The sequence below is a fragment of the Garra rufa genome, chromosome 1 (assembly GCF_049309525.1).
Source record: "Garra rufa chromosome 1, GarRuf1.0, whole genome shotgun sequence".
Taxonomy (NCBI): domain Eukaryota; kingdom Metazoa; phylum Chordata; class Actinopteri; order Cypriniformes; family Cyprinidae; genus Garra; species Garra rufa.
This window is the reverse complement of record NC_133361.1, coordinates 51,208,153-51,280,044: the sequence shown is the minus strand read 5'-3', so window position 1 is coordinate 51,280,044 and position 71,892 is coordinate 51,208,153. Positions and strand designations below refer to the sequence as shown.

At 34.8% G+C, this 71,892-nt stretch overlaps 2 protein-coding genes across 4 annotated transcripts; both read right to left on the bottom strand.

Annotated features, from left to right (window-relative positions):
• Positions 1 to 21,122: 21,122 nt before the first annotated feature.
• On the bottom strand, positions 21,123 to 26,829 carry LOC141323970 (BEN domain-containing protein 6). The gene is made up of 7 exons (XM_073833511.1): positions 26,693 to 26,829; positions 26,524 to 26,613; positions 25,838 to 25,897; positions 23,868 to 23,973; positions 23,309 to 23,562; positions 21,524 to 21,710; positions 21,123 to 21,366 (listed from the first exon to the last, which is right to left on the bottom strand). Exons 1-7 carry the CDS (start codon positions 26,792 to 26,794, stop codon positions 21,203 to 21,205), a joined length of 963 nt encoding a protein of 320 aa, XP_073689612.1. The 5' UTR covers positions 26,795 to 26,829; the 3' UTR covers positions 21,123 to 21,202.
• Positions 26,830 to 51,584: 24,755 nt separating this feature from the next.
• On the bottom strand, positions 51,585 to 69,571 carry copz2 (COPI coat complex subunit zeta 2). 3 transcript variants are annotated; one of them, XR_012353713.1, is made up of 10 exons: positions 69,482 to 69,571; positions 66,453 to 66,521; positions 65,813 to 65,897; positions 63,113 to 63,204; positions 62,803 to 62,858; positions 61,493 to 61,570; positions 58,135 to 58,186; positions 57,559 to 57,731; positions 55,163 to 55,201; positions 51,585 to 52,435 (listed from the first exon to the last, which is right to left on the bottom strand). XR_012353713.1 is itself a non-coding variant. In XM_073833509.1 (10 exons), the coding sequence occupies exons 1-10, from the start codon at positions 69,539 to 69,541 to the stop codon at positions 52,388 to 52,390; spliced, it is 612 nt and encodes a 203-aa protein (XP_073689610.1). In that variant the 5' UTR covers positions 69,542 to 69,570; the 3' UTR covers positions 51,585 to 52,387. The 3 variants fall into 3 exon arrangements, 2 of the variants coding, with proteins under 2 accessions (XP_073689610.1, XP_073689611.1); XM_073833509.1 differs by lacking the exon at positions 57,559 to 57,731 and adding an exon at positions 54,938 to 54,970 and having other exon boundaries at positions 69,482 to 69,570; XM_073833510.1 differs by lacking the exon at positions 57,559 to 57,731 and having other exon boundaries at positions 69,482 to 69,570.
• Between the last annotated feature and the right edge of the window lie 2,321 nt (positions 69,572 to 71,892).

The window sequence follows — 71,892 nt, the reverse complement described above, 5'->3', positions numbered from 1 at the left end:
CTGTTCAAAAGTTTACACCCCTGGCTCTTAATGCATGGTTTTTCTATCTGGAGCATCAGTGAGCATTTGAACCTTCTGTAATAGTTGCATATGAGTCCCTCAGTTGTCCTCAGTCTGAAAAGATGGATCTCAAAATCATACAGTCATTGTCGGAAAGGGTTCAAATACACAAAAATGCTGAAAAACCAAAGAATTTGTGGGACCTGAAGGATTTTTCTGAAGAACAGCAGGCAGTTTAACTGTTCAGGACAAACAAGGGACTCATGAACAGCTATCAGTAAACAAAAAAACACAGCTGTGAATCATTTAGGTAAGAACACAGTATTAATCAAGTGTATGTAAACTTTTGAACAGGGCCATTTTTATGAATTCAACTATTATTTTCTATTGTGGACTATATGTAAACGTCTTTTATGTGAAATATCTTATTCAGGTCAATACTAAATAAAAAAAAACATGCATTTTGTATTTAAAATGAATAATATATATATATATATATTATATAAAGACCAAACATTAAAATAATGAATCATTTTTAGAAATGTAATAATAAATCAGTTACAGTTACATAAAAATGTATTTTAAAGTTGTAGATCTAGACTTATGGTCAAATTTATTTAGGTTTTTTTTTTTATTACATATGTGTGTGAATGAGCAAAAAACAGGATCACCATGCAGGCACGGACAGATATTCTTCTGAGCCTGATGGCATCCACGGCAGTAATTTAATTTTATCTAAAGACAAACTGCGCAAAACTGTCTGAAATCTAAAAAGGAGAAAAAAACGGATCGCAAGGAAGACAGAGAGCACTTGGGAGTCGTGGACAGATAAAAAGCCTCTTTATGGCTTATTACAAGCACCTCTTTCATTTGCTCACTGACACACAGTGAAAAATTAGGATGAGGCTCTACTGCTCCGTCTCCAGCAGTGTGGAATCACTGGGAAAAGCTTGAAACTGTCCGCAGCAAGTCACAACATTAATCCAGCGGCAATTAACTGTCTCTGATTGGCTAATCAGGATTTGTTTGGAAATGCAAAACGAAGTTTGGGAGGGAAAAGTCATGTGTGGTTCTTTACACAATGGCGTCACAGGGCCATTTGCTTTCAAACTGCCCTGAAAAAGTTTATGGCACAGATTCTGTCTGCATTTAAAGCTTTTTGTTGAAGTTATAAAGGTTAAAATAATAAGGTGCCACTCTGACAGTTTTTCTTACATCTGGGGAATATATATAATATATATATATATATATATATATATATATATATATATATATATATATTTGAGGCATTTTTTACATTTGTGGGGCCAATGTTTGTTATAATCACCATACTTTGTTGCATTTAATGTCAAATACTTTAATTTACCCAAATACTTCAATCAATAGTGGATTTTAAACTTGTCAATAACAAATGAGTGTTTAAAATTGTAACCTAACGTACATGTAAAAAAACAAAACAGGAGCTCATAGGGCTGCAATATGACAAAAATCATTATTGTAACGTCACACTATTGCTCTTTATATTCTAATAATGAATATTAATATCGATAGGCCTGTAGAAAACAATATAAAAACTTTTTGTTTTGTATCTACGTTTTGGGCAAGCCACGTTCTGGCTTCACGGACAACATGTTGGTCCAAGATCTTAGCCAAATCTAACACAAGTTATGCAAAAACTCTAATTATAATCATTGAAGATACGAAATTAATCTTTTAGCTATTTACTTAACGTTACCTGCATCGTGTTGTTTATGTTGAGGGAAATTCGCGAAACTGCGCAAACAGCAGCAGTGACTAATCGAAGCGCCTCTGATTGGTTCGTTTTCACCGCAAACTAATCGAAGAGCCTCTGATTGGTTCAATTTACCGCAGACTAATCTAAGTGACTCTAATAGGCCAATGCATTCCTAAGTTCAACAGAAACGAGTTTGATTGGTTATAAGGCTCAACGCTGCACAAAACAAGCACGTAAAATCAATCTTGATGCAATGTGAGCAGATCTAAATGTAGTTCCGCGAATTTACACCTTTAATTCATTTTCACGTGGTCGTAAATATATTGTTTATTAGTTTTAAACTAATTTTAGCCCCTTTGTCTTGCATTTATGGGTCATTATTGTTCATTTTGCTGGCATTTTTTGTCATAAGCCCTCATTAATTTCCGACCCAGATATATATATATATATATATATATATATATATATATATATATATATATATATATATATATATATATATATATATATATATATATATATATATATTGTTTTTGTCATAAAATATTATAATATAACTTTTTAATTATTATTTAAATGACAAAAAGTTAAATAATTAAAAATTTCAAAAAACTAGAAATTATAAAATAACTCAGGCAACTTTTACAAATGCAAACGAGTCAATCATTCCGATATCTTTAAGTCATGGCAAGTTCTGGAAGGAGTAAATAAACTGTAAATCCGACACTCGGAGGCCTTGAACTGACATTTTATCTCAACACCCAGACGTCATCTGTTAAAACTCAGTTGCTGACTTTTATTGCCTTCGTGCAATAAAACCACAAACAGCGCACGATAACTGTCACAACAACTCATAACATTTTACAGAGATGGTCACGGCAGACTTGAGCCTGCCCTTCAAACTAGCGCTGAGAGTTTGGATTGGTCACTTGATAAAAGTCATTCATCACGACCGGACGTGTGCCGACGACAACTGACATGTTCGCACTGTAACAGAATCGCAGGGTGACAGAGATGCTTGATGAAAGTGTAAATGACAAACGTTTAATCAAGCGAAATGTAACATCAACAGCCACGGGGGCCGCAGTTAATGAGAAGTAATGGAAGAAGCCTTCTGGGGGCTTTTTTTCCGTAGCGGAGGAATGTAACTCACACCATTTAGTGTGAATGGTGCGCCGTGGAATGCTTTAAATAATCACAACCTGAGATTTATGAATTGGCAAAGGAGCTCTGAAAATAGTCTGTGTGTGGAAAGTTCGCTTCGTTTCCAACCAGACACCTCACTCTGCTCTACTATATACATTTGATATCTATTCACTATATGATTCAGCATTCATAGCATTTATCTATCTATCTACAGAGAGAGAGAGAAAGAGATGACAGTATTTCTTTTTCCTTACACTTTGTTCATCCAAACAAAATAAAAAATAAAATGTAGATATTAATATAAAAATAGGAAATATAGTAGATTTAAATATATATGTGACCCTGGACCACAACCAGTCATAAGGTTAAATTTTACAAAACTGAGATGTATACATCATATGAAAGCTCAGTAAACAAGCTTTCTATTGATATATGGTTTGTTAGGATAGGACAATATTTGGCCGAGATACATCTATTTGAAAATCTGGAATCTGAGGGTGCAAATAAATCAAAATATTGAGAAAATCACCTTTAAAGTTGTCCAAATTACGTACTTAACAATGCATATTACTAATCAAAAATTACATTTTGATATGTTTACAGCAGGAATTTTACAAAAAATCTTCATGGAACATGATCTTTACTTAATTTCCTAATGATTTTTGGCATAAAAGAAAAATCAAGCATTTTGACCCATGCTATGTATTTTTGGCTATTGCTACAAATATACCCCAGCGACTTAAGACTGGTTTTATATAAAACAGATATAAATACTAAAAAAATTATAAAACAGTATTTATACTATATTTCATTTTATAAAATCTTATTAATTTAAATATTATTTATTAAATTTTATTTGATTTCATTTTAATTATTAATATTATTTTATTATGTATTATTATTATTATTATTATTATTATATTTATTATTAATTTTATTTTAAAAATATTTTTAAAAATGAAAAATATCTAACTATATTTAGCATGAATGGTGCGGCATGTAACGCTTTAATTGATAAAATCCTGAGATTTATGAATAGGCAAAAAAATATACACCCCAATAATCAATTCTCATTAAAATTTTCTTAAAACCAAATTATTTTAGCTACACTATACACACTGTCATCTGTGTCTATTTCTCCAAAGAAATGTAAGGAGAAACATCTGAAAGTTAAGGCAAGACACCTCAGGTGAAAAAAATAAATAAATAAAATAAAATAAAATAATCCTAAATAATAAACATCTAAAATTAAATAAAATAAAATACTTCCCTTGTGGATTAATATGAGTATATAAGACATTTTTTGTTATCTAAAATGTTATGTTTGAATATGCAAATTATGCTTGATCTAATTTAATATGCACACATTTGCATATATTTCCAGAGCAGAAATCTGAACATTATTTAAGGCCAGGTTTATTTTATTTTAGTTAGTTGATGTTTTTTATATTCTTTATATTTCCTTTTATTACTAAACACCATTAGAAAATACTTTCAACTGCCAGACAAAAATAACAAATTTAATTAAATATTTATTTTATTTAGTTTATTTTATTTTATTTTATGATATCATTTTATTTTTGAGTTAATGTTTTTTTCAGAGAGGATTCTGTACATATCTCTTTTTATTACTGCACACATCAGAAAATACTTTCAACTGCCAGAAAAAAAAAAAAAATAATTAAAGATGCACATATTTGCATATATTTCCAGAGCAGAAATCTGAACATTATATAAGGCCAAGTCTTTTATTTTATTTTATTTCATTTTATTTTCGAGTTGATGGTTTTTTCAAATATATTTCCAGAGCAAAAATCTGAACATTTTTATTTTATTTTAATTATTTATTTGTTATTTATTTATTTTATTTTATTTTATTTTATTTTATTTTCAAGTTGATTGTCTTTTCAGAATGGATTTTTCTTCCTTTTTCTATTACTGCACACATCAGAAAATTATTTCAACTGCCAGAAAAAAAATTATACATTTAATTAAATATGCACAAATCTGCATATATTTCAGAGCAGAAATCCGAACATTATATAACGCCAGGCTTATTTTATTATTTTATTTTATTTTCAAGTTGATTGTCTTTTCAGAAAGGGTTTTTTATCCCTTTTTTATTACTGCACACATCAGAAAATACTTTCAACTGCCAGAAAAAAATAATAAATGTAATTAAATATGCACATATTTGCATATATTTCCAGAGCAGAAAACTGAACATTTTTGTTTTATTTTATTTCATTGTATTTTTAAGTTGATTGTCTTTTCAGAAGATATTTTTTTTAATCCCTTTTTTATTACTGCACACATCAGAAAATACTTTCAGCTGCCAGAAAAAAAATAATAAATTTAATTAAACATGCACAAATCTGCATATATTTCCAAGCAGAAATCCGAACATTATAAGGCCAGGTTTATTTTATTTAATTTTTTATTTTTTTATTTTTTTTTCGAGTTGATGTTTTTTTCAAAAGGGATTTTGTACATATCTCTTTTTATACTGAACATCAGAAAATACTTTCAACTGCCAAAAAAAAAAATTTAATAATAATAATTAAATATGCACAAATTTGCATATATTTCCAGAGCAGAAATCTGAACATTATATAAAGTTTATTTTATTTTATTTTCTTGTTGATGGTCTTTTCAGAATCTCTTTTATTACTTATTTTCAACCACCAATAATAATAATAATAATTTAATATGTAATTTAAAAGAATTTTCAGCATATCTTTTTTTTATTACTGCACACATTAGAAAATACTTTCAACCACTAGGAAAAAAAAAAAAAATCAAATTAAATATGCACAAATTTACATATATTTCCAGAGCAGAAATCTGATCATTATATGTGACCCTGGACCACAAAACCAGTCATAAGGTTAAATTTTACAAAACTGAGATGTATGCATCATATGAAAGCTCAATAAATAAGCTTTTTTATTGATGTATGGTTTGTTAGGATAGACAATATTTGGCCGAGATACATCTATTTGTAAATCTGGAATCCGAGGGTGCAAAAAAATCTAAATACTGAGAAAATCACCTTTAAAGTTGTCCAAATTAAGTTCTTAACAATGCATATTACTAATCAAAAATTACATTTTGATATATTTATAGTAGGAATTTTACAAAACATCTTCATTGAACATGATGTTTACTTAATTTCCTAATGATTTTTGGCATAAAAGTAAAATCAATAATTTTGACCCATACTATGTATTTTTGGCTATTGCTACAAATATACCCCAGCGACTTAAGACTGGTTTTGTGGCCCAGGGTCACATACAAGGCCCGGTTTGTTTCATTTTATTTTATTTTATTATTTTTACGGTTGATAGTCAGAAGGGATTTTGTAAATATCTCTTTTTATTACTGCACACATCATAAAATACTGTCAACAGCCAAAAAAAAATAAAATAAAAAAAATTTCCCCCCGTTTTCCACTACAGAAATGATTCAGCATTTCTACCAATGCGGTACCTGCAGAAACATCTCATTGCATCTTTCAGCTGTTGGGTTGCATCAGATCTCCCGAAATAAATATAAAAGGACCTGAATTTATGTGAGTGTGTTTGTTTCTCTCCCTCTTTTACTTCTTTCTCTTTTTCTCTGTTGCTTTCAAACAATAAAACAAAGAGTAATGAAGAAACACACAAGCCACACATCATTTCTAGGCCTTTGAACTGCCAGGACACTCAGCCCCGAGTGAGAAAAGCGCAAAGCAAGAAACCAGATGGATAGAACAAGCAATAAAAGAATTAAAAAGCATAAATGGGGAGATTTAAAAAAAGAGAAAGATTGTGCACGGAGGGGCGCAGCTGGGTTTGCCCCGTGCACACGGAGAGCTCTGGCAAGCGAGAGTGTTCGGGGGTGTACAGCCACTATCTGCCCTCGGGGGGGACATGGTGGGGCAGGAGGGGGGAGCTGGGGGTCTCGACCCTCATCAATCTCACTCAGAACCCGCTTCAAGACACCAGAGGGGCCCAACCCCGCAGGCCAGAAACCCCCATCCTGTTCAGCATACGCACGGGGGCGAGGAAAAGACCCCACTATTGTACACAGCGGGAGGATGGCACACACACACCGAACTGCTCCAACCGACAACTTGGTCCTCTTTTGAGGAGAAAAACTACATCTAAGGGCGCGTTTGAGAACGAGAAATGACTTCAGACAGGTAAAAATGGCGAAAGTGTCATGGGATGTCAAAATAAGATGGTTTAATAGTGTCACGTCCCACTCTTACACTTGATCACACCCACGTCTGACACTTACTGTCAGCAAACAAGCATAATCTGTCTTCTGTGTGACACGCCACACGCCACAAACGTTTACTACTTTTAATTATTTGAGCAAATAGTTTCAAAAGATTAAAAATGATGGGGAATTAAATCGTGAAGCAGGACATATTTACAACTGATGGTCTCTATATGGTTCCATGAAGAACATTTAACATCCATGGAACCTTTCAAATGCAGAAAAGGTTCTTTAGATTTTTTAAATGTTCTTCAAAATGGTTCTTTTAGGAACTGTTCACTGAAAAAGTTCTTTGGGGAACCAAAAATGGTTCTTCTTTGGCATCACTGCAAAAACCTAAAATCATTTGAAACCTTGTTTATTTAAAATGAGAGGGGAAAAAGATTTCATAAAGAGACCTGAACAAAAAGAAATTTCCACACTGTCTCACAACAGGGTTATTATTGTTAATAAAAATTAGAATCTTGAAAAAATATATTATGTGAAAAAAACTAAACATTAACTTAAATAAAATAAAATATTGAAAACAAATCATTTTATTTCAGCTTGCCAGCTAGTTTCATTTAGTTTAAGCTGAAGTAATAAAATAAGTAAAACTCGACAAACTACAAATAATTATTAAAACTTAATAAAAACTATAGATATAAAATAAAAAAACTGAACAATTAAATCAAATATAATACATTTGATTTCAGTTGCCAGTACAACATTTTATGTTTTATTTTATTTTATTTTATTTAGATTAAATAAAGGTGCTGAAGTAATAAAATAACTTAAACTCAATAAACTAAAACTAATAATTAATACTTAATAAAAACTATAGATACAAAACAAACCTGAACAATAAAATACATTTTATTTCTGCTCGTTGCCAGTACAACATTTCTTATTTTTTTTATTTTATTTAGATTAAATTAAGGTACTAAAATAAATAAAACTAAATAAACTAAAACTAGAAACTAAAAAAACACCATATAGACACATAAAAAAATCTAACAAATGGCAAAACTTTAACTCAAATTAAAATTAAAACTAAGTCTAATTCAAAATTTTATCAAAATATTATCAAATAATAAATGATAATAAAACATCACTCAAAAAAAAATATATATATATATTAAAATAAATTTTATTTCTGCTAGTTGCCAGTACATTTCTTTTTTTTTTATTTACAATAAATTAAAGTACTAAAATAACTAAAACTAAATCTAGAAACTAAAAAGCCAAAAAGCACCATATAGACACATTAAAAATTCCAAAAAACTTAAACTTAAGTAAATTTAATTCAAAATATTACCAAATAATCAATGATAATAAAACAACCATTCAAAATAAAATTAAATAGAAATGTATATTATTTCAGCTAGTTGCCAACATTTCTTCTTTTTTATTTTATTTTATTTTATTTAGATTAAATTAAAGTACTTAAATTAACTAAAACTAAATAAACTAAAACTAGAAACTAAAAAGAAATTTTAAAAATCGTTATACAGACAGATAAAAAAAATAACTCAAATTAAAATAAAAAATAATTTTTTTCCAAAATATTACCAAATAATCAATGATAATAAAACAACAATAAAAAACTGTGCTCAGACAGCAAAGAATGGATTTAAAAGTTGGATACACGCAACAACAATAATAGTAAGAACAACAAAAAACAGAACAATAAAATAAAATAGTTTCTGGTTTCTAGATCAGACAACATTTATTTTGTTTTATTTAGATTAAGTTAAAATACTAAAATAACTAAATCTAAATAAAAACTATATAGACATAATTATAAAATTACTAAAACATCAACTAAAAAGTAAGATGAAAACTAAAATGTATTCAAAATATTACCAAATAATAAATGATAATTTAAAAAAACTCACAAAAACAGAACAATAAAATAATATAAAACAAAATAAAATAAAAGTAAAATAAAAAATTTTTTTTCTTTTTTTACTAAATTACTAAAATGACTAAAACCTTAACTTAAATTACAATTAAAACTAAAACTAATCCAAAATATTAATAAATAATCAATGGAAATAAAGCAACACTGGTTTCAAACTGTGCTCAGACACCAAAAACTCCATTCAAAAGTCAAAATTAACTGAGAAATATTGGTAACACTCATCTCAACACTCAAGGGAGAAAAAACTGAAACTAAGCTGATTCTTGAATGAAACACAAACGAGATATCCTGAACTTTAAAAGAGCAATGCCATTTTCCGTTAAACATATTACTGCCAAGTATTAGGGATAGAGAAAGAGAGAAAAACAGCAGGCGTATGAGTGTATCTGTATAAAAGTGTGTGTGTGTGTGTGTGTGTGTGTGTGTGTGTGTGTGTGTGTGTGTGTGTGTGTGTGCGTTAGAGAAAGATGGAGAGAGTGCTTTGCGTGAATGTGTACTCGGATGATAAGGAGGGTAATTAATTTTGTTTAATTAATTGCTACAATGCTGCTATCATCACAGGGAGTGAAGAGCACAACTTCTACTGTTCTAAAGTGGCCACACACACACACACACACACACACACACACACACTGTAACCTCATAAAGGTTGAGGACACGTTCACAGATGAGAAGACAAGCCCTCATAAACACGGATCCCTACATCTGTGAATCATTTGCAAACTAATTCATGAACAAAACACAGACAACTGATGGATCCAAGATACATAAACCAACGTTTCCAGTAAGAAAATCACATGAACGGAGCAAACACGAGCTACACGACTGATGTAAACCATGTTCATGCACACCATTCCCATCATACATGACTGTAAACATCAGCGAGTGGGAAAGAGAAGAGAGAGAAAGAGAACGGGATGGCAGAGGACAAGGGCCAAAATGTAAAAATCAATTTGCCAACTAAAACAGATGACCCTAAACTCAGTGTGGGGTTGGTAATGGTGGGGGGGGCTCCCTCTGTAAATTCAATTTACGCAGCCCTACCAACTCAATTTGTGCTTCCATTTGGGGGCAGAAGAGAGAAGCGGCGCCACGGGATCAAGCGTCCCTCCAGGCCCCTGCGGCTCCTCTACATATGTTCCTCTTCCCAAACCTAATAATACCCACTCCAGCCAGAGCCAGGTATCTCCAGTCTGCGTTACACACACAAACACATTGTTTCTTTTCTTTGTGCCGTTGTACAATTGCCTTTCACACACTTCTGTTCTTATTGTTTCTTACTGACTGGGATATTGGCCTACTGCTTGCATTTACACTGTAATACAAAGATTTGAGTGAAATAAGCTTCTACACATTTTTATGTTCAATAAATTTGGCAGACGCTTTTATCTAAAGCAACTTGCATTGCATTCAAAGTCTGCAGTTTATTAATTCATGCATTCCCTTGGAATCAAACTCTTGACCTTGCTGTTGCAAACACCATGCACTACTTGAGCAGTTATGTTCTATATATAATATTTAATGCAAAGTCTGACTTTGCATTGAAATGTCTTTACATTTTTACCAGTGCGGTCAAATAATGAGTTTAGAAAATATGAAAAAATTGCAGCTGATATTGCTTCCGCTTCAGTGCTCACAGTGGAAAAGTCAAGTGGAAATGTGCACAGTGTGCTTTCTTTTATAATACACATTATGTTGTATGCATGCATGAAATCTATAGTATATAAATGTATGTGGCATAAATAATATGTGTAGTATGGTGGCAAAACTGTAATCTAATTTGTAATTTAAAAATGCAAAAATATTTTTAAATGTTATTAAAAACAGCAGAATTAAATCTTAAAAATATTATTTTAATTATATTAAAATATTAATTATATTATTTTAATTATATTTAAAATAGTTAAATAAGCAATCCAAAAAAAAAAAAACATGTATTAACTGAAATATTTTTTTTTTAAATCACATTTTATTTCAGGTATTTGCCAGCTAGTTTCATTTAGTTTAAGCTGAAGTAGAAAAACCAACTAAAACTCTACAAACTAAAACTAACTCAAACTTAATAAAACCTAGATCCAAAAAAAAAGTAACAAGTTTTCTTTCTCCCAAACAAGAGGGATGGATATGTGCAGGCTCAATGTAATTAAAAAAAAAAAACATTTTAGAAATATATTATTAAAAATAACATAATATTATATATTAAAAATATCATTCATAGTTAAGCAATTCAAAAAATGTATTACTTGAAATAAAATACACAGTAACTGAAAATAAAATTTTTCAAAATTACATTTTATTTTCAGATGTTTGCCAGCTAGTTTCATTTAGTTTAAGCTGAAGTAGTAAAATAACTAAAACTCAACAAAATTAAAACTAAAACTTATAAACTTATAAACTAAAAAAAATAAAACCTAGATCCCAAAAAAATGATGATAATAAATGATAGTGAGGGGGATGGATATGTGCAAAAGGCTTAATGTATTTAAAAATGTTAAAATATTTAAGAAATGTATTATTAAAAATAAATGTACTTTAAAAATATCATTTAAAAATAAAATAAAAATAAAATAACAATAAATAAATAAATAAATAAAGTGCAGTATGGTAGCAACTCAAAACTGTTTTTCTCTCTTCCATACCAAAGGGATGGACAAAATGCTTAATGTAATGTAAAATGTTACAATATTTTATAAATTTGTCATTAAAAATAACAAAATTAAATCTTGAAAATATTATTTAAAAATTATATTTAAAATAGTTAAATAAGGAACTCGAAAAATTATTACTTGAAATGAAATAAACATTAACTGAAATCAAATAAAATATTTAAAAAAAATACATTTTATTTCAGCTATTTGCAAGCTAGTTTCATTTAGTTTAAGATCAAGCAGTAAAATAACTAAAAACTTATAAAACAAAATAATAATTTAAAAAATAAAATATAAAAAAAATAAAATAAAATAAAATGTGGAATAAATAATAAGTGCAGTATAGTAGCAACTTAAACCTGTTTTTCTCTCTCCCAAACAAGAGGGATGTGCAAAATGTAATTTAAAATTATACAAATATTTTAGAAATATATTATTTGAAATAACAAAATTAAATATTGAAAATATCACTTTAAAATGATATTTAAAATAGTAAAATGTGCAACCTAAAAAATGTATTACTTTAAATAATTTAAACATTATCTGAAATAAAATAAAATATATATTTTTTTTAAATTGCATTTTATTTCAGCTATTTGCCAGCTAGTTTCATTTATTTTAAGCTGGAGTAGTAAAATAACTACAACTGAAAAAACTCGAACTAATGAAAACTATAATAAAAAAAAAAACTAAAATGGAACAATAAATAAAATTAAATCAATAAATAAAGAAAATACAGTTAAATTAGCAACCCAAATTAAACTTGGCCTGATATGAGTGAATGACTCGAAAAAAAAAAAAAAAACTCTTATCGTGTTGGAAATTCTCAAAGGGAGTTTTTGCAGACAGAGCCACGCTTCAGTAGTTCTTTCGGCCTTGGGAAATTATGACAGACAGCTCCCGAATCTGAGGCTGTCCCGAAAGAAAAGCTGCTTCCCGTTTCTGTCTGTTTCGGTGTGCCTCAAAGCGACACTTCCAACCCTGAGCGAGTTCAAACTGTGATTATTTTGGGGTTTTAGGCTACCGTTTTTATTTTTAGGTGACACAAAACCCTGAGGTACACGTGTACAGATTTGACCCCACGCACTTGTGTTTACAGACGGCTGGTCTCTGATTTGCTGACAGTATGTCAGACAGACATAGACACCGTTCACGGGTTCTACCAGCCACAAGAAACGGAAATGCGGTTTGAGATGTGGACGAAAAACCATAGAGAGAGAGAGAGAGAGAGAGAGAGAGAGAAAGAGACAGATAAAGAGCGAACAGGTTTGGATGGAGTGGTTACACATACAGACTGTTATATCCACATATATAATCGAGTGAGATCAGACAGGCTTCATCTAAATCTCCACCTCTTTTATTCATTCTGTCTGTCTCTATTTTCTCTCCTTTTCTGTTTCTTTCTCTCTCTCCCTCTCTCAGCTGCTTGGATTCTTGCTCTATTTTTTCCCTCGCTCTGATTGGCCGCAGAGGTGCTTTTCTGCCCTCTGATTGGATGAGAACTCTCTCTCTCCTTCTTGTTCTACCACTTTCTCTCCTTTTTCCCATAATGCCCATGGTTGGTGAGCAGGAGCTAAGGGTCTGTCCAATCATTGTCTGAGCCATCAATCAAAGCTGACGGGCCCAAGCGACATGAAAAGAAACCTCAGTGGCAGCCATTAACCGAGCACCCCCCTCCACCCCTCTCTCTCCCTCTTTCGCTCTCCCTCTCTCAACCCCCCGTGCTTTGTTTTCCTTTCAGCAGACAAAAACGGACTGACAAGATGGAGGGTTGGACATTAATCAAACCACCCCATGGAACCACCTCTTCCTCCTGATAATAAATAAATTCCACTCTTCTCATTGGACAGATGCTCACATTTTCGCCTCGGTTTTCCTCCTCCTCCTCGCTCGTTCGCGCTCGCTCGCTCGGTTTTAAGGATCCTCATCTGCTCTCAGTCAGAGTAATTCCCCACAGATCAGAGCAGGGCAGGTGTTTGCTTCACCCTCGTCCCTCTCCGGGGGCCGTGTTGCCCTGACAACTGACCATCCCGAGCCTTTCTGCGCGTTCGCGGCTACCGTATGCGCGTTCTGTTTGGTTTGGACCAATGCTCACCCCCTGCGCTTTAATTGAACATGCGCTTCTCAGCGGGAAAACGCGCGGAGAAAAGAACCGCCGCGAAAAAACACGTTCTTTCTACACGCATGACTATGAATGTCAGACCGCTGCGTCTGTGCGAATGGGTTTTCTTGGAGTCTTGCTGGTGGAAAATCATAGTCAGCCCTAGAGAATGCATATAAAAACAGCCTTTGTTGATTTGGAAACATGACAGCTGGTCTTTTCCTGTCCTACTGCCGTGACAGACAGAACAACAAGATTCCCGAGATGAGTCAAACACTTCTAATTAAAACCGAACTGAGGGTTTTTGAAGAATGGGTCCGTGTTCAGAACAACAAAACACAATGCAACCCAGCTGCTTGGGTCTGTAGTCATCCAAACACAACGAAACCAAGTATACGCGGCAAAAAACAAAAACAAAACAGCTGTTTGTGCTTATATAATATTGAAAAGATCAAAAGAAAACACAGAATTAGTGTTTGAGCTTGTTTTAAACCAATGCAAGATCAAAACGAAAAAGCAAAAACAGCTGTTTGGACGTATAGTGTTTATATATGGACCACAAAACCAGTAATAAGGGTCATTTTTAGTTTAAATTGAGATTAATGCATTATAATAATTTATGCATTATGTAACTGAATAAATAGGATTTGGCTGAGATACAACTATTTTAAAATCTGTAATCTGAGGGTGCAAGACAAATCAAAATATTGAGAAAATCGACTTTAAAGTTGTGCAAATTAAGTTTTTAGCAATGCATATTACTAATCAAATATTTAGTTCTGGTATATTTACGGTAGGACATTTACTAAATATCTTAATGGAACATGATCTTTACTTAATATCCTAATGATTTTTGGCATAAATGAAAAATCTATCATTTTGACCCATACAATGAATTGTTAGCTATTGCTACTAATATATCCGTGCTACTTATGACTGGTTTTGTGGTCCAGGGACACATATATAAGTTCAAACAGCTGTTTTCCAAACAAAACAAAAAGAATAGCAATGCAACCAAAAAAATTAAACAAAACAGCTCTTTGGACTGGTACAATATATTAAAGGTCTAAAGAAAACACATTTGATCTTGTTTTAAACGAATGCAAGATCAAAACAGAAAAGCAAAAACAGCTGCTTGGACGTATAGTGGATATATATGGACCACAAAACAATCATAAGGCTCAATTTTTTAAAAGAAAATTGAGATTTATGCATTATAATCATAATCATAATCATTTATGCATTATTCAATTGAATAAATAGGATTTGGCCGAGATACAACTATTTTAAAATCTGTAGGGTGCAAGAAAATCACCTTTAAAGTTGTACAAATCAGGTTTTTAGCAATGCATATTACTAATCAAAAATTAAGTTTTGATATTTTTATGGTAGGAAATTTACTAAATATCTTCATTGAACAAGATCTTTACTTAATATCCTAATGATTTTTGGCATAAAAGAAAAATCTATCATTTTGACCCATACTATGTATTGTTGGCTGTTGCTACAAATGTATCTGTGCTGCTTATGACTGGTTTTGTGGTCCAGGGTCACATATATAAATTCAAACAGCTGTTTTCCAAACAAAACAAAAAGTATGCAATGCAACAAAAAACTGAGCCTAAAACAACAGTTTGGACTTGTACAATATATAAAAGATCAAAAGAAAACACAAAAACAGCTGTTTGGACTTATTCATACAAAAGATTCAAACAAAACAAAAAATGAAAACAACAAACAGCTGTTTGGACTTATATTGCGCATAGAAAGTCAAATCAAAACAGCTTGATTGCTTGATCTTGTATTACACAAATGCAAGATCAAAACAAAACTATAGAAAAAGAAAAGCACAAAAAGAGAAAAAAACTGCAGTTTGAGCTATTATACATTATTAAAAGATCCAAACAAAACAAAGAAAAGCAAAAGAAAGCTAAAAAAAACGGTTTGAGCTTATACATCCAAAAAATTCAAAGTACAAAAAAATAAAAAATAAAAAAAAAAATATATATATATATATATATTCTGAACAACACAAAAAAAATACAAAAAAGCCATGTTTATACAAAATATTATATACAAAAGATCCAGACTAAACAAAAAGTACAACAATGCAACAAAAAACATCAAGACAAGACAAAACAGCATGGTTGTTTGATCTTGTATTACACAAATGCAAAATCAAAAAACTAACTAGACAAAGAAAAACAAACAAACAAAAAAAACATAACATCAGCACACACACAAAAACTGTTGTTTGGGCTTATATTATAAGCAAATAAAAATCCATACAAAAAAATGTGGTTTGAATTTATACATGCAAAAAATGTTACAAAATAAGTAAAAAAAATAATTTGAGCTATTATATACCCACAAAATCTGAACAAAACGAAAAAATACAAACAAACAAACAAACAGAAAAAATGTCAGTCTGCATTTATGTTCTACATACAAAAGATCCAGTATAGCAATGCAACAAAAAAACAAAAACTGCTTGGATTCACATTGCACATATACAATTAAGCAATAAGGTACGAGAGGCCGTGCTGTATCGTGAATAAATCACGGCTGAAGGGCAAGTACCTTATTGCTTTTATAAAACGGTTACCACACAATAAAAATATTAAAATCAAAAATATATATTAATTTATATATATTAAGTTGTACGTTTTCATAAAGTAAAATCATTAACTGCCTTCCGCTGTAAAAAGTAGTCCCTAACTGCTGCAGCTGTGTTTACGTTGCTAAGGGTGGTTGCTAAGGGGGTTCAATGATACACAAAACCGTTGAGTGAAGCGGTCATAGCAGTGCCGTATCATGAATACGACACAGCTGCTGACCAATCAGAATTGAGGAATGGAACTAACCGTTTTATAAAAGAAAATAAAAAAGGTGGATTGATCTTTTACATGCAAAAAATCACACAATTTTAGTAAAAATGGATTTGAGCAATTATATATACACAAAAATTGTCAGTCTGCACTTATGTTCTACATACGAAAGACCCAGACAAAACAAAAAGTATAGCAATGCAACAAAAAAACTAAAACAAAAACTGATTTATATTGCACATATACAAAGTCAAAACAAACCAGCATAATCACTTGATTTTACAACAAATCAAACAAAACTAGGCAAAGAAAAGAGAAGAAAAAAAAACACAAAAACCATAGTTTGGGCTTATATTATACAAAATTAAATATCCAAACAAAATAAAGAAAATCAAAAGAAAACTTGGTGAAAAAAATGATGGTTTGAGCTTCTACATGAAAAAAAAATCAGATAAAATATGTTAACAAATGATTTTGAGCTATTATATATGCATTAAATCAGAACAAAACAAACAAAATAAAACAAAAAATATAAACAAAAACAAAAATCGTCAGTCTGTGCTTATGTTAAGATCCAGACAAAACAAAGTGGGAAAAACAAACAAACAAAAAAGCATATAGCTTATATTATAAAAGTAAAGTGGGAAAAACAAACAAACAAACAAAAAAAGCTTATGAGCTTATATTAAACATACAAAAGACCCAAACAAAACAATCAAAGCATGTGTGAATGTCATCCTTATTTTCAGTGTCTAATCCCTTAAAAAAACAATGTATTTCATGACTGGGATTAAGATAACTGAATTAGACTTCTGTCGGCTTGTCTACGATGCTTGTGGAGCCCTAAATAAAAGTGCAAAGTCATTTAAAGGCACAGACGTCCAACTGATAGATCATGCTTCCGTCGGGGAGGATTGTTCCCTCCGAACAATCATTTCCTTCCCCTTGACAGGTAGAAGAAGACAAATGAAAAGTTAAGATGGCACGTGGAGGCGTGTTAGTGAGCCGCAACGGGTACCGCGGCACCCTGCCTTGCAGGGCATTGTGGGATATGTCCTCCACCGAAGTGGCTGCCCAGATGACATATTACAGCTCTGCGGGAAACGCACGGGCCTACAGGAGGAGGCGTTCCTCCCTGCGTTCTGCAAACGTTTAATTTCGGCTTGTCTTCCCCGCTGCTCTTACCCAGGTTCAGCGAGAGCCCCGCGGAGGGCCGAGGCGTGTTTGCGTTGGCCCCTTCAGAGAAGGATGTGAGCCCGGAGGACAGTTTAACGCTCCGACTTTCAACTTTGAAGTTTTCTTTGACTGCGCAGCGAAAATATTGGCCGACGCAGCTCGACCTCTTCTCATATTCGTAAATCAACCCGAGCCGTCAGAGATCAAACGGCTGCGCCGAAACGCCGTTTGAAATATTCGCTTCCTCGCAACGTTTACATCCTCACATTAGATAAAGGAAAACATTGCGGCCTCCATCCTGGTGGCAAATTCAAAGCGGTTTACGCCGGCGATAACACAACGACACAATGAGGATGTCTGAACCTGCAGAAACAAAAGAAGCCCATTGATTTGCTGTTAGCAGATCTGATGAGTGGAAACACAGGCAGAGTCTGTGCGACGGCTGGATCGGTGAAGATATCGTCCCCAGTGCGACGCCGCTGGTTTCCCGAACCCCAATCTGTTGTATCATTGACACGTAAATGGATTAGGGTCATGTATCACTGATAATGGTCTAGCCCAATGCTGGTGTGTCTGCGCTTCGGCTTGTGTGTGCGCGATAAGGCCTATTGATTATGTACCATATGCAGTTCCCACGCCGTCCTTTGTGCCATGTGTTCGGTGATGTGTTTTTTTCCCCAGAAAGGGGTGGGTGCGGTAATACAGCTGGTGAGTGCGGGGTTAATTTACTCACGCAGCCGTGGGCCTTCAGGAGCCTGCGTGCCTCTGGAAGGGTCTGGAAAGGTAAAAACCGTACGGTAAGAACAGAACCTGCAATCGAGACAAAAAGACGCCACACGTTCAAGACAGACGAGTCCTTTTTAATGGATATAATCACAGTGGTTTGGAAATGAGAACTGTACTGCTGCGTTTTCTGACTGATAAGGCCACAGTGAGGAGTCCGATATAGGAGGCACGTGTGTATTTCACGGTACACACAGAAAACACATTCACATTACACGCCGGGGCACACTTTCAACATGTGATCAACTAAAATACCACAAGTCTGAACGACATCAATCACGATGTGACCCCCCTACCAAGTGACACGCATGTCATTTTACAGGAGAGCGATGCTTAACCATCTGCCACTGTGTTCACAGCTTTAGTCTACTTGGTTTCAAAGTTTTAGCGCACGACAAACAGTGTGTGATAACGTCTGGCAGTGATGCTGGAGGTACGGCGAAGCTACTGTTTTTCCATCTACTTCTAGCTGTGACTCAGGGGTTCGTTTTGCGATTTCAAATCAATAAGAAGTCACCGTCTTGGGTAATCAACACGACAAAAATCATACAAACGTTGTTTGTCATGTACTCTACGGCTTAGACAAAACATTTCGAATACATACTTAAAGGGATAGTTCACTCAAGAATAGGGCTGCACGATTTCTGGGGAAAAATTAAATTGCATTTAAAGGAGAAGTTTACTTCCAGAACAAAAATTTACAGATAATGTACTTACCCCCTTGTCATCCAAGATTTTTCTTTCTTCAGTTGTAAAGAAATTATGTTTTTTGAGGAAAACATTTCACGATTTTTCTCCATATAGTGGCCTTCTATAGTGCCCCGAGTTTGAACTTCCAAAATGCAGTTTAAATGCGCCTTTAAAGGGCTCCCAGCCGAGGAATCAGGGTCTTATCTAGCGAAACGTACAAAATTTACATACTTTTTAACCTCAAACACTCGTCTTGTCTTGCTCTGCCTGAACTCTGTTTTTTCCGTTCAACTCCCATCATATTTTCTCCCTCAACTTCAAAAATCATTTCAAAATCATCCTACACCGCTGCAGAAGTGCCGACCCAGTGTTTGCAAAGTGAACATGCAAAGATGATCAAACACCCTTAACAAAAAAAAGCGATGTAGGGTGATTTTAAAATTGAAGGAGAAAATGAGATGGGAGTTTTTCGACATGCCCCAACTGTCTTGAACCGGAAAAGTGCGAAAAGGCGAGTGTTTTAGGTTAAAAAGTATATAAATTGTATTAAAAAGACCCTTCTTTCATGGCTGGGATTGTTTAGAGCCCATTGAAGCCGCATTTTGTAAGTTCAAACTCGGGGCACCATAGAAGTGCACTATATAGAGAATAATCCTGAAATGTTCTCCTCAAAAAACATATTTTTTTTATGAATGAATGAAGAAAAGAAAGACATGAACATCTTGGATGACAAAGTGGTGAGTACATTATCTGTAAGTGATTGGTCTGGAAGTAAACTTCTTTAAAAAAAAAAAAAAAAAATTCTAATAAATTATTATTCTTAAAAACAACATTAAAATAAGATCTCCTAATTTACAATATTTAAGCTTTTTATTTTATACAACTGTTTTTTCTGGATCTCAAATCTGATTGGCTGATAAGAGTACGATATTAGAGCGATATCAGAGCTCCTCCAACCTTCAATTCACTATTTGTAGCATGGATCACTTCGCTTGCTGTATTTCTTACAGCGAGTGTCATGGTGGATGCATAAATCCATTATAACGTTTTTTGGCAGAAAACACTATAAAAAGTCTGTTTATAAGTGCATCTCATTACAAATTTGAGACAATGGATGTTAAAATTGTTTTAAAGTCATAACATAATATTCTGCAAGTTATTGTGAACCGTGTACCTGTAAATCATACTTTGTGTGAAAAGGAATAAAAGTTGTCTGAGTTTTACTGCCTCTAGTGTTCATTTCAACTGGAAACTGCAGTAATTCGTACATATACGAATATACGAACGTTTTTTCAGTTTTCTAAAAATGTATATAGAGGCACGTATTTCCAATAAGCCTGTATGTCATACGTGACCTAAAGCACAGCACAAGTACAGATTTAATGCAAATCGAGCCGCTTTGAGATACTGAAAACACTGGATCATGAGTTGCTCACGTGTAAACCTTCGTTCATCTTCAGAACACAATTTAAGATATTTTTGATGAAATCCGAGAGCTTTCTGACTCTGCATAGACAGCAATGCAACTGACACATTCAAGACCCAGAAAGGTAGTAAGGGTATCGTTGAAATAGTCACAGTTAAAATGTGACATCAGTGGTTCAAACTTAATTTTATGAAGCTAAGAGAATACTTTTTGTGCGCAAAGAAAACAAAAATACATTACATTACTGTCTATAGAGGGTGAGACACCTCTCAGATTTAATCAAAAATGTCTTCATTTGTGTTCCGAAGATGAACGAACATCTTACGGGTTTGGAACAACATGAAGGTGAGTAATTAAAGACAGAAATTATATTTTTGGGTGAACTATCTCTTTAAGTAAATGAACTATCCCGTTAAGGTTAACAGCAGAATTTTGTGCCATAAGTTTGATTTCAAATTCTTCAGCTAACTAAGTTCACTGGGATGTCCAATGGAAGTCAACACTCAATGCTCAAATGTTGCTTGCGCCTCCTCAAACGAGCCCACCAGTGGATCATCAGCTGGGTGTGGTCTTTTCCGAAGCCTCTTGGCCTCATTCTGAAGCTTCTGTCGTATGTAGCCCTTTATTTCCGAATCAGTCTTTCCGGGGAAGAACCTCTGCACCGTCCCTGTGGAGAATGTTTCACTGCTAATCAAAACGGCAAACCTGAGACCACAATTAATCACAAACTTCACAATAGCCTGATTGCAGTTAATGAAATGGAACTGAACGTTTTCTCGAACTAACCCGTTCAGTACTTGTTACAAACAGTTCCTTATACGTACTTAAAATGGCCTGGATCTCATGTGCCGGAAGAGCTGGCTTAGGCATCCCTCGCTTGCTGTTAACAATGCCTGAGATTGAGTGAGAGGCCAGACAGTCTCTGTCGTAGAGGCTGCGTAGCAGGTCGTTGGTGAGTTTCTGAGCGGTGGTCCCTGTGTTGCAGCGCTCTAGGAGATCAGCAGTGATAACCTGGAGAAAAAAAACAAAAAAATAGCTATTAAAATGCAGTCAACAACCAACGCATGACTAATTTTTACAACGGATAATAAAACGGAATTAAAATAATCAACAATATACGTTATTATTGATTAGTCAGGTACAAAATGCATTACTACGACCTAAAAACATTTAATTTGATTTTACTATTCCTATAATGCATGCATTTCTATTTTGCAAAACAATGCATTCTAACAGAAAGCAATTTAATGTTTCTACCAATGTTAAACTTTGAATATTTCATAGAGATTGTGCTGTCATTCCAATATTAGTTAAACATCATATTCTAGTTTTAAACAAACCACAACTGAACTTAAAATCATAAATGCAGGTAATGATATTTTTATAGAAACAAACAGTAAATAATGCATAATGCAAAAAATATTGCATAATTCATATATATTAAGATAACTGTTCACACTAAATTTGGTTTGGTAATTTTACTCATTTTAGTTGTTTAAACTGTTCTGCTGCTTTTAATTGACAATGACAATATTTTGGAGGGAAAAAAAGTAAAAAAAAAGATGCATTAAGAGCCAGGGGGTGAAAACTTTTGAACAGAATGAAGGTTTTTCTCATTTTGCCTATATATTGTATTTTTTTTATTAGTACTGCCCTTCGGAAGCTACAGAAGATACGTACACGTTCCCCTGGAGACAAAATAAGTTAAATTTACCCTGATTTTCAAATTCAAGCTCTTAATGCATAGTTTTTTTCTTTCTGAAGCATCAGTGAGTGTTTGAACCTTTTGTTATAGTTGCATTTTATGAGTTCCTCAGTTGTACTCAGAGTGAAAAGATAGATCTCAAAAGCATACAGTCATTGTTGGAAACGGTTCAAATACACAACATTTTTTAAAAACCATAGCGTTTGTGGGACCTGAAGGATTTTTTTCTGAAAAACAGCAGGCAGTTTAACTATTCAGGACAAACAAGAGACTCATGAACTATTACTAAACGGAAAAAAAACAGCTGTGTATTATATAGGTAACAACACAGTATTGAATCAAGCGTATGTAAACTTTTGAACAGGGTCATTTTAATAAATTCAACTATAATTTTCTTACTAAATACAAAATAACATGCTTTTGGCATTATCTGAAATAATTAGCATTTAGCAGATTCTGCAGATTCTGCAAGGTGTATCTAAACTTTTGACCTCAACTGCATAAAAACATAAATTGACTTAATATTGTAACCTTTACCTTTAAACTATTTTTGCACACAATGTTTACATTACTCCCATTTGCAAAATGGACATGATTTGGGCATGAATTAATCAGAGAAATAACAGATTATTAAAAAATATGATAAACTATATAAATTTTTTAAGCATTTCATATTGTATTCTTTATTATAAAATACTCTGAACCCAATGTAAACATCACTTCACTTTTCTCATTGTTTGAAGGAGAGCATTGAACATTATGTATGAATAATCAAAGCAATAACCAGCAGATTAATCTAAAAACAGCTTTTTATTTCAAAAAGATTAAGATTCTAAGAAGAACTTTTAGCAAAAATGAGGCATTCTGAAGCTAATTATAGAGGCATCCAAAATGTAACTCTTACTTTTTGTTCGGGAAGCGTTCCATTCCTTTGAGACATTGTTTGTGTGACCTCATACTGACCACACCCCTGCTGCTCTGAACTTGCACATTCAGCTGTTCTTCCACTGAGCACCCTCGGAGGAGAAATGTGACTGGGTGGCCTGCTTCTCTCAGGTTCCCTTGGAATGCTGGGAGTTGCTGCTTCGTGACTGCCGCACAGCCATCTATCACTCTTCTCGATCAGCTCTTCAAGTGTCTGAGCCAACTTCCCACAAGCTGTGAAAAAAAATACGAATTTAGCCCAAAATTGTCTGACAACAAAAGGCGACCTGTTGTGTAACACGGCACACCACAGTAACACTAAATCTTTCTCTGACGTGAAGTTTCCTCATGAACTTGCTGAACTTTTTTTTTTCAAAATGAAATGATCTTGAAACATGAAATGATCTGTGAACGAGTTGGTTGTTAGCGAGATTTCAGCTCGGTGCACAACTTTCCTTGCCAATGGAAATGCACTTCTCTAAAAAAAAAAAAAACACATAAAGGGCACTTTGCCACATTTCAGAAGTCCACTGTTTTACCTGTAAGGCTTCTGATTTGCTCTCGAAGGCCGTCCATCTCCCTCTGCATACTCAACACCATGGCAATAAGCTCCGCCCTTGAACGTGATTGGAGGCTTCCAAGCACCTGGAAGAATATTATCCACGTCACATTATAAGCTGAGTGGAAACATGGGTTCAAACAAAGCCACTAGAAGGCAAGCCTGCAACCAATAGCCAAAAAAGCGTAACGGCTAAAGCTAACACTGCGGTGCAGGGAAAGAAAACCAGATGGCGTTCTTTTTAATGGATGTCAATTGAGCAGAGGCTTTACTATGCTGAATAAATAAATTATTGAATAAACAGCATATCAGCTAATCTTCAACCTGTTTTGGACTAAATGGTTTTGGATTTAACTATTTATAGAGTTTACACCAAAAAAAAAAAGATTTTATAAGAGAAGTCACGCGATTACAGCACTTCCCATTCATTCCTAAAGTATCCGTAAATGGAGATTGAATGTTGCACAACTCTAAAAACTGAAATTCAATGACGTCAAAGCCATAATGTGATTGGTTATCAAGGCACACATGATCCAGGTTGACCATTACGCTTTCTCCAACAGTAAATAATACAGACCGTTTCATCTCCCAATAGTAAGACAATCTCTGGTTCAAACTGGAATCAGTAATGTGCCAGAAATGCCCATGATTATTTTAAGCATGGAAAACAAGTGTTTGGTCCCGAACGAGTTGAAGTGCAATACACTTTGTCTCTAAACCCCTAAAAGCCATTTCACAGTAGATGTTCAGAATTAAGAAAACGTCAATATAACATTAGGTTGACATTGGACCCCACTGTTAGAAAGACGTTGCATTTTGGTTGAGAATGAAAATCAGGCTGACATCAGTATTTGACTTCAGATTGCCTTAATGTTGGATTTAGGTAACACAACCTAAAAACAACAAAATATCAATGTCAGTTGACGTCGGGTTTGGACATCAAATTAATGTCGACATTAGATGTCATCAGAATTGACGTTGAATTTTGGCCACCCAAGTTGCAACCGAAATTCAACCAAATATCAACATTTTAAGACGTTGTGTGCCTGATGGGTTAGTTTAATTTATGCAGTGAGTTAAATGTTAAATTGTTAACCCTGGCTTAATATAACGTCAATGCTGTCTCTTACTGAAATATGTAGTAGAAAACTCATGAAAGATTTACGTTATTTAAAAAATCCATATAGTTTTATACATATTTTGGACTATGGGGCCATTATGACATAAAATGGTTGTACTCCATGAGCTACTGGCGCTACCTGTTGCTATATTTACCGCAACACAACTCAAAAAATAAAATACTGATACAATGACCACAGCTACTGTGAGTGTACAGGTGGTGATGGATATAAGCGTAGGCTTAAACCAAATACCATACCATCAATTTTCTCCATAAGGAGTCTAAACGCTCCGGATATTGAATGAAATCTGCGCTGAGAAAAAAAAAATGTGGCTGCGGCATCATGACAAGCATTGGCATGTTTACATCCTGCCAGAATGGCATCTAGCATTTCTTGTCTAAGCTCTTTCAGTAGCTGTGGTCTACTAAAAGCTTTGAAGGCATCAGGGCTAAAGTGGAGAGAACAAAAACGCAGGTCTTTAGGTAGTTTTATTCGTCCACAGGCATCTTCCCATTCTTTGCTCCTCCTCTTATCGCTAGGAAAAGCAGTAAGAACTTCTCTTGTTGCCCTTCGACTACTTTATTTTCCGAGTGCAAAAATAGAAACAGATAGTGCCAGTAACTTACCAAGTGCAGCCATTTCACATTGACAGAATAATGGTGCCCCCCATAGTCCAAATTATGTATAAAATGATGTGGGGGTTTTTACTAAACGTAAGTCTTTCATGGATTTTCTGCTACATATTTCAGTAAGAAACATAATTTATGTTATATTAAACCATACGAGTCTTAATAACATAGCCCAGAAGTAGAATTTAGTGCCATAATACCTCCATAGTAAAATCTGCATCCCTTGTTGCATCTCCAAGGGTCTTGTCAACCTCAAAAGCCTGTTTAAGAGCAAGCAAAACACATATGAATGAAAATACAACAAACCAGCGGTTCAGGTTTGGTTTGCAACTTCAAAACAACATTGGCTAGCAATGCAAAAATGATCATTTTGAGGTTCCTCAAATTGGCAGAACCCTCTGGAGAACCTTCTAAAGATGCCTCAAATAGTCTAGTACAGTATTATATAGTTAGGATTCTAATAATGGAATTCCTTAAGGAACTAATGGCAGTTCCTGCAGGAACTCTTGGGGCTCCATTATGTAAGCTCCTCAGTGAACTGATTTCCCTTTTTGAAACGGTTCCTGAAGGTTCTCCAGAGGTTTTGGCAGTGTGATAATCTGAGGAAGTCCAAATGACGCCTCTAGTGTCTTCATTTTTACAGTATGTGATCCTATTAACCCTCATTAAACTAGGCTACAGATGCATTAAGACTGAAATACATCATTTAAAGCTTCTTAAATCACATGAAAGATTTAAATTTACATTGTATGTAATTTCATTATTACATTTTATTATTAAAATCTTAAAGGCTATACATGTCACTGGAACATGTTTTAATCTATTCAGCAATGCTTATCAGCTAAAAACAAAACTGATATTGATTCAGCAATAAAAAGGAACAGACCTTTGTTTTGAACTTGATATAGTCAGCATTGCAAGCTGAGATGTCCTCTCCATTTAGTTCTCTCCATTTTCTCCTCTTCGCCGGCTCTTGCTGAAAGACAGTCACATAATTAAATCAGGGGACTGCAAAACAATGACACATACGCAACAAAAGCTTGATGTTTACATACACTGAAGACGTGGTTCGCCCTGGCGCCGGTTTCTTCGGGTGTCTCTTCGTATCCCTCGTATCCATTGTACAGGATGCGCTTTGCTATTGTTTTTCTCCTCATCTTTCGCCCATTAGCCGTTTTCCTCGCCGAAATACCGTCCGGTTCTTTATCATGCCGGTCATGGCCACGCGCAGATCCGTGACAGCCTGATGACTTTCACGCTCGTGGCATTTCGATTAAAGTTAAAGACACTCTGGCGTGTCAACATCACGAGTGCGCCCTGAAACACTGGAAAACGACTAAAATGTGTGGAAAAGAGACCCTAAAAGTTTTAACACCGGCTAACATGTCTTAAATCTATAACAGTTTGAAGAAAAAAGACATCATGAACGGCTCATAATCTGTCATAGCTATGTATTAGCTAGTGTTAACATTAGGTCATTTTAATAACGTAAATCTCGCATCTGATGTTTATTTTGTACGTGAAAGTGAGATTAATTATAGACTAGCTAACAGTTAGCCATTTGGAATGATCCTAATGGCTATTATCTATTTTTTTTTATTATTTACTAATTTATTTAGCAGCTTTGATTTACCACCATGTACACGCAGTCAGCTTTTTAAAAACATATTTTTGTGTGTCAACACCTTTTAAATGTGTTTTATAAACTATTATCGAACATAAAATTAACCTAGCATGAAATGCATCTAGCTTTAAAAACATAAAATGTCTTTATTCCCTTTGGAAATATGGATTTTGACCTACTTGACCGTATCTAATAGTTAAAATCATCATAATCATAACTGTCATACACATCATTGTTAAATTAAGTCATTACTGTCATAATCTAATGAAATATATGAATTAGGTTTCATTGTAGTACAACACATTTTAATTATAAACTAATTTTAATGATCAAAAAACATTACAAAAATAATAAAAAATTGTGACAGAGTAATATGTTTTAGACACAGGCAGGTAAATATTTTTAATTTTGTTTTCTTTTTGTAACCGATTTATTGTTTAAAAACAATAAAACAAATGCATTTAGAAAATGTATAGGAATTGTAATACAATAGAAATAAGAAAAAAAAACGATAAATTTTACAATAAGGTGTCATTTGTTACCATTAGTTAATGTATTAAAATACATGAATAAACAGTAAACAATACATTACACTATTCATTTTTGTTAATGTTAGTCGTTCATTGCTTGTTCATGTAAGTCCACAGTGCATTAACTAATGTTAACTTGTGATTTTAATAATGCATTAGTAAATGCTGAAATTAACATTAAATTAACTAAAATTAACAAATGCTGCACAAGTATTGTTCAATGAACAATGATGTAAATGATTTAAATGTAATGTAAAATCTACTTTCACTTTAAACCCCAAAAAAATGTCTAAAATACAACTAAAACAAACCTATAAACCTAAAGACGTAAAATATGTTCTCCCACATTATGGAGACACTTTATAGGCCACTTTCTTTTTCATACTCACTTGTTCTTTCTTTTTTTGGCTGCGTGAGCACAGATACCAGTGGGAGGTCAGGTAAGGGTTGACCCCATGCAGTCCCAAGTGACGTACAGTGAGTGCTAAGTGTATCCAGAAGCACCTGAGGTTGTAAAAGAGAGGCCTCTGCAGGGATGGGAGGAGGGAAGCGGCTCTGTGCTGGAACAAAGTGGATCCTGTAACTCATTAAAGCAGGCTGGGGATCACAAAAGGTCAATCAAATGGTGTCATGTCCACAGTATGTCCACAGCCTGTATTCTAGTTATATGCACAGTGAATATGGGTCAGTATAAATGACGCCTCGTTTGATCCAATCACAAGATCATGTCATACCAGCTAGTAAAATACTTCTCAAATGAGTTTCTCAGTTATTCTCAGTTTTCATGTATTAAATTTAACAAATAGATGTGTATTAGCCAAACTAGCCTAAGGTTCATTTCTTTCAAAACCCTTGTTTTTAAAGTCCCCATGAAATCAGAATAGAAGTTTTTTGGCTTTTAGTATGAATATGTTAGCCTTAAGGTTATCTGTGAGCTAAAATGTTTTAAAACAATGACAAATTTGCATTTAGAAGATATAATCATTTAAAACTTACAGTCTCTGTAACTTCTGCCAATATGGATCAACGATTTTGATGACATCACCCTGCACTTCAGATTCTGTCCAATCAAATGCTCTCTAGAATCCGAAATGTCCCGCCCCCTACACTATAAAAACACACTGAAGCTGTGGCTGAAATCAGTCACTTGTCCACAGAATTTGTATTTTCTGTGCGGTGAATGACACGTAGTGCACTAGGGAATAGGGAACTATTCAGACAGTGTAAATATGCTTTCCATTGGGACGAAAGAAGTCTGGTTTCACGCAGTTTCACACGAATCACCACAGCGCACACGTCTGCTCCATAAAACGTATTGGACCCATTTGAATTCTTCACAGAATGCTATTTATTGGCTATTTAAAAAAATCTACATCAAGCAGTCCTGCCCTTTTTTCCAGTTGAAATTACGTCAACATATAGAACAACGCTGAGTGTTTTAAAGCACTTCAGTGGACCCTTAAGTAGTGGATGATGACTGACAGGTGAGTAGGCGTTGCTTCACTGAGATGTGCCCGAATAGTGAATCCGTGTTCGGAAAGGCACGAAAAACTAATAACACGTTCTACAGAGCCACTAAAGGGACATGGTTAGCCAAGATCCTGAGCACCAGGAAACATCTAATCTTGTAAAATGTGTGGTAAGTACGGCCTCTCCCTAGTGCACAGAGTATGTGTGATCGCGAATCTCGAAAGTGAAAGTAAAAGTATTTAAAAGCAATATCAATGCTATGCATATTAATAGTGGCTCCATGATGCTTATACACAGTGCTTTCTACACAATACACAATTTATACACAGTGTAATTACCCAATGATATTATTGCGGGAGAAAGCATTGAAATATATTTTTCCTCCCATCTCCTTTAGAGGGTTTGCACTTATGTCACGATTTGGTTAGTTACCCGGATGCACGGCCATGCTGGCGATATACTCAGATGTAAACAACAGCATGGTTTGCACGGTTAATGTACTACTGAATACGTTGTTCTGCTAATTTATGCTGTCTATACCACAAGAAAAACATGCAGAAGCTGCTAAATCATAGAGAGAACGACTTAGTAAGCAGAAAAGGGTGCAATATTTTGACAAAAGTTAATAGGTGTTAAAGAAAGACTACACTAGCAGTATTAATTAAGATATTAGCCTGATATTTCACCTGCCTGACCAGAAATGATGAACAAACACGAATGTTGTCAAGATTCTTGTTTTGCCAACTTTAAACGCCTATATTGTTCCTCAAGACAGTTTTTTGCACTCTTCTCCTTGATTTGTTATAACTTTTAGCAGTCTATAGTACTCCAGATTTTTTCCTGGTCTGACCGATTAGTACAGCCCAAAACATGACAATAATTGACCATTATCAGCAGCAATAATCAGCAAAATATGCAAGCTTTGCTTGGTTCAGTGGCACTGTTTGCGTTCAGTGCCGTCAATATGGCCGATTGATGACACATTGTGAAAACTAATATTACAAATGTAGTTTGGTCACATGCATTTCAAATATGATTTAGAGTTTCTCAAAGTGTTCTGGATCCTGTTTACACCTGGATTGTCAAAATAGATCTCAATACCAGGAGTAAAAATGTTTTCACAACGCCTCATCGGCCATATTGCTGTCGCTGAACGTAAACAATGCCACTGAACCAAACAAAACTCTCATACTGATGATTATTGTTCTTGAAAATGGTCAATTATTTTCAAGTTTTGGGTTGTACTAATGGGTCAGACAGGGGAAAACATCTGGAGTACTATAGACTGCCAAAAGTTATAACAAATCAAGGAGAAGAGTGAAAAAACAAGGAACAAAAGACGTTTGTGGTTGGCCAAACTGAACCAGGATTTCCAAAACAGGAATCTTAACAACATTCATGTTTGTTCTGATCATTTCCAGTCAGGTAGGTGAAATATTGCTGCAGAGCCATATGGGAGGAGCTGGAGCTCCAGCTCCCCCTCGCTGGAGGTAATGGGTGGAGATAGACACCTAACCACACCCTAACCCTACCCCTTACCCTATCCCTAACCTTAACTCCACCCATTTGTTCACTTAGAGGTGGAGCTGGACATCAAGAGAGGTGGAGCTGGAGGCCATTTGGCTCTGCAGTGAGCAGTACTTGGAAATATTAGGCTAATATCTTAATACTGCTCATACGTAAAATAAATTTCAGTTTGTCAAAATACTGACTAAGTCCTTCTCTATATGATTTAGCAGCTTCCACATGTTTTTTCCAAGGTTTAGACAGCATAAATTAGCAGAACAACGTATTCAGCAGTACATTAACTGACCAAATCGTAGCGTAAGTGCAAACTCTCTATAGGGTATGTGAGGTTTTGATGCATTTAACTAAAAAGCCATATCTCTATGAGCTTGTTGATTCAAAACAAACTAGCACACAAAGACTCTCTGTTAAGAGACACAGATTTAATTCGCTACGGAAACTAAGAAAGATGCACTTACATGCTGGATGAAAGAAAACTGGCACCTTCTCTTATGACGGTGATTAGACAAGCATGAACACTACACTACATTGATCCTGGTGGCCAGAGACATTTCAGTTTGTTTTGAGAACTTACATGTACAAAATGGCTTACTCAACTTGCTGGATCCACCATGACGCTCCTGATCTGCAGAGACCAAACATGAAGATCCGTGCTTAAATCAGCTCTTACATCACAGCAGATGTTATTACAGCCCAGACTACAAATGTGACAGCAGAGCCACCATTTCTCGCTCAGACAGACCGGTTATTGATCTCTGCCCAGCATACTGCAGCCTCTTGAGAGGCTCCAAACCAGCGTAAAGAGGAGTATTGATGATATATTGATATGCATTCTTTTATTTACTTTACCCATAAGGCCTTTCACCCCTCTCCTAACAAATCAATTGCACATACATCTTTTCTGGGTCACAGTCTGTCATTCTTTATTTAGTCTGAGCAGCTTTGAAGTTTGTCTTGTGACTGTCAGACTTGCCTATGTGTGAGAATTGCTACTAAAGGACCTGATCTGAGGTCAGTCTAAAAACAAAACATGGGGTTGGGAGTAAATTACTTAAAAAAAAAAAAAATTAAAATGCTGAAATCAAACGATGCCATTCATGACGCCACTGAGGTAAAAAAAAAAAAAAAAAAAAAAAAGACAATGTACAAAAATATTTTGACAACATTTGTCAGCATTGGTATTAAGTGCCAACACAATTTAAACAGTTTAGTAATATTAATTGGAAAGAGTTAATTCAATCAAACATAAGGGTTTTTGAAGATTATGGTAAATTTAACTTATTTTGTCTTCTGGGAAACATGTAAGTATCTTCTGTAGGTTCTGAAGGGCAGTAATAAATGTAAAAAAATATGACATTTAGGCAAAATAAGAAAAATACACATCTTCACTCTGTTCAAAAGTTTACACCCTTGGCTCGTATAATGCTTCATTTTTCCTTCTGGAGCATCAGTGAGTGTTTGAACCTTCTGTAATAGTTGTATACTGAGTCCCTCAGTTGTCCTCAGTGTGAAAAGACGAATCTCAAAATCATGCAGTCATTGTTGGAAAGGGTTCAAATACACAAAAATGCTGAAAAGCCAATGAATTTGTGGGACCTATAGGATTTTTCTGAAGAGCAGCAGGCAGTTGAACTGTTCAGGACAAACAAGGGACTCATTAACAACTATTACTAAACAAAAAAACACAGCTGTGGATCATTCAGGTAACAACACAGTATTAGGAATCAAGGGGATGTAAACTTTTGAACAGGGTCATTTTTATAAATTCAACTATTATTTTCTCTTGTGGACTATATGTAAACATCTTTAATATGAAATGTCTTATTCAGATCAGTACTAAATAAAAAAACAACATGCATTTTGTATGATCCCTCTTGTTTTGGTAAAATAATTAACATTTTGCAGATTCTCCAAGGTGTATGTAAACATTTCACTTTAACTGTAGAAAAAAAAAATAGAAATGCAGTATTGCATTATTGCAACAATAGAAACGATATTCTCAATCAAATAGTTATGCATAATCTGGAAACGCTATGTGGAAATTCCCAACCCTAGTGAAATTTGCATCCTTTAAGCTTATGCATCAAAAAAACAAAAACAAAATTTTCTTCTCTCTTGATCTCTTCATCTCCATCTTTCCTTCTCTGTACATAATGAATATAGCAGAGTAAATAGTGCCATAAAGAAAGAGGCCCGTCTTGGGCACTGAGTGGGATTTAATTGACCATATGGGGGCGTTGGAGTTGAACTCTGACCTTACTCCCATCAACCCTTGGGAGTGCCTTAAAATGATATAATGAACAGAAAGGTGGGCCAGCCGCCCGGGCCTAAAAGCATGACACAAATGAACACACTTACATACTATAATATCTGTATTAAATGCGCCTCATAACATTTCTATGTAGACTTGCATGCGAGACTGCGTTGTTTCTCACACTCACCTATCGCTGATGGACAGCTCGTATTGAGTCTGCTCAGCAGTCTGTCATTTGATTAGACTCCCCGCCATGGCACTTCTTTCCTCCGTTGCCAATGTTCTCTCCCCCCCTCCGCTCATGCATATGGAGAAGCTTAATTTAAAAGGACAACAGCGCTGCCTTAAGATCTGTAGCAAAGAGACAACATAGACTGACACATGAGTACAAAACAATGCAGGCCATTCGGTGTCCAGGGCAGCGGTGAATGTGAAGGAGTGCCGGACAGAGGTTTTGCAAGCCTTTGAAGGGGAAACACAGATTTTTTAAGTGTTACATCTCTTATTTTTTAATTAAAATGTGGAATTTTTGATGTTTAAATACTTTCATCTGTTACAGTTTAGTGCACAGGCGCAACTCCGTCATGAGTTTTGCAACTCTTTGTGGTGCAGAAATTGTGTTTCTAGATCCAAGATGTTCATGTCTTTCTTTCTTTAGTCAAAGAAATTACGTTTTTTGAGGAAAACATTCCAGGATTTTTCTCCATATAGTGGACTTTAATGGTGCTTAACGGATTGAAGGTTAAAATGCAGTTTCAATGCAGCTTCAATGGGCTCTACACAATCCCATCCAAGGAAAAATAGTCTTATCTAGTGAAACAATCGGTTGTTTAATAATTTTTTTTTTACAATTTTAAACTTTTTACACTCAAAAGCTTGTCTTGTCTAGCTTAAGACAGTTAACAAGACAGTTTGGGTATGTCGAAAAACTCCCATCTCATTTTATCCTCCAATTGCAAAATTGTCCTACATCGCTGCAAAAGTAACAAGCCAGTGTTTACAAAGTGAACGTAAAAAGAAGGTCAAACGTCCTTTACAAAAAAAAAAAGGTAAAACAGCAATGTAGGCCGATTTTGTCTTTAACCGGAGTGCATGTGCATCACAGAGCTAGACAAGACAAGCATTTATGGATAAAAAGTGTATAAACATTATTTTTTTTAAGAAAATGGCATTGTTTTGCTAGATAAGACCCTTATTCCTCAGTTTTGATCGTGTAGAGCACTTTGAGCCCTTTGAAACTGCATTTTTAACCTTCAACCCTTTGATCCCCATTGAAGTCCACTACACCCAGAAAAATCCTGGAATGTTTTCCTCAAAAAACGAAATTTCTTTGGGACTGAAGAAAGAAAGACATGAATATCTTGGATGACATGGGAATGAGTAAATTATCAGGAAATTTTTATTGTGGAAGTGGAAAATATTCCAGGATTTTTCTCCATATAGTGGACTTCAATGGGGATCAACGGGTTGAAGGTCCAAATGGCAGTTTCAATGCAGCTTCAAAGGACTCTACACAATCCCAGCTGAGGAATAAGGATCTTATCTAGCGAAACGATTGGTAATTTTCTTAAAAAAAAAAAAAACATTAACCACAAATGCTCGTATTGCACTAGCTTTGTGTCCACAACTTCTCGCAGCATTATGTAATCACATTGGAAAGGTTAGTTCTTCGTCTGTGTACTTCAGTTCAAAAAGGTAGGGTAGAAAAACTCAACTCAACAATCTCATTTTCTCCTCCAACTTCTCAATCCGACATCATTGTTTCACCCTTTTTTGTAAAGGGCATCTGACTTTCTTTGCACGTTCACTTTGCAAACACTGGGTCGGTACTTCTGCCTACATTGTGTGCAATCTTTTCAACATGACTACGCAAAGTGTAGTCGAGCTAGTGCAAGATGAGCATTTTTTTTGGAAAATGACTGATTGTTTCACTAAATAAGACCCTTAATTCTCGGCTGGGATCGTGTAGAGCCGTTTGAAGCTGCACTGAATCTGCAATTTGGATCTTCAACCCACTGATGTCCATTAAAGTCTACTATATGGAATGAAATCCTGGAATGTTTTCTTCAAAAACCTTAATTTATTTTTCTAAAAGCATGTTTCTTTGTCTAAAAGCACCTGCTGCTAAATTAATGAATATACGCAAACTTTCCCACGTGTCAAATGCTGCTTCTCATTAACTACCGACATGTAAATCACTGCATATTCTTTGAGAAACAAGACCTTTTTGACTTTATACTGCTCCCAAATCCGCAGGCAGATCCAGATCTGGCCTATGGTCATCTGTTAACATGAATCTGAGCGTTTCAAGATGACACGAAGCCGTGCAACCTGCAAACTTTCTCCCAGAACGCAGTTCTGTTCAGCGTCAGCCCATTTCTGCCTTTGAGGGATTAGAGTGATGTCATCGGCAAGGTCTCAACCCTTTTCGCTGTCATCCTGGCTCAGGTCGCCGTTAAGTCCGAGCGGCGCTGCTTGTGCATGCGCTATAATTCAGACTGTGACTTTGATGATAATAGCACTAATAATGGCCTGACAGTGACGGATGGGTGCAGGCAATTTGGGGGCCCGTGAAGTGACCCTCGGCCCAATCAGAGCACTTCCAGGTTAAATGTGACCCCAGGCAGCCGGCAAAACGGGAGAAGTGCTGAATGGATGAAGGGGGAAAAGAAAGAGAGAGAAGTGAGGCACTGATGTGAGGAACACTCCTCAGGATAATAAGTAATTGCTGCTCTACGCCATTTCTTCCCCGTTTGGATGCTTCTGGAAGATTCCGAGAGTAGAAACTCTGTCCGCGAACCACAGAGGCAGCCGCATTCGAGTCCCCAGAGCTACACCCGAAATTCTGCCGCCTTGCCAAAACCTTTCGGTTTCACAACCCAAGTCTTTGGCCGCAAAAACAGTTCTCTTAATCAGTCCAAACACCTCCCCGGGCAGCAGTGGGAATGCTTGGCCAGGCCATGTGTTAGACATTAAACGCAATCAGTGACGGCGTTTTTTGAGTGCTGGAGAGATTGAGAGGAAGGGAGATCCAGGTTGATAAATAGCAGAGCCACTCAAATGCCCGTCTGTTCACGGGGAGTCTGGGTAATCAAACCGAGGCCTGTTTGCTTTATTTATGCCGCACGTCAAAATGAGAGATTTATCGTTATTGCGAGGCAGCTCTTGATTAGTGAGGAGAATGTGGGAAGCTAACCTGGAAAAGCTCCACTGGCGTTTAACGTCTTCTTGTCGGGATGAGCACAACAGAGCGGCAGCTCGCCAGCGAGACGCATGTCGGTAAAGATGGGGAAGCGACAAGGATTAAGCGTTCTTTGCGGCGAACGCAATTCTCAGCGCAGCATTTTCTCATGATTGCCATACGAAAGCGCCCTCCAACTCTGTTCAAAAACAACTAACATCTGATTGCCATTCATCCTTTAGCGGTATCATCTGCAGATGGGAATTGACACCAAAGACAACATGAGCTATGGAAATGATTAAGCAAGACCTCCACAGCAAATAGCTGGGTTGTGCAGTACTATAATTTCAATTTCCTTCGCAAACAACTGTTTCAATATACGCCTGGACAAACCAAATAAACACTTCTGACGTACTTACGGTTTCTTGAGACATATAACCTTTTATCTTTGCCTGCCAGAAACAAACGGCATGTTAAGAATTAGCGCAAGGTTCTTCCCTCTAGGTCAACACCGTTCCTCGGTGTTCCTGTACTTTTCCATTAATCCTCCTCCATCTCCCTTAATCATAGCGCTGGCCCGGCGACTTGAGAGGCGCCAAGTAACACGCAACCTGTCAGATCCAGCGAGGGAAAAATGAATTAAGTCCAGAGGGTAAAGTTGGGACGGAGAGAAGTGTGAGTGGGCCGGGTATTGAGCCCTGGGGCACCCCGAAAGTCATAACTCAGAGCTTAGGTACCGTGGCCCGCCTGAGGAGTTACCGTCTGCCAATTGATTTAGTGTCATCTGAGGTCTTGGCCGCCTCTTACGATTATGTGCCTTATTAAGTGATTCTCTGAGCATGACAGCTTTAGGATATTAGGTGCTACTTTCTGTGGCCCTTTCCTAAGTACATGAATCGCCTGCTTTTATTAGGCTGAAGGACACTGCATCTCAGTGCTGGACTGACAGTGTGAAACCTATTCTATATGTGAACCTGGACCACAAAACCAGTTGAACCACTTGAATTGGAAATTTGGTCGAGATAAACTATTTGAAAATCTAGAATCTGAGGGTGCAAAAAAAAAAAAAATATTGAGAAATGAAGTTTTTAGCAATGCATATTACTAATCAAAAATTAAGTTTTGATATATTAATGGTAGAAAATTTACAAAATATCTTCAATATCCTAATGATTTTTGGCATAAAAGAACCATATAATGTATTTTGGCTCAAGACTGGTTTTGTGGTCCAGGGTCACATATAATATTGACTATAACTATGGCAGTTGGTATGAAACACTTACGCGTAGTCCCTACTCAGTTTTGAGTGTTTCGTAACATCACTAGTTTTCACATTTCGAGGTCGCGACCCTCTGGACGTTGACGTTTCTGAAAAACCGAAACACAAATATTTTAGTACCAAAACGTGCTGTAACACCAAGTGAGCGTGTTTCCTTTAGGAGGACATTTCCTTTGCAGAGTGTTTGTTTTCTTTCACCTTTGTTTGATGGGAAGGTTACGCAAACATATATAAAAGAATGATTTTTGTTTGATGTGTGTATATCTGTGCCTGCACGTGGATGTTTATGTGTGTGCAAAGAAGCCAAAATTGTGAGTTAAATATTGTCGTAGACATTCATTGGCCAAGTGCAACAAGTACAGGGGACTTTTGACCAAAGTTACAACTGCAGGATTATTTTATCAGAAATCACATACACAGAGTTCCCAGAACTCACCAGGAGAAAGCTCTTCATCCTCCATGTTGGATGAAATTCCTGAAGTACTAGAGATGCTGTTTATTGTGACTCCAGGGCTTCGTACATTACTGGAAATAGACAAAGAGAAATCAAAAAAGATTAAATAAATACTACAGTCAGTGATGGCAATACATTTCCTGAAAACTGTTTCAGGGGTATATCGTATTTTACAAGGTCATTTTATTATTTGAATCACAACTGGGCAGATTTAGGAAATAACTCCTTTTCAGTGTATGAGTTGGAATTTTAATAGCACTGGCCATTCAGAAATGTTTTTTGAGCATCAAATCAGTGAAACAGAATTATTATTATTAGTGTGTTGTTACCTGAATGATCCACAGATGTGTTTTTTTTTTTTTTTTTTTTTTTTTAGTGATAGTTGTTCATGAGTCCCTTGTTTGTCCTGAACAGTTCAATTGACCGCTGTTCTTCTGAAAAATCCTTCAGCTCCCCAAATTCTTTGGTTTTCCAGCATTTTTGTGTATTTGAACCCTTTCCAACAATGACTGTACGATTTTGAAATCCATCTCTGAGGACAACTGAGGGACTCAACTATTACAGAAGGTTCAAACGCTCACAGATGCTCCAGAAGGAAACACAATGCATTAAGAGCCAGGGGTGAAAACTTTTGAACAGAATGTGTACATTTTTCTTAGTTTGCTTAAATATGTATTTTTAATTTAGTACTGCCCTTCGATGCTACAGGAGATACTTATAGGTTTCCCAGAAGACAAAATAAGTTAAATTTACCCTAATTTTCAAATTCAAAATGTTTTCACCCCCTGGCTCCTAATGCATTGGTTTTTCTTTCTTTCTGGATTATCAATGAGAGTTTGAACCATCTGTAATAGTTGCATATGAGTCCCTCAGTTGTCCTCAGTGTGAAAAGATAAATCTCAAAATCACGCAGTTGTTGGAAAGGGTTCATATACACAAAAGTGCTGAATAACCAAGGAATCTGGGGGACCTGAAGGACTTTTCTGAAGAACAGCGGGCAGTTTAACTGTTCAGGACAAACAAGGAACTCATAAACGACTATAACTAAACAAAAATACACAGCTGTGGATCATTCAGGAAACAACACAGTATTAAGAATCTTTTTTATAATCTATCTATTTTTATAAATGCAACTATTATTTTCTTTTGTGGACTGTGTATGTAAACATCTTTTATGTAAAATGTCTTATTCAGGTCAGTACTAAATAAAAACATAACATGCATTTTGTACAATCCCTCTTATTTTGGTAAAATAGTTACCATTTTGCAGATTCTGCAAGGTGTATGTAAACTTTTGACTTTAACTGTATATTTAAATAGACAACAGTTATTTTAAATGGTAATAATATTTCGAAATATCACTGGTTTTATTGTACTTTTAATCTACGAAATGCAGCTTTGGTGAGCTTTAAAGACTTCCTAAAAACAATCTTTCTAACCCCAAATTTTTTATTGATATTGTATATACACATGAATACCTTTTTATATATACTGCATAAATTGAATGGATCTCTCTGTCAGCCTATAATGCTGTCAAACTTTCAGAACTTTAAAACAAGGCTTTGTCAAGCCATCATTCAAAGTTTGCCTTCACGCTGTTTCCTTTGACTTTTACAATTCAACTTTTTAGAACTCAAATTAAACTAGAATTTAAAAGATATTCAAATTTGAATGGCGCACAACACTGATTTGAATTGCATCATGTGACCACATTGTGGGATATAGAAATCTCATATTGCCCCCACACTAACTTACATTCATCAAGAATTTGAAATAGCAAACATGAAACTGTTTTACAGCCAATGTGTAAAAGCTAGAACCGTCCCACAGAGACAACATTCAAAACGTAATGTGCTGAGAAAATTTCAGTGACATGTTTCCAGGGTCAGGCCTCTGAACCTTTATTCAAGGGTATTTACTGCTGGATCTCTATGCCAGGGGACTTTGACAACATGGCATTATGTGCAATTTATGTCAGGCTTGGTTTTGTGTGTGTGTTTATGTGCGCGAGTGTGTGTGAAAAAGAGTGTGACAGAGATTGCATTCATATGTATGACCTTCCTCTTTAGAGGCACCGTCAAAGATCACAGTCAGTGTTGACAGAGATATTTCTCCCATGCATTGCAGCGGTGAGGGCTGCTGTCTAAATGCTTACTCACCAGGCGCCGACTGCACAGGCCGCCAGCAGAGCCAGCCAGTGGCCCTGAATGGCCTTTTGCTGACTAGACTCTAGCAGCCAATAAATAGAGCTGTCACTCCTGTCAATCTTGCTTTCTCGGACACAATCGCCCTATCACGCCCACACATGACGTCCTGCCCGCCTCAATTATGTCCCTAAAAGGACAGCGTTCTGTGACAGCCCTGCCTCTGGCATGACGGAACACAAAGATAGCCAATCATCTAATTCTCCGCCCTTAGACTTGAGAGAGAGAGAGAGAGAGAAGGTGAGAAAGAAAGACTTTTTAATGCATTTTTTTTTTTTTTAATATGTAGCTTAACAAACCAGCCTCTTTAATTTATGGAGCATATTGCTTCTTGAAAAAAGTTATCATAAAATCTTTTCCCATGAGATATGTGACCCTGGAGCACAAAACAAGTCGCATGGGTATATTTGCAGCAATAGCCAACATCATAGTATGGGTCAAAATTATTTTCTTTTATGCCACAAATCATTAGGATATTAAGTATTAAGATCATGTTCCATGAAGATATTTTGAGTGAATAGTGAATTTCCTACTGTAAACTTAATTTTTGATTAGTAATATGCATTGCTAAGAACTTCATTTGGACAACTTTTCTCAATATTTACTTTTTTTTTTTTTTTTTTTTTTGCACCCTCAGATTCCAGATTTTCAAATAGTTGTATCTCGGCCATATTTCATTTTTTAAAAATTGACCCTTATGACTGGTTTTGTGGTCCAGGGTTACATATAAGCATGTGTTAGCATCACTAAACCTTAAAAACAAACATAACAAATAAGAAAGTGACTGAAAAACTAGCACTGCTCTGTACCTTCATATGTCTCAGATTCTATGTTTTAAGTTATCTTTTATGGATAACTTGAAACACGACGCCAGGAATGGCCAGCGCACATATGAGGTGGCATAATCAGATTTTTTTTAAAAAAGGTCTCAGAACGGGCTTTGGAGGCTGGCTGGGCCAATACCATCTTGATGCTGTATCGCCCTCTGCTGGATGTAAGGTTGATGCACAGACTCACTGTAAAAACAGACAACAATACAAGTGTGTGAAATATTTGTTCTGTTTTTGTTTTTATAGCGCTTTTGCCAGCACATACAGCTTCAAAGCAGCTTTACAAAATTTGTTTTTACATAGGATAATGCAGTTAGTTAACATCCTGTATTAATTTAAGACGAAACAATGCGTATGTTAAAGCAATGATTATATCACGTGATAATTATGATTATAATATAAGGCAAATGTGGAAAATGTTGGTCTTCCAAGAGCATTTTCATAACCATAACAACAAAAATACTCATGAAGGTCTTATTTCAAGGTCTTATTTCTGCTTTGGTGCTCGAGAAACTTTCTCATTTTTACCAATGATAAAAAAAAAACCTCATTAAAATCTTTTTTTGGTGGATATTCTAATACATAATTGTTAACAAACACCTGTTATTGTCATAGTGCTGCCACTATTACAGCACTAATATATAAAAAAACAATAGCAATTCTACCTTCACAGGCTTTTCAGAAGATCCTTCATTCTTCTGAAGCTTTGAAGAAGACGAGTATGTCACATTCAGATGCTTAGTGGTTGGAGAGACCAAGAGACTAGACAGTATGATGAGGATGATGGTGCCATTTTTGTATATTTTTGGCCTAAAAAGGGTAACATATGCATCAGAAGGTTACAAATATAGAGAGTTTTTACGACATGTCATTAATCGGCCATATTGGCAGCATTGAATGTAAACAATGCCACTGAACCGAACAAAACGCGCATATTTTGCTGGTTATTGCTGCTGAAAATAGCCAATTATTTTATTTTTATTTTTTTGGCTGTACTAATCAGTCTGACCGGGAAAAACATTTTGAGTACTATAGATTGCCAAAAGTTATAACAAATCAAAGAGAAGAGTGCAAAAAACTGTTTGAGGAACAAAAGGGGTTTGTTGTTGGCCAAACTTAACCAGGATTTCCAGAGCAAGAATCTTGACAACATTTGTGTTTGTTCTTATAATTTACAGTCAGGTAGGTGAAATATTAGGCTAATATCTTTATTAATACTGCTCATAGGTATCTTTTCCAGCCTATTAACTTTAGTTTGTCAAAATGTTGCGGCCTTTCCTTCTTATAGGCTAAGACTCTATATGATTTAGCAGCTTCCACACGTTTTTTTTTTTGTTGTTGTTGTTGTTTAGACAGCAAAAAAAAAAAAAAAATAGCAGAACAACGTGTTCAGTAGTACATTAACCATGCAATGTTGTTTACATCCGAGTATCTGCAACAGAATGTTACAAATATGACTAAAATTCTATCTAATAATGTCCTACAATTCCCTGTGGAAAATTATGATTCATTTTATGTGGTCAAGATCTAAATTAACCGGTTTATTATTCAGCTAATAGGTTACACCAACAATATGTTAAGAGTTATGTCAAATAAACTAAATAACATAAAATAATACGTATTTAACTACATTATGACATTTAATTATTCAACACTGACAGGTTGCTTTTTTGTAAAACGTTTAAAATAATATTTTTCTCTAGGTGGATATCTATGGTTGTCGTCTACTAGCAAATTGGACTTTTGACGTATATACGTGAAGCCCGCTGTGGCTCTTTGCCTGAACACTTTTTCATTTACTTCTCGAAACGACTTCGCCTACACTTTCCCTTGATTACTTTCCTGTTGACTATATACTCTGTGAAACCTCTCCATTCCGCGGGTCTCCTCATATATTCAGAGCCCTGTCGCCGTGTTTACCCTTCGCGAGGATAAATCGTATTTTTTCCTATCCCGCGCTGCCATCTCGCGCGTTCTGAATGGCGCGACGGTTTATTTGTTTAGGAGAGCGGCATTTATTTTCCGCCTGCTCTGTTTGGGCAGATGGCGGGTCTCGCCGCGCCAAGTGGACCCGGGTGTTTATTTGAAATGGGGCGTGCGGCACGCGAGGGTATTGAGGAGCCCCGCGGACCATGTGTTCCTCTGGGCGCCCTGATTGGGTGACTTGGAGTTGGCAGGCGACCTGACGAGAAACAGGAGACAAAATGGCGGGCCGCGTCTCTCTATGAGCTCAGGCCTTCCATACGGCGTTGGAAGCAACTGGCTTCATGGATGGATTCATTTCATGAGATCTAAAGGTCCAGCACAACACATATTTTAATATGATTTAAAGCCCATATGACAGCGTGGTGTAATTTGGTACTATACTTAAGAAAAGGACTCTGATAGTTACATAACACAGGCCTGCAAAATACACCACGCTATTCAGTTCTTCCAAGAAACGGATGATTAAAATAGTTAATTTCATACGTTTTTCTTTCAGCAGTTTGAGTAACAGTTAATATTCTGGAGGAACATGAATGTCATGAACTGTTGATTTATTAATTGTTAGCTATTGTTTGAAAAATGGGATCTGGACCATGAAATCAATCTTAAGTAGCGTGGGTATATTTGTAGCAATAGCTAAAAATACATTGTATGTTTTATGCCAAAAATCATTAGAATATTAAGTAAAGATCATGTTCCATGAAGATATTTTGTACATTTCCTACTGTAAATATATCAAAACTCAATTTTTGATTAGTATGCATTGCTAAGAACTTAATCTTGACAACTTTAAAGGCGATTTTTTAAATGTTTTTATTTACTTCTTTTTGAACCCTTAGATTCCAGATTTTTAAATAGTTGTATCTTGGCCAAATATTGTCCTATCCTAACATACCATCAATGGAAATCTTATTTTTTTTAGCTTTCAGTTGATGTATTGATGTATGATGTATAAAAGAATTGACACTTTTGACTGGTTTTGTGGTCCAGGGTAACAAATGTGACCCTGGACCACAAAACCAGTCATAAGTGTAAATTCTTCAAAATTGAGATTTATACATCATCTGAAAGTTGAATAAATAAGCTTTCTATTGATGTATGATTTGTTTGGGATAGGACAATATTTGGTCAAGCTACAACTATTTGAAAATCTGGAATCTGAGGGTGCAAAAAAATCAAAATGTTGAGAAAATCGCCTTTAAAGTTGTCCAAATGAAGTTCTTAGCAATGCATATTACAAATCAAAACTGATATATTTACAGTAGAAAATTTACAAAATATCTTTATGGAACATGATCTTTACTTAACATCCTAAAGATTTTTGGCATAAAAGAAAAATCGAGCATTTTGACCCATACAGTGTATTTTTAGCTATTGCTACAAATATACCCGTGCAACTTAAGACTGGTTTTGTGGTCCAGGGTCAGAAATAAGTTTTCACTGGACACTTACACTTTCAGGTGTAATTTTACCGATTTCATTTCCAGTTTACTTTTTTACTACTACTCTGGTAAACAGAGAACTTAGTACTTGTCTTTTCTACAAAGTGCTGAGTTGATAATCCATGTTTTAAATGCTAAATATAATAGTCCATGTGTTTCAAACTAAAATGTTGCCGCTTTATTTTTGTGTGGAGGGCCTTAGGTGATTGACAGCACCATTAAATTAGCCACACCCCATGAGTTTAGCCCGGCCCTGCGTTTGAGGACGTCACTTTTTAGAGGAACCAATCAGTAAGGAGCCAATCCATCAATGTCAGCTCCTCAGCCAATCAGAGAGAGTATGCTAAACAGCTGCCAACCAATCACGCTTGGTTTGTTCACTCCATCTCCTATATATGCAGCAACCCCTTGCTGTGCGGCATGATTTGACTGAAAATGTGAGCGAGATGAGGCTTTAATGATTTGTGCTGCTCTTCGGGTGATTATGGATTTTAACTTCTGCAACTGAAAGGAATTATTTCAGATTAATGAACTGTCATATCTGGGAGAGATGCAGTCACAATCACACATACACACCATCAAAACACACAATAGACAAAGTTTTCCATTTTTGTGTCATATACACGTTCCAATCACCACACTACACTAAGTTAAAACTAACACGTGTCTGTTTCACATGAATACTTGGTCTTATCCGTAACCTGTTCTGAACGGACCAGCAGTAAGATTTCCCCATGTCAACCATGACACTTTGCCAATACGTGAAATATGAGAAAGAGTTCAAAGGTCTCACCATATGCCAACTGGCTCCTATAATGTAAAACACAATCTACATTGCCTGTACTTCCCAGATGCCACTTATGCCCAATTACGGCTGACCATGTGACCAATCAGTGTTTCAGAACTGAGCCCCCTCATAACTCATTGATTTATAGAGCCAGCTTGATGTTTTGATCAATATTATATGCTTGTATCTGTCTCAAGCTCACCTTTGTTTAGATAATGAGACATAATATTTATTTCAAAAATAGATTTAACATATAATGTAATATATAATATAATATAATATTGGCTAATATAATAGAATATTCAGAATCATATAATATCAATTTTGGTAATATCAGTCCCTAAAATGTATAATGTGAAAGGGTAACTCACACGGGAGTGAATAGGAATATTTTTTTTGTATTTATAAAATCTAATATAGTTTGTAAGAATTAATTTTGTTTGCTTGGTAAATACATTTAAATTAAATAATTTATATTTTAAGTATAATATAATATAATTTTTGCTAATATCATTCCCTAAAATGTATAATGTATAAATGTAAAAGGGTGAAATACTATAAAATCTAATATAATTTGTAACAATGAATTTTGTATTGAATACATTTCTATGAAATAATTTATATTGTAAGTGTAATGTAATGTAATATAATATAATATTCAAGGTCAGCTAGATTTATTTGTTTGTTAAATAAGTATTTTTTGCATTTATTTCAACAAAATTGCAGTAAAAACTAATATAATATAATATAATATAATTTGTGGTAATATCAGTCCCTAAAATGTATAATGTAAAAGGGTAAAATACCCCATTACGAATTTTTATTTATTTATAAAATCTAATATAATTTGTAACAATACATTTTGTTTATTGGGAAATTACATTTATATGAAATAATTTATATGTTAAGTATAATATAATATAATATTTGTGGTCAGCAAGATTTTTTTATTTTTAAATTAAGTATTTTATAGTCATCAAGAGTGCATTTATTTAAACAAAAATACAGTAAAAACAGCAATATAATAATATAATATTTGAGGCCAGAAAGTTTTTTTTTATTTTTTATAAAGTATTGTATTTTAAGTGTAATATAATATAATATAATATAATATAATATTCGAGGTCAGCAAGATTTTTTTTTTTTTTTTAAATAGGTCTATTACGGTCACCAATGGTGCATTTATTCAACAAAAATACAGTAAAAACAGTAATATAATAATATATTATAAAATATTTTGGGTCATAACACTTTGACAATATCTCTTTTTTATTTATAAAATCTAATATAGTTGGTAGCAGTGAATTTTGTTGCCTGGGAAAATACATTTAAATGAAATAATTTATATTTTAAAAATAAAAAATGTAATTTATAATATTATATTATTGGCCTAGTTGGCATGTTATTACAGCAATATGAGTTGAAATGTATTTTATTAGTTTAGAACCTAATTTTATTTTAATCAAATTATTTTAATTATTTAATTCTTTTTTTTAAATGACAAATATTTCCTTATGCATGTAAAAAAAATGGCATTAGATATTAACAGATTTTTATTTATTGAAATGTATTTTTTGTGACAAATATGTCCTTTTAAATGCAAAAAAAATGTCTTTACATATGACCAGATTTAATTTATTTGAAATATGAAACTAGCAGTAAAGTACCAATAAGAGGTTGAAATAATATCAGGTGAAAAGTGACAAGATGCAACCAGCATAACATAATTAAAAATACCTACAAATCTATTAGATTAGCATGAAGATATCTAAATTTATCTAGGACTTCCTTCATCTGTACCCCTTAAAGTTTGTAAAAAAAAAACAATAAATGTCTTATACATCTGTCACATTTGATTGACAGCTGTCAGTCAGCATCTGTTATTCGGTTAAAGTATCTATAACTCCATGCATAATTTATGAATATGCGGTAGAGCTTACATGACAGCATTTGTTTGTCTACATGAATGCCTACAGCTTTATGTCATTAATGCATCATTTTGTCTTTCATCACATCAATAAACTACTCAGTACCGAGGAAACAAGGTCAGCTTTATCATGGCGAAAACAGAAATATGTAGACAAATCTTCTCAAGGTTAAGTCCTTGAGGAAATTAGCGTGCAGTGGTGACCTCGCTGACGGCTGTATTTGAGGACGAGCCCACAGCGTTGCGTGTCTCTATCCCATGAAGCGGTCTGTGACAGATGACGGGGCATTCTTTCATCTGGCGCTTCTTCACTTTGAAGCACTTTGTGAGACAGCTGCAAGCGATCTGAAATCTATTAACACCCGCTACTCTCTCAAAGACACATTTCCTGAGGATGTGAAGATGAAGCGACACGTGTGTGTGTCCGTGGGTATGTGTGTGTTCGCTTTATGACCCCTCTGTAAAATTACATGCAGGAAACACAATGCCATAAATGATGGATTTCTACAAGCGTTAAAAATACATCTATGATATGTTTGGGAGAAAGGATGCTGCAAAGAGATTTTACTGGTTTTAGATGCTCTCACATCCTGCCCAAGCTGGTCTGATTTTGCAGTCTGGCCTGGTTTAACCTCTAAACCCAGCCAACAGACCAGCCTGACAAAGCTGAGTGACTAAATAAGACAGAAACCATCACAAAAATTCTGTCATTTACTCAACTTGTATGAGTTGAACACAAAAGAAGATGAAGAATTTTGGTGACTGAACAGTTGCTAGTAGCCATTGACTTCCACGGTGTTTTTCCATACTATGGAAGTCAATGGCTACCAGCAGCTGTTTATATCTCTTCTTTTGTGCTCAATTTATATAATTAGCATTGAGCACAAATGCTTTATGTGCTGAGAGTCTGGCTTTCTCAGGTTGACAGTGTATTATTCTATTTGTCCACTAGATGGCGATATTGACAAAGTCCTTCACCACAAAGCATCTGTGAAATACCTGAGTAAACACTTTCAGTGACGGTATGTATAGATTTTTTTTTAAATTTCAAACATTTGTTCCCATTATTAAAGTCAATTCTACTCGATTTGACAGGTTTTTGTGACTTTCTTTACCGCTAATTCAAAAAAAAAAAAAAAATGCAATGACTTTTGCCACTGCAGTCACTGGTTTCTAATTTCAACTTTTTCAAATAAAAAACAAAGATTACTCCAAGAGGTAAATTCCACTGGAATTCGTTTATAACTGATAGATTGGGGCCCAGTACATTTTGTATGTCTAACAAGGTTAAGGAAGTCCATTATAAAATCCTTCATAAAATCTATCATGTGAACTCCTCCATTTCTAAATATTCTGAGAATTGCTCATTTTGTGGTCTTATGGAAGAAACAGCTGCCCATTTATTTTTGGATTGTAGCATTATTAATTTTGGGTTGATTTAAGTTTTTGGTACTATAAATGTGACCCTAGACCACAACACCAGTCATTAAGGGTCCTTTTTCAGGACAATATTTGGACGAGAAACAATTTGAAAATCTGGAATCTGAGGGTGCAAAAAAAAATCTAAATATTGAGAAAATCGCTTTTAAAGTTGTCCAAATGAAGTTCTTAGTAATGCATATTACAAATCAATATGTGTAATATGGAAATATGGTTCACAATTTCGTCCTCAAAGATGTTATTTGTTATTATGAAAACCCAAAACACATTTCTCTTGAATATGTTGTTCAAAAATTATGTCATCTTTGTGACTCTTAATTTTCCTTGCTGAATTTAACTCTCTAATTTCATCCCTTAGACTTATAACCAAAAAAAAAAAGCAACACATTTTTTATGTTTTATGAGATTTTGTTTAAAGATAAATGTTAACCTTATTATTATTCTGTAAACCCATGTTTGTTTTGTTAGAGATTCCTTGTGGTTAATTTGAAGGGAGTTCCTGTAAACAATACCTGCATGTGAAATATGTGGGAGTTTGTGGGAACTTCATGATTTGGGGGAAATAACTCATAATTTATGATTACAAAGTCACAAGTTATTAACAGGAATAATACATCAACAATATTGCTGGCCTTTTAATAGGAGTAGCTATTTATATAGTTGTGGGTAAAACATTACAAGTAATGCAAGTTACATAATCAGATTACTTATATATATATATATATATATATATATATATATGTAATACAAATAACCTTTATGTATTTAATCACATTTTATTACCCAGTGTCTTTGTGGCTGATCTTCGATGATCCAATTCAATCATACTAATAAGCAAAAATTACTCAAGATAAACTAACATTTGTTTTGCTTTTTTTTTAATTGCTGGAGAGCAGCAAGCCCTGCCCAGATTAAAAAAAGATAAAAAGACATTACTTTCCATAAGAAGTAATTAAGTAACGTAATTCACGTTACTTTTTAAGGGAGTAAGGCAATATTGTAATACATTATTTTTTAAATTAACTTTTCCCAACACTTGTTGGGGGTGGGTTTCCTTTTTTATCATCCTTTTCTTAAATTTTTTAATGTGTTTATTTAAAAGAATGCACAAATAAATATACCAAAAGGTGTAGGTATTGTGGATGTACCTACATCCACTAGGAGCCTAAACAGAGGTCCGAACTAAACACAGACGTTGGAGATCAAAGGAAGAAAATTATATTATCGCAGGGTGGAAATAAAGACAGTCCAAAGTCTTGAGAGAAAGTATGTAACCACTGTTGTCTAGCTACTGCTGTGTTTGGACGGTCAAAGCTCATGATCACCGCGTCCAGGTCACGTGCATTACGCACCGCCGTGCTTTCACTTTTTGGCTATTTCTTTCTATATAAATCGGTGTATGTAGTAAACAAAAATATCATTTTAATATAAAATATAAAATATCATCTAAATACGTGTTTAGCTAAATTTAAAGTAGCCTATTTTTAAATGGGCCTAAGAGATTTAAAAAAGTCGATATCACAAAAAGTGAAAAAGGAAAAGTGACTGAAAGTTGTAACGATGTAAAATCGTTTTAAAAATCCACAGTTTTTTTGTGATTTATTTTTTTAGGCTAGAATATGACCGCGATGGGAAATATTAACATTTTGCGGGAAAAAAAAAACAGATGATTTAGGCCTAGTGTCAACAATTGTCTCATGTTTGATTCTTAATATTTGTCGCGTTATAAATGTGTTTTTACCTAACAGTGGACGCGCATTAATCAACTTGTGCTCATGAATCTCTAATTTTTATTGATCACGATATGAAAAATCTAAATCGCCGTAACAGAATTGAGCTGCATTCGTTAAAACTGCTTCCGAACAATAATACATTTACTTTTATTATACTACACTCTAAAGGTGCTTCACGATGCCTTGAAATTTTAAGAACCTTTTTGTCTAAATGGTTCCATAAAGAAACTTTAACATCTGAAGTTAAAGGTTCTTCAGATTATAAAAAGGTAAGAAAGAGATGGTTCTTTAAAGAACCTTTGACTGAATGGATCTTTGTGGAAACAAAAATGGTTCTTCTATGGCATCGCTTGAAAAACCTTTATTTTTAAGAGTGTATATGGCATAACATACTTTTATTTTAGTACAAAACATTCTGGTTATTGTTTAGGAATATGGCAGAAAGGGTTTTGCCTTTTCACTGTGTTAGTGATTTTATTATTATTAGATGTGCAATTACCTATTTCGCATCAAAATATAATTTTAATTAAGTAGAATAATTAAAGAATGGAATGTAGATATTACTGTGGATTTTGTTTAAATTGTCACGTTTAGTGTTTAAAACGCGTTAATTCTAATCAAGTACTTGTGCAAATTGTGCACTATTGTTAAAATAAATTATTTTTATTATTTTATATTTTTATTATTATAGACTCTTATTTGGTGGGCTATGTGTATTTTGTCAGCTCTAAAATTATCTCTACAAAAATAAAACTCTAAAAGTAACATCTAAATTATTTATAGCTATTCAACCAATTTATTTAACCTATTTTGGTTATTAGCCTAACCATAGCGTAAAGAAAAGGCTAACTTTGAGGCTATTTATTTTATGCTGACAGGTCAGATTCGACGGGCACTGGCTGTCGCTGTCTATACTTCATACCTCTGAGAGAAAGAGCAAAATGTGATTGGGTGTTGCAATTCTCCCACGCCTTTAAAAGTCAACGCCCACCTTTGATATCTGCGACCAGTCACTCTTTGACGATTCCACAGCCGCGTCTCTTTGGTTCAGTCGAGTAGGCGGAGCCTCGACTTCGCGATTTCCATTGGCCGAAGGCATCCAATGACAGACCAAGCCACACCCTCTTTTGATTACTTTTAAACATATGCGTATTTATGCAGAATATTCATTAAGGAACAAATCTGACTGGTCTACGTCCACTGTTCTCTCACCAATAGAGAATCAGCATCGTTGTCCTACTGTCATTCGATCTCGAGAAGACAGAAACGACTCGACAAATGCAAAACACAAAACGTTTATTAGTTTTTAGTGACATTTCTGTGCATAATTATTTACTGAAACAATGGTTTAAAAATAACAACACAGTTTATTTTAGTAGAAAATAAAATATATTCTGGTTTTATGGAAATATTACTTATTTTGTATCACCAAAACAATATACTTTTTTTAACCTTTTAAATGCTATTACTTTCCATATTTCTGAACTAGAGTACACATAGCGTTTAGTTGTGACTTGTCAGACAATTATTATTATTATAGTGGGCTTTATTATAATATTAATTCCTTATTCTAACTCATTTCATAATATTGCCTTTTTTATAGCACAATATATTTAGTTATATATAGACCTAGTGTAACAACTTTTTGACAAAGCAAAATAAAAATACAAAAAGACTAAAACAAGTTCAGACAATCAAGTTTAAATGACAGGCCATGCTAAAAGAAAACACGACCGTACCTTCTCCAATAAGAACAGCAGTACATCAATATTTGCAGAGGTTAAAACAAATTATAATTGCTTTAAAGCAGCTTTGGAAATAGACATGTATTTGGGTATTGGCTGATATTTGGTTCAGAACCCAGTGAGCAGATATTCCTCTTCATATCAAACAATTAAAAAAACACAAATGACCTAATTTACTCTTTGACAAAAATATAAATATTTCAGCACTAAACATGAGATGCACCTGCCCATGTGCACTACTTCAATAATTAATTAAATTACAACTCATTATAAAAAAAAAAAAAAAAAAGAATTTCTCTTGCAGTAATTTACAGATTCCTTCAGATCATGGAAAATGTTATTTCAGAATTGACCACTTGATCTGATCCTTTGCTGACTGTAACACCTGAAAAGAAAAAAAAAATTATTAGGATAATCCCAAAAAAGAAGCATTACTCCACATATGCAATTCAATGAGTTGTTAGTTTGTTAATATTATTTTTGGATGTATTTCATATTTTTTTGCATACACTACCATTCAAACGTTTTCGAACAGTAAGATTTTTAATGTTTTTTTAAGGCTCTTGTGCTTACTAAGCCTAAATTTATTTAATCCAAAATACAGCAAAAATAGTAACATTTTGAAATATTTTTACTATTTAAAATAACAGATATCTATTCTAATATATATTTTTTTCTGTGATCAAAGCTGAATTTTCAGCTCTATTACTCCAGTCTTCAGTGTCACATGATCCTTCAGAAGTCATTCTAATATGCTGATTTGCTTTTCAAAATCTTTTTTTTTATTAGCATTATTACCAATGTTTAAAACAGCTGAGTACATTTTTTAGGATTCTTTGATAAATAGAATGATCCAAGGAAATTAATACTTTTATTTTGCAAGGATGCTTTAAATTGTTACAAAAGATTTCTATTTCAGATAAACGTTGTTCTTCTAAGCTTTCATCTAAGGAACCTAAAAAATTCTACTCAGCTGTTTTCAACAAAATAATAATAATAATAATAAATGTAATAATAATAATAAATGTTTTATATATATATATATATATATATATATATATATATATATATATATATATATATATAGAAAATCAGAATATTAGAATGAATTCTGAAGGATCACGTGACTGGAGTAATAATGCTAAAATTCAGCTTTGAAATCACATGAACAAAATTATATTTAAAAATATATTCAAATAGACAACCATTATTTTAAATAGTACAAATATTTAACAATTCCGTCAAATAAATGCAGGCTTGGTGAGCAGAAGAGACTTCTTTAAAAAGCAATAAAATCTTTATTAAAAAAAAAAACTTTTGACTGGTAGTGTATATTGTGAGGAATAATACTAAATAGGTCCCACACTGAAGCAATGCAATATAGTTGTAAAATACTATTTTTAAATATTTTTCATTTTTATTTCTCATATTTTATAGCTTGTAGCTAAAGGAAACTATTATGAAACTTAATTGGCTTTGCACAATATCAGACTCAATACTGTAATATATCTGAATGTTTAAAACATAAAACAATAATAATAATTAAAAAATGGTTTTGTGAACGTTAAAGGAACATTCCATTTTAGACGTTTTCAAACACTATGGGAATGTTACTTTTGAATATTATCTGAAACAAGAACCAAAATGTTTCTGAAAGAAATCATAAATAGTGTATAAACAATGTTTTGTGCTAGCATTAAGAACATAACTAAAGTCTAGATAACTTTGAACGAACGTTACGGGAAGAACAATTGGCTGAGTTTACACTAGTGCGTTTTCGTTTTAAAACGCATAACTTTGGCTACGTCTACATTATTCCGGATACATTTGAAAACGGAGTTTTCGTTTTAAAACGCTCTCAGTCCACACTAGCGTTTCCCAAAAGTTTCTCATCCAACTGAAACGTACAAAAATGTCAAATTCGCCTTACTGCGCATGCGTAAAGCCTCCAAAATTATACAGAGGTAACAAGTTTTCACGCAGGTCGGGTAGTGTCACAAACACATTACATTGTTAGTTTTATAACAACATTATTATATATTATTTTGATATATTATTTTATATTTTATAAACTGCCGTAAATTGTTTAGTCGTACTTCAGACAGGAAGTAGAAAACAAATAAATAAAAAAAATAAAGTAAATGTAAAAATCGATAACACAGTAATTAACACATGTTTTAAAGCTTGTATTATATTTATTATTAAATTTGTAAAGAAAAACCTGCGTTTCTGCACATGCGCAGTGCAAATCGTGTAAAGGTACGGATCGAGTAGTGACATGCCCATAGATGTGTATTAGTAGATTCATCATTCAACCGCTCCAAACACGTAGACGCGCCCTCCATCTAAATAATAGGGAATCTACCTATATCTATGGTTGTACCTGCATGAATGGTCATGCGACTTAAGTTTTCGGTTGTGTGGTATAGACGGAGATCGTTTCTGAAACGCAAAGAAAACGCTAGTGTAGACGAGGATCGTTTTCATTTTAAAGTGTCGTTTTAAAAAACGCACTAGTGTAAACGAGGCCTCGAGAAAATCTTGCCATAATGTTCTGAGAACGAGAAACTCCTCAACCTTACTACAAAGTTTTATATTATGGCCACAAGGGGGCATCTGAAGACTATAATATTACACTCTTGAGTTTCTAAAGCAGGGGTGCCCGAACTCGGTCCTGGAGGGCTGGTGTCTCTGTTATCACTCTGATATAATGTTTAAAAATGTATCCAAAAGGCTGAACAACATTTTAGGAGATTTTTTACTTTACTTATATATATATATATATATATATATATATATATATACACACACACACACACACACACACACACACACACACACACACACACACACAACAGCACATATGTGTGAGTGTTCTTGCACTTACATTAGAGGTGAGAGCCAGTTTTTCAGTGATATGCTGTTAAGGTTAGAGTTAGTAGCAGAGGTTAGAGCGAGACTAAAATCAGTGCAGGCGTTAATGAAGGTAAGACAGAAACTTTTCACACCTTTTAACAAGTTTTGAGCTTTAAAAATGTTTCATGACAGTGATGTTAAAAGGTGGGAAAATGCATCATTGCAGTGTTTGAAATGTATGATGTACATTCAGTACCTGTGCCACACTCTGTTCTGATAGTGGGCTGTCTTCTGCCTGTAAAATAAGCAACAATTCAAAATCAAGAACAATTACGATTCAAATAAGAACCAATATAAACCACAACCAACCAAGCATTACATATCGTGCAAGATGTTTCAAATTGTCAAAGGGAATGTTAAATGTTAAAGGTTAAACAACACACCTCAACTCAATTGCTACTAATGTTGGGTGTAGGGGAAATGCACAGAGAACATCTGGAGTGATAACAGACCGAATGATCAGCACATTTCTGCCTAATTTGAGATCAATGACATTTGTTAATGATGCCAGCTTGCCCAGTTATCTGAAGAGTTAGTTTGTCCCTTATAGGATCTTTTAACAGCCTTGATAATGGATCTTAAACATTTTCTGTTGTCAACTATGCAAATGTTTTGTAAACATTGTAAGTATTAATTTTGGATAAGGTTATTATGTGCATATTGGCTTTTTTTAAGTCATCAGTTGATGTAATGATATTATATTAATGTCCTTATTGGTTGATCAGTACGCTAGAATAAAAAAAATAAATCTGAAAGATCTAAGATGAAAACTACTACTGATATATATATATATATATATATATATATATATATTTAATTTTCTAATAAATTTAAAATAATTAAAAAAAATAAATCCATATTGGTTGACCACTGTAATGCAGCATGACCATCACTAATAGTCTTTAAAAAAGTAAAACAAAATCTCAAACATCTAAGATGAAGACTACTACTGATAAAAAAAAAATATGTAAAATTTTCTAATAAATTTAAAATAATTTTAAAAAGTAAAAAAAAAAAAAACAATCCATATTGGTTGACCACTGTAATGCAGCATGACCATCACTAATAGTCTTAAAAAAAAGTTAAAAAAAAAAAAAACTCAAACATCTAAGATGAAAACTACTACTGACAAAAAAATAAATGAAATAAAATGCAGAATTTTCTAATAAATGAAAAATAATACAGAAAAGTTCATCATTAAAAGTCTTTAAAAAGTCACAAAAAAATCTAAAAGATCTAAGATGAAAACTACTACTAATACTACTGATAAAAATATTATGTACATTTTTTAAATTAATATTAATAAATTAAACTAAATGCATATTGGTTGACCAATGTAATGCAGCAGGACCATCACTAAAAGTCTTTTTTTTTTATCACAAAAAAGTCTAACAGACCAAAGATAAAAATACTACTGATGAAAAAAATGATCTGTAAAAAATGTTAATAATTTAAAAAAAATAAATAAATGCATATGGTCCACCACTGTAATACAGCCGGGCCATCACTAAAAGTCTTTCAAAAAAAGTCACAAAAAAAAGCTAAAATATCCAAGATAAAAAAACTACTACCACTACTGATAAAAATATGTAAAATCTTCTAATTAAAAAAAAAGTAAACAAAAAAAATCCATATTGGTTGACCACTATAATGCAGCAGGACCATCACTAAAACGTCTTTTAAAAAAAGTCAAAACAACAAAAAAATTCTAAAAGATCTAAGATGAAAGCTGCTACTATTACTGATAAAAAAAATATGTAAAATATTCTAATAATAAAAAAAAAAAAAAATGTTTTACCACTAATGCAGATTAGATCTTAATTCAACTATCTAATTGAATTTATGTTGTACTTTCATTTTAAAATATTATTTGAAGTTGATAATTTATTTTATGGGTGAACCTTAGTGGGACAACATGCTAAAGCAGGACCATCACTAAAATTGAACAAACTGAGTTTAAAAAGATCACAAAATAAAATGTATACGTTGCAATTTTACTACTAATAAAAATAATACATAAAATGTATTAACGCTTCAAATAATAAAAAACAAAAAAAGTTTTACAAATGCATTAAAATCTATATTGGCTGACCACTGCACTAGAGTGTAAAAAAACATATAAAAGATGACAAATGATACAATTTGCCCCAGCTAATACAATTCTATTCAAGGATAATACCTTGCCAATTTTTGTGCTAATAAGAAAAATACAAAAAGTGATTTAATTACAAAATATGTAACAATAATTATAATAATAAAATTCAGTAATGTATTTAAATCTTATTTGAATTGAAACATTTTTTGTGGATCTTAGTAGGACAACGTCTTCCCTCCATTGCACTGGAGTGAACAATAAAACTCATAACAGCATAAATCAGAAGCGTGGACTGAGGTCAGCCATGCTGAAATCATGCCCGGTCATTGATTAAGTGAGTTTATGTGAGCGTAACTCAAAGATGTGACTCAGTGTCTCCCACTCCGCAGCGAAAGGTTTATGGTCAGATGTCAGCACCACGTTTTCTTAATATTGATCGTCTACCTGGCTTACAGCTGTTTTTCTCACACACACGCTTGTGCATGCCATGCGGTTACCTGCCCACTCTCTCACCCTCGTCCCTCTCTCTTCCCCGTCTCTATCCGGAGGGAGAGAGAGAGGGAAGGGGGTTGAAGGAGAGCTACAGTAGCTGCCGTCTCTCTCCTTGGCCCTCCATGTTACCAGTGATGTAATCAATAAGGACGAAGCCATACGCTTGCTCCGACATACACTGACAGGGCAAGAGACGGGATATTTAGTCTGTGTGCGTCTATTTATGCCAAAGGGACACATTAATTATAGAACACTGGAATGGAATCTTCTGCTTATCCGCTTTTAACATTCTACACTTTCAAAAATTTAAACCACAAACTGGAGAAAAAGAAAAGGCGACTTCCTGTCGAGCTGAAATGATGTGCTGAGGTAATTATAAAGACAGGAAGCCGTGATTCTGGATAAAAAAATACAACAAAACAAGCAAGCTAGAAATTCTGCTGACTTGCAGTACTGTTGTCACATCTGAAAACTGTCTGGGGTTTAATAACAAGCTGTCAAAGCAGAACCCCTAAATACGGAAAAACAAGCACTATCAGTTCATTACACAATGATATTTGCTCTTCTGTACAGTCTCTTACCTTGTAGTTGACTTTTTCAATCACCTGTTGGGGATCACTTTCCAGGATCACCCTGCAAATCAGTTGAACAACAGCATATGAGTACAGAAAGTAATGAATTTATATAATAAAATTGTTGCAATTGACATTTGTGAAATGAAAACAACCATCATGACAAACACTCAGTAAGTCTAGTTAGGGAGTATAGAGAATTTGAACAAAAATATAAAGCAGCACTAGTGTTCATTTTGACAGGCATTTTTGATTTAGTCTTTATCTTGAGACAAAAATGCTTAATAGTCTCAGTCACATTTTAGTCATTTGAGTCTTTCATAGTTTTAGTCGACGAAAAGTCATTGCATTTTTATCAACTTTTAGTCATTACTTTTAGTCAAACTGCAGTAACCAACATTTGCTTTAGTAGCTATATTATAGTCTTCTAGACTGGAAAAAATCCAGACCCTAATCTATTAAGATTAAGGGTCTGGCATCGAGCAATGAAAAGGGCCTAACTCGAGGGGCAGCACCAAGCATGCATTTGAAACTCTCACTGCACGCAATTGGATAACGCCACGACCAATCACAACAATACATGGTGTGAACTGATAGATTAAACTCTTGCCGTATCCAGTCGGCAAAACAGCAGAAAGTCCTTCTTGCAAAGGAAAGATTCGAGCGCGGTTTTCTGTTCCTCTTTTATATGAAAGCCAAGTCTAACTCGTTCATTGTAGCGGCCAAAGCCGTTTCAAACAACTGGTGTTCTTCTGTAGCCATCTTTCAATGTTTACTAAATGATTCCGGAATCCAGACGTCGCAGTGCTGTCATCATCAGCTTAGCTCGCCTCTGGTCCGCCTACATCAGATACACCAATTTGATTGGTTCCCAGAACTGCTTACGTAATGCAGTAACGTGCATCATTGCTCGATGCCAGAGTGTCTTGCAGAGACAATTCAAATTGTGCTCTCGCGAGACCTCTGGATTTCCAGGGTAATACTCTTCAATAAGGCTGTTCGATTCTGAAATTTTTGGAATCTAGTCTGATTCAGATTCCTGTTTCAGGAATCGGTAGGATTCAATTCCAAGAATCGATTTCTAAATGTTGGTTTAGATTCTTTTTGATTCTTGTTTTTTAGATTGAATGAACCTAATCTCGTAGAAGTTCGTAGAACGTATCCTTCTCATAATATGAAGCTTTATTTGTAAAAAATGACGATAAATAAATTATAATTTAGTCTGCTTTGCCTGTGAAATTAGTCATAGCCCACAGCTCAGCAGGGACATGCATTAATCGCATGAATTAAACAAGACAAAAATAAATGTGCACAGTTCAGCTTAATGATAAAGTTTACTTTGTATGTTTTGCACAAACTTAAACTGTGGCCAAAAGTTTTGAGAATGACACAAATATTAGTTTTCACAAAGTTTGCTGCTCAACTGCTTTTAGATCTTTGTTTCAGTTGTTTCTGTGATTTACTGAAATATAATTACAAGCACTTCATACGTTTCAAAGGCTTTTATCGACAATTACATGACATTTATGCAAAGAGTCAGTATTTGCAGTGTTGGGCCTTCTTTTTCAGGACCTCTGCAATTGGACTGGGCATGCTCTCAATCAACTTCTGGGCCAAATCCTGACTGATAGCAACCCATTCTTTCATAATCACTTCTTGGAGTTTGTCAGAATTAGTGGGTTTTTGTTTGTCCACCCGCCTCTTGAGGATTGACCACAAGTTCTCAATGGGATTAAGATCTGGGGAGTTTCCAGGCCATGGACCCAAAATTTCAACGTTTTAGTCCCCGAGCCACTTAGTTATCACTTTTGCCGTATGGCACGGTGCTCCATCGTGCTGGAAAATGCATTGTTCTTCACCAAACTGTTGTTGGATTGTTGGAAGAAGTTGCTGTTGGAGGGTGTTTTGGTACCATTCTTTATTCATGGCTGTGTTTTTGGGCAAAATTGTGAGTGAGCCCACTCCCTTGGATGAGAAGCAACCCCACACATGAATGGTCTCAGGATGCTTTACTGTTGGCATGACACAGGACTGATGGTAGCGCTCACCTTTTCTTCTCTGGACAAGCCTTTTTCCAGATGCCCCAAACAATCGGAAAGAGGCTTCATCCAGGCCATCTTCCAAAAGTCTTGGCCTCACTGTGCGTGCAGATGCGCTCACACCTGCCTGCTGCCATTCCTGAGCAAGCTCTGCACTGGTGGCCCTCCGATCCAGCAGCTGAATCCTCTTTAGGAGACCATCCTGGCGCTTGCTGGACTTTCTTGGACACCCTGAAGCCTTCTTAACAAGAATTGAACCTCTTTCCTTGAAGTTCTTGATGATCCTATAAATTGTTGATTTAGGTGCAATCTTAGTAGCTACAATATCCTTGCCTGTGAAGCCATTTTTATGCAACACAATGATGGCTGCACGCGTTTCTTTGCAGGTCACCATGGTTAACAATGGAAGAACAATGATTTCAAGCATCACCCTCCTTTTAACATGTCAAGTCTGAAATTCTAACCCAATCAGCCTGACATAATGATCTCCAGCCTTGTGCTCGTCAACATTCTCAAGAGTTAACAAGACGATTACTGAAATGATCTCAGCAGGTCCTTTAATGACAGCAATGAAATGCAGTGGAAAGTTTTTTTCGGGATTAAGTTAATTTTCATGGAAAAGAAGGACTATGCAACTCATCTGATCACTCTTCATAACATTCTGGAGTATATGCAAATTGCTATTATAAAAACTTAAGCAGCAACTTTTCCAATTTCCAATATTTATGTAATTCTCAAAACTTTTGGCCACGACTGTACATTGAAACAAAATAACCAGAAAATTAACAATAACACTGACAGAGCTTGTGTGGTTTATCTGTCAATCAGCTGCGCTCTCGGCCACTGATCTATGCTAGTGGCATTTTCTTTTAGAATTATCATTGGCTGATAGAAATGTTTTAAAAATAGTAGGCCCTTTTTAGATGAAAATAAGATCAAGACCCTCAATCACATCATGATCAATTCTGTTGAGCAATGCCCAAAATTGGGGACTACATAAGCCAGTTCCACTGTAAAATAACCTCTGAATTGTTTTTTAACTGGTTCATCAAACTCATATATCCGAAAGAACCTTTTCGTGGAAACGAATCAGACTTCTAATCACTTTTAGCAAGCATGAGGGAGGCGAATGGTAGGCTAATAAAAATATAAAAAATGAAAATTAACGAACGAAATTAACACTGAGTAGCACAACTGTTTTCAACATTAATAACAATAAGTAATGTATTTTTCACTGTATGAGAACATGTCGTGTGGCGTGAGAGCATACACAGCAACAGTAATGAAGGGGATAGGTCTGTGTGAAGGATCAATTGTGTTTTACTTACCCTCCATCGATGATTTCATCCACCACTAAGAACACTCCATCCATATTATCCAGCAGAGTCCTTTTCTCCACATTCTTCCTGTTGGAGAAGAACCAGACATCTGAGCACACAAGTGTTCTTCTGTGACATCCTGTGCTGCACTTCACCAGTTTCTACAGTTACCAAAAGAGGCTTAACGCCAATAATTCGGGGAATTCTAACATAAATTAGTCTATAGGCAGCTAGAACTGCATATGGTTTGAAAAGAAATTAAGGCTTTTGAGGAAAACATTCCAGGATTTTTCTCCATATTTTGGACTTCAATGGGGATCAACAAGATAAAGGTCCAAATTGCACTTTCAAAGTGCTCTACACAATCCCATTCGAGGAATAAGGGTCTTATTTAGCGAAACGATTGGTAATTTTCTTTAAAAAATTAACATTTCTATACTTTTTAACCACAATTGCTCATCTTGCATTAGCTCTGCATCCACAGCTTCACGCATTACGTAGTCAAGTTGGAAAGGACAAGTCTTTTTCCCTACCTTACCTTTTTGAACCAGAGTGCACTGTCGAAGAACTAACCACGTTTGACCTTACCAGCGTGATTATGTCATGCGTGAAGTCAGGGGCGCCGCTAAGGAGGGGAAAGTTAGGACAATTCTAAGGGCCCATGCCCTTTAGGGGCCCCCAGATATCTGCTTTGGTGTGGTGGGGGGGGCCCAACCTCATATTTTGTCATAGGGCCCAAAATTGCGAGTGGCGCCCCTGCGTGAAGTCATAGACGCACATCGCAGAGCTAGTGCAAGATGAACATTTGTGAGTAAAAGTATAAACATTTTGATTTTATTTTTAGAAAATGATTGTTAGATAAGCCCCTTATTTATCGGCTGGGATCATGTAGAGCCCTTTGAAGCGCGACTGAAACTGCAATTTGGACCTTCAACCTGTTGATCCCCATTGAAGTCCACTATGTGGAGAAAAATCCTGGAATGTTTTCCCTAATTTCTTTATGACTGAAGAAAGCTGAATGTTTAGCACCATTACTCCAGTCTTCAGTGTAACAAGATCCTTCAGAAATTATTCTAATATGCTGATTTGGTACACAAGAAACTTCTCTGATTATTAGTATTTTTGTGGAAACTGTGCTATGTTTTACATTTTATTTAGAATTCTTTGATGAAGAAAGAAACACATGAATTATTTAGCATCATTTGTAACATTATAATTGTCTTTATTGTCATTTTTGAGCAATTTATTGTGTCCTTGCTGAATAAATCCCACTGAACCCAAACTTTTGAACATTATAACAGTATATAGCACGAACTTACCTCAACATCTGACTGAGAGACTCAAACAAGCAGTTCAACACTGCCATCAGCATGAGCTGAGATCAGACAAATACAGGAAAAGAGAGAGAGACAAAAAAGGAAACGGGATGAAACACAGCTGACGTTTTGTTGTACCTGCATCCTCTTAGACAAAAAAAGTCACCTAGATGTCAAATAGTGTTTAAAACTGACCAGCTCTCCGTAACAGTCAAAAAAAAATGCTGTTACTTACAAGTTAAATAACAAGATTGTAGAGTATGGACAGCACTTCAGCCAATCACAGGCCATCTCATCTTCATACAGGACTCACCTCATTCTCCTGAGCGCTGCCAACCACATAGAAAAACAAGTCTATGCTGCTCTTGTAGACTATCGTCATTCCCTCTAAGAAAGCAATTTCATCTGTGCACACAGAAAAAAACCACAAGATTTACCATTTATTTGTACATGATAATGAGTATAGTCAGATACACAGACATTTTATACTTGTTGGTATAGAGGTGTCTTAATATTTATATTTAAATAATATTTTGCTGAATGTGTTGACTGGTTTAGGTCTGTCATGGATAAACAAATAAGACACTAAAACCACCAGTATGTTAATGAGTGATTCGCTAAATTATTCATTCAAACGATTTGTTCAAATTATTCATTCATTCATTCAAAATTCAAGAGCCAAACACAGCAGTGTTGCTCTGAGATGCACACATGTTTTCCTTCAGCTTAGTTCGGAACTATTTTCACTGGCAAAATAAATATAAATGCTAAAATATATACAATATTTGCGATCACACACACATGCTGATATCTGGGAAAACAACCCTCCCTTGCTTGTCTGATATTAATTCATATCTTACAAAAAAGACCTGTTTTTGTTTGCTTTTTGCAAAGAGATTGACATAATCAATAATATCAGCTCACACACTGTTAAAACTACAATTATGATATTGTCATAGACAATAGATATTGCACACCCATACTTTTAAGCAAGTCTTTGTCAAGTCATTTTCATCAAAGTTCACTTTTCTAGTTTATTTAGTTATCCAATGGTCAATGGAGTGAGAGCACAGAGATGGAAATGCTTCAAAGTAATATACATCACTAAAAATACAACCAAAACCAACAATTTATGGGTTATTTGGCAACCCAGCACTGGTTATATATTGGACACATGCTGGGTTATTTTGACGCAGCTTGTTGGGTTTTATAGATTTGCTGGGCTGTTTTTTTTTTTGTGACATAGTGCTGGGTCAGTCAACCTAGTGAAAGCTTTTCATTTAAAAATAAAAATGCACTCTAAAATCTGTTTCATATAGGACAAGAGCAGTAGCTATACAACATTTTTTATTCAACATCAAGCCAGTCTTTTACAATCATAAAATCTTCAAAAACATTCAGTAAAGGCTTTAGGATATGACAGGAGCAGCAAGAGCACCCAATAAGAAGGTTAGTGGGCTGTTCCAGTTCATTGAATGACTTATATTCATGACTTTTCTTATATTCGCGTTTGAAGAGTTACATAAAAAAACAGCTTTACCTCGTGCCATCTTGTCTGTCCGACATTTAAGTTTCAAACCGTCAAAACACAATGGCGGCATGGCGCACCTGATCAATAGCGTTTTTGTTGTAGTCAGTGAAGCGCACTTTAAATATGTTACATATAACAGTGAAATCGCGTCGTGTTTGAACAGTAGAGAGTAGAGTAGAGTAGAGTACAGTCGTTTGGCGGGAGGTGAAACTTCTATGGTGGCGCGGCACGTAGTTCGCTTTGAGTGTAGATCCGGTTAATACTGCGTTTGTAGCAGTCTAGCGTAACAAAAAAGGAAAAATGTGAGACTCCAGATGATTTCCTTTTTATAGAGTGATATTTCGATAGGGATACAGAGTAATATAAAGTTAAACCTTAATTTAATTCAGGAAGTTTCCCGTTAGTCAAGTTTTCTCTCAGAACAGAACACCTCCGTTGACAAATGTATCCAGTTTTACCCGGTTTGGCACGGACTACTCAACATTGCGTTACACAGACCCAGCACTGGGTAGGTATTGTGAGGGGGTTCATCATTTGTTTTGACTGTAAAAATGATCCAGCGGCTGAGTTACAGAAAAACTACCCAACACCTGGGTAAAATATATTAAAAATAACCCAATAAAATGACCCAACAAACTGAACCCAGCATTTAGGTAAAAAAAAAATAATAACCCAGCATTTTTAGAATGCAAAAAACTACCCAGCACCTGGGTAAAAATATCAAAAATAACCCAATAAAATGACCCAACAGGCTAAACCCAGCATTTGGGTTAAAAAAATAACTCAACATTTTTTAGAGTGTAGGCAAACTGATCCCAGATCAGTGTTTTACCTTGAGACGTTGTGTTAAAAGAACTGAGTGTCTGATTACTAAAAGTTTCATGTGAAGCAAAACGAATGCAGGTCAGAAGCTATTTCTGGCTCTTTTCACCTGTGTTTGATGGATGTCTGTCTGGAGAATAGAAGAAAACTCCAAGAAATTTAAACAGAGCAGACAGTTTCACCTTTCTCCAGGTTCACCTTTAAGACACAAATACAGGTGTGTATTTTGACCATGTTAAAACAGTGAACACCTAAACAGGTGAAAGGATCAGGGTGGTTTTGTTGTCCTGGTGTCATACTCCTTCACCCCACGGGGCAAGTGACAGAAACACGTACGAACTCTAGAACAGGTTCTCCACCCAGTTTTTCAGTAATCTGACCTGCAAACCCCAGAGGAAGCTTGCAAATGCAAGTTCTAGTGATCAAGGACCACTGTAAACTAGAAACTTGATCAGGGACTGATCTGGGACGCTTATTATTTTACTTCGAGAGCAGTTCTAGTCCTAATCGGCACAATTAAAATCTCTAAACTTCCTTGTTTTTACTATGAAACATCTGAAGAGCTTGGAACATAAAGCAGCCGATCAGGTCTACTCACTACAAGCAACACATCTGGCACTAAATTGATCTAATAATTGAGCTAATAAACAATAAACTTACTGTCAGCTTTATGTGTTTTGTTGAAGACGTTCTTTTCAAAATTCTTCTGCTCTTTCATGGAGGGGTAGAGGTCTGGATCATAGTACTGAAATTGCACAGGAATCATTTGTTATAGTACATAAATATGTATTCATAAAGCTTAACTCATATTTCCACGTTCATGTCTGCACATGTTTGTGTGGGGTTTTTTTTCTTTCATAAAAGTTCATCTCCAACCCTGTTGAACAAACCTGTCTGTAATTGATTTAATTTATTTAAATGTCTTTTTTAATTCCAGATTTTCTGGTGAAAAAAGTGTTTAATAAGTGCTGGAACTAAACCCTGCCAGAATTTAGATTTTTAGGAGCATGATTTTGCACCGAAATGTATTTTCTCTAATAGGAAAAAGCCATACAGTTTCACAGAACTGAATTTAAAATAAGCAAAATATACAAAAAAATATTAAAACAATGTTATTCTTTGAGAATAAGTTCCTTTATATCTCTTTCAATCGAATTTAATTTGATTCTATCTCTGTTCTCTTTGATATTTTACTGAATGGCTAATATGCCAACAGTGTGAAAATGACCCAAATGTCTAAAGTCAGATAATTTTCCATCTTCAATGACAAGAAAGAATATTTTAGAAAGAATCTGCGGACCTTTGAAAGCAGTCTGTTTCCATCGTTGTCTAAGATGAAGACGGCCTTCACAGTGTAGAGCGATGGTTCCTGGTTGAAAATAAATCAACGTTATTTTGAAACACTCAACATTGCATTTTATTTAATTATTTTATATCTCAGATGTCATAAACACACCCTTGAAATAATACTGCCACATGCCTACAGACATGAAAATACTATAAAAAGAGAAAGTCTAGTCAGAAGTGGTTGTCTGTTGGCTCTCACTCGACTGGGTCCGTCCGGGCCAAAGTTCTGTCATGCACTGACTACCACTGATTTAAAGTCTGAGTGTATCACAGAACTTGAGCCAGGCGAACAAAAGGAGAAAACTATCATCTGATCATCTGGTTGGAATAGAAGATGATCCTGTCTCGGTGTGTGGACCTTCAGGGCTCAACAATGAAACTTTGCCCTCTGTAAATTATAAGATCTATTTCAAGGTAAGACCTTGCACTGCAAAACCACCTATTAAAAATGTTACCAGTGACCCTTTAACTTACATAAACTTGTATATATAACAATGAAGTATGCAGCATATCGCCATCCATTGATTAATTAATGGGTTCCATTTGAGTTCCTTAAAGGATAACTATTGCCAAAATGCAACCTGGGCTGTTTTTTTTTATGTAAACGAGACAAACTTACATCTAAAAGCATAATTACGACAAACGAGCCGTTTTTGAGATTGACCATTTCGTTTTGTGGTCAATGGCTGGTGAATGGAAGTACTAAGGGCATAAATTTGAGCGCATCAAAATCGATATTTTTACAACACTAAGAAGCTCGACACACCATGACACTTTGCTCGAAGTATCGCCTGGGTCTCTACACATGAACTCGAGCATTGAGAACACTGTTTGTGTACACAGTTTACTAAAAAGAAAGTTTTTGAACAACACACTTTCACTGTTTGAGTTTCCGCTCGCAGCCGTCTTGCCAGTCAAGAAGTGTCGATCTCCGAATGCGAATGAATGGACTCCATAGGACGAAATATTAGGCTTATATAAGGCTCTTTTTACAACTAGAAGGTTAATATTGTTTTTCACTTGCGACAAAACAACGAATTAGGCCGTGTTCACACTTGCCGTCCTTTTTCAAACTGCCAGCGTCTGTTTTACATTCTAATCCTATGGAGTAAACAGTCTTTTCAAAAAAGCCCTAGTGCTTTTTTTAAACGCCACCGCCGGCGTCTTTTTTTGCAGCTCAGAGCGTCTTTTTAAGTTGAAAAAAATTGAACTTTTTTTAAGAAAACGCCCTACGTCAAGCGCTTTTTTGACAGCTGACCAATGACAAGCGAGTAGCGGGACCTATCGTTTCCATAACAACAAAAAGAACAAGAAAAAACGGAGAAGTTGCCGGTAGATAAACTTATCGTACTAGTTTCGGAGCACAAGGAGTTGTATGATATGAGTAAACAACTCTACCGTAATATACATCACAAAGAGGCTCTTTCTCGACATTTCTTCACCACACAGCACTACGCTACTGTTGCAGCTGTTGTTATAGCAACAAAAGACGCACTCGGCTGCTTTTTGTAACAGAACGCTGCCAGCTTTATTTTTACAAAAAAAAACGCCCTAGTCAACTTTTTCTTGTGAAAAAAGACGCCAAGTGTGAACACGGCCTTAGCCGTGCATTTATATGGAAATATGCTTTAGGAGCTATCCATCCTCGCATTCGGAGATCGACACTTCTTGACTGGCAAAGACGGCCGCGAGCGGAAACTTAAACAGTGAAAGCGAGTTGTTCAAAACCTCTTTTTAGTAAACTCTGTGTACACAAACAGTGTTCTCAATGCTCGAGTTCATGTGTAGAGACCCAGGCGATACTTCCAGCAAAGTTTCATGGTGTGTCGAGCTTCTTAGTGTTGTAAAAATATCGATTTTGATGCGCTCAAAGTTATGCCCCTAGTACTCCCATTCATCGGCCATTGACCACAAAACGAAATCACGGTCAATCTCAAAAACGGCTCGTTTGTCGTAATTATGCTGTTAGATATAAGTTTGTCTCGTTTACAGTAAAAAAAAAAAAAAAAAACAGCCCAGGTTGCATTTTGGCAATAGTTATCCTTTAAGATTATATGTAAACAATGCAAAGCCTACAAATACAAATACAAAAATATATTCAGTATTCAGCTTGAGATGACAATACATTGTATTAAAATGTAAAAAAGCATAATTTAAAAAATATAAAAGTAATTATTCGTCTTATGTAAGGTTTAAAATTCTACATACAAAAAGCACTTCTTTCATAGTTTAACGCCGTCAAACAGACGTCCTACTATTTTCTACAGCTACAGTATTAATCATTTGCAGTTAAAACCGATGTTGTCTAAATAGGTCAACTCATAAGATTATTAAAATATCCATGGCAAGCAATATCCCTGATCTTCTCCAAGTATCCACCTGTGGAATCAATCACGCGCACCATACAGACAGTGCGCGCTCCGCTCCGGCAGAGACGCGTCGAGGACGTGGCATCCACGTCCCACTTTGAAAACCCACATCTTCCACGACTAGACGGAAAAAACTTTCAGAACAAACTGAACACTGAGTAGAAACTGAACATAGGCAAATATGTAGTGCGCAAGAATGGAAAACACACTACATTCGCATTGTGCACTACAATCCGTTCATAATCGGAAAAATTATGTTATGGCTTGGTCCCATAAATTTTGGTTCGCTCGCAAAGAGAAACCGGATCGGTTTCTGGCAACAACAATTACGTTTTAGCGAGAAAAAAATGCATGTACGAGTGTTTATAATACAACCCAACACATATTTCTAGTAGTTCACAACTGTAGAGTTTCTTAAAATATTGTTCCAACTTAGCACGCTAAGCCTTAGAATAATATAAAGAGAAAATAGTTCCTGTCGAAAACACATTTCTTCATAGATTCAAAGACAAAAACTGCGCACAAGCTACCAAAGCCAGCCGATTTACTATTTTAGCGTTTACACTAAGTAAAAGAATTAAAAAGCTGCGAATAAATGGCACGCATATCTTACCAGAGCCGCGGAGTCCATGGTGGTAGCACAGTGTTGACGTGGACAGCTTTGAGCTGTCATTACAGTAGCGCTCCTAAAACCCTCTGACTCACAGGGGGCGTGTCTGCAACTACAGCCCTCAAGCCGCCATGTTGGCTCAAACTCATCATAGCGTTTTGCTTGAGCAGCGCTACAGCGCAGGAGCCACAATGGCAGCTTCTATTGTACGCTCTGCTGCTCACTTGAATGTTTCTTGAGAATGAAATGTTGGGCGTCATTTTGTTTGCTCTAATGAGTAAGTCGTTTTCAAGTTTCATTACGCGTGACTGACTCCATACTGAAGTGAACAAACAGGATATGCAATGAATAGATAATGAACGGCTGCTGTAAGCAAATGAATTATGTAACGTCACCCCTACTAGCGCGACAGGGGGCAGCAAAGCTAAAAAGGTTCAGGGATCAGGGGGTGAAGCTTACTTACACACAGCTTACTGTAATACACATTAAATTGTAACATAATAGTAATAATAATAATAATAATATTAATCTGCAAATCCTTTTTCTCCTTTCGCCTTAAAGAGATAGTTTACCCCAAAGTAAACATGACTATTCATATTGAGCATGATGTTTTTGTTTACATGGTGGTCAAGGATATGCAGAGTGAATGTGGGCAGACACACCCATCATTTTTAAAAGTCTCAGTTTTAGTCCATTTACATTGAAGCCCTGTTTACACTAGTCAGTCCCTCCAGGATTTCACGATTTTTTTTTGTGATTTTTGCGATGAAAATTATAAATTTTGTGGTGGCAAGTCCTAGAAATTTGCGAAAAATTTTGCGATTTATTTAATTATTTAATTTATTTATTTATTTATTTTATTAATAATTAGGACATCACATTTACCATATTAGGTATTATGTTAGAGGCTCAATTATCATACATAACACAAATCAAACATAAAATTTGTTTATTCTGATACATTTGAACTTTTAAAATAACCTATGGGCAATATTCTTATGTGACCTTAGTAAACATTAACAGCAGGTGTAGAAATTTATACTGTACATAGCCTACTTCATTTCAGTCGCATCTCAGGTACTCTTTACATTTTGGTAGCCCAAAAATTAATTGAACTAGCCCAAATAAAAAAGCTTTTTAATTTTTTTTTTTAAATATAGAAATTCAAACAGGAGTCTAAATGTCAATCAAATATGTTTTCAATACACAAATATAAACAAATATCAAGGAAGAAATTTTATTTCACTCTTTAGTGTATCTGCAGAATTTTTAAATATCAATTTAAAGCAATGTATGATCCTTTTTAAGAGCTGCACAAGTAAAATGAACAGAATGGGTGGGGTTGGACAATGTAAGGTAGAATTTTAGGTCATAAAATGACATGATTTATAATTCAGATACAGATTCACACAAAAACAATATCTTATACAATGGCATTTCAGCCTTTATACCATTAAAAGGGATAAATAAAGTATATAATTTATCATATTTATTTAAAACATAAATATTACTGTCTTAATTGTTTAGATTTTTTAGAAGGCACATTAAAAACCCTATGTGTTTGCTGCATAAAAATAAACAGCTGAAAAATGTATTGGAAAAAATTCTAAAAAATTAAAATTAAAATTCTGTCACAAGGGGGCGCTTTAGGAGCGCTGAAATATTATCGTTTCCCTAGTAACGGCTGTATACAAATCAGCTTTAACGCTGTTTTATCAGCATGAAAGGAAAATGCCAACGACACGTTTCTGAGGACAGTCGGTTCTACTCAGATACATTCATTTAAAGACATCAGTGCTGCGTTTTGACTTTGAAATGTGCAGGGCTCATATTTATTCAATGACATCATTGCCTTTAGATTCGTCTTTCCGTCCCTAGCTGACTTTTAAAATTATAATTAAGACTTTTCTTATACTATTTAACAAATTAAAAACTTTTATGGCGTTCCATTTGCAACAACAGAAGCCCTCTACTTTACGATAGCGGGTCGGCAGGCCAGTGAAACATTTTGGTAGCTCGACTGAAAAACACAAAAGCCCACGGGACATCGATCTTGCAAGCCCTGCAGACAGACAGCTCACAGACATCACGTGAGCAGCGTCTTTATCAACATGATATATATATATATATATATATTAAAATCTTTTTATTATTGAAATATTTGAATAACCATTTTTTGCGATTATTTTGCGGTTAAATGACAAATTATGCAGGATCGCAAAAAGATGCGACATTTTGTTGATTTTGCATTAAATTCAGCGATCGCAGAATCGCGAAAAACTGGAGGGACTGACTAGTGTGCTTTAGTTTTAAAATGTAAACGATACTTGTCTACACTGCCAGAGTTTCAGAAACTCTGTCCACGGTACACAACTGAAAAGGCATGTTACATGACTATTCTTAATGAGCATGAT

Bases quoted from the DNA above. Each gene is read 5' to 3' on its own strand.
- LOC141323970 (XM_073833511.1), bottom strand. From the start codon at position 26,794: ATGAGGAGAAAAACAATAGCAAAGCGCATCCTGTACAATGGATACGAG. The intron at 25,898-26,523 runs GTCTGTTCCTTT...GCTCTTAAACAG, and splicing joins ATATCAAGTTCAAAACAAAG to GCTTTTGAGGTTGACAAGAC. The intron at 23,974-25,837 runs GTATTATGGCAC...ATATTCTTCCAG, and splicing joins ATGCAGATTTTACTATGGAG to GTGCTTGGAAGCCTCCAATC.
- copz2 (XM_073833509.1), bottom strand. From the start codon at position 69,541: ATGACAGCTCAAAGCTGTCCACGTCAACACTGTGCTACCACCATGGAC. The intron at 54,971-55,162 runs GTACTGAATGTA...TAACCTTAACAG, and splicing joins CAGAACAGAGTGTGGCACAG to CATATCACTGAAAAACTGGC. The intron at 52,436-54,937 runs GTAAGTGCAAGA...TTTTCTTTTCAG, and splicing joins AACTGGCTCTCACCTCTAAT to GTGTTACAGTCAGCAAAGGA.